This window comes from Carassius auratus, unplaced genomic scaffold, assembly GCF_003368295.1.
Source record: "Carassius auratus strain Wakin unplaced genomic scaffold, ASM336829v1 scaf_tig00007125, whole genome shotgun sequence".
In the NCBI taxonomy this organism is placed as follows: Eukaryota; Metazoa; Chordata; class Actinopteri; order Cypriniformes; family Cyprinidae; genus Carassius; species Carassius auratus.
Window position 1 is genome coordinate 15,556 of NW_020523811.1, and position 61,584 is coordinate 77,139.

A 61,584-nucleotide genomic window follows, 5' to 3' on the forward strand; every position below is an offset into this window, starting at 1 on the left:
GCAACCAGAGGATTACGTTCAGATAAGTATATGGCTCAGGTAAGTTAAATCCACTAGCCAATTTTCATTGGCTTTCCTCTTAAACTCAGAGATGATTTGCCTCCCAGGTGAGACCCCATTTGCCGTTCGACATAACTCTTAGTGACCGTCAGATAGGGAACTAAGTATGTATTTAATTACTCAATGCCTTATTTACCAGTGGTGGACAGTAACGGAGTAGCTTTACTTCGTTACTGTACTTAAGTACATTTTTCAAGTATCTGTACTTTACTGGAGTAGTTTTATTTTGAGCAACTTTTACTTTTACTTCACTACATTCCAAAGCATAAAATCGTACTTTTTACTTTTTACTACATTTCATAAAACATATCGTTACTCCCTATATCACGTGCTCCGACACGCAGAAGCGGTGTCTGATTCATCATGAACGAACTGAGTCTTTTCAAAAGAAACTTTTAAATCGGATCGCGAATCGCACCAAACGATTCGTTTACGAATTAGAATGATCCGATTGCAGCTGTTCTGGAGTCGACCACTCACTGATTCAAATGAACCGTTTAGTGCGAGTCACCAGAAGTAAGAACCGGGAGATCTTGTGAGCGCGCGTGCGTCTGATGTTACTAAAAGTAAGTTATGTCGAAATTTTGGATTAATTATTGTAACTGAAAATCATATTTAGGTCAAAACTGTCAGTTGTTTGGGAACTAAATCCGTTGTAAAGAGAGATCTATTTAAGCCCACTCAAATGCTCGAGTGGAGACGATGCAGACACATCAATTTTAGGTAAAAAACAACAACAACAGCAACAAAAAAAAAAAAAAACCTTAAAACAACACAGATTAAATACAATAACTCATGCATGTTCAAATTCACCGCTGCCGTAATGTTAACAGTTTTATTAAAATGTCCTATGTGACGTCTGTTTTTATATTGTTTATCGACAGTAACGTTATACATATGTATATTGTTTGGATTAACTAGACGAGTAGACAGACATGAATGTTCATCGTACTGAAAATAAGTAAATATTGTTAGCTGATGCTAACTGTCTAGCTAACAAGCTTGTTGGTGCTAAGTTGATGTAATTTTTATAAATGTCCATATATTTTTATTTAGCCACACACATATATATATATATATATATATATATATATATATATATATATATATATATATATATAGAGAGAGAGAGAGAGAGAGAGAGAGAGAGAGAGAGAGAGAGAGATAGATAGATAGATAGATAGATAGATAGATAGATAGATGGATAGATTACATCTGGTTAGAAAAGAAAGGATGTGATGTTCAGAACATGGTAATTGCAGTAATTATCAAAGTGGGAAGAGATGCACCCCGTTTGGCCAGGGGTGTTTTTAAACCACAGACAAGATTTGAGAAGGAAAAAATCATTATGAAATTTTTTTTATTATTTTTTTCCTTAAAATGTTCTTCCTAACTTCAGGCCTTATTATCATGTCATATATACAGTACAGACCAAAAGTTTGGACACGCCTTCTCATTCAAAGAGTTTTCTTTATTTTCATGACTATAAAAATAGTAGATTCAAACTGAAGGAATCAAAACTATGAATTAACACATGTGGAATTATATATGGAATTATATACATAACAAAAAAGTGTGAAACAACTGAAAATATGTCATATTCTAGGTTCTTCAAAGTAGCCACCTTTTACTTTGATTACTGCTTTGCACACTCTTGGCATTCTCTTGATGAGCTTCAAGAGGTAGTCACCTGAAATGGTCTTCCAACAGTCTTGAAGGAGTTCTCCGAGAGATGCTTAGCACTTGTTGGCACTTTTGCCTTCTGTCTGCGGTCCAGCTCACCCCTAAACCATCTCGATTGGGTTCAGGTCCGGTGACTGTGGAGGCCAGGTCATCTGGCGCAGCACCCCATCACTCTCCTTCTTGCTCAAATAGCCCTTGATGCCTTCAGTGTGACTCTACAATCTTCATAGTCATGAAAATAAAGAAAACTCTTTGTATGAGTTTTTCAAACTTTTGGTCTGTACTGTAACTTTGATGCTCTGTAAAACAACTAACTTTAAAATACTTTTTTCTTACTGGTGAAAATCAGATGGTCATCTCTGTTTTCTCTCAGGTACATCACAGTGTAAGCTTCACAGGGAACATTACTCTCATCAGTGTAGTCCATATCAACAACAAAAATATATTTTGACTCCATATAGTGGTTATTTTGGAAAAAATCCCAGGTATTTTGAGCAGTAGGATTATAAAAAAAAAGGGCTAATATAAAATTAAATTAAGTAGCCTATGTAAAATTGCAAACATCTATCTTGCAGTACTTTTTTACTTAAGTACATAAAAAATTTAGTACTTTTGTACTTTCACTTGAGTAAAATTGAAAAAGGAGTACTTTTACTGGAGTAATATTTTACCATATGTATCTGTACTTTTACTCAAGTACTTGATTTGTGTACTTCGTCCACCACTGTTATTTACATAGGTTACCATAGAAAGTTTAATACAAAATTTTTTACAATTCTTAATGTAATCAACTAGATAACTAGGTTACCCTGTTCGCATGGGCTTAATCTCACTTTACATTATATGGTATAATATTGTTTTCACTTCTCCATGTTTTTGTTGTTTTTTTACCCCCAGTGTGGTTGACAACCAATAAAAAGGTTGTGTGCTTAGGTGTGTGTATCGCAGTTAGATTTGAACTTGGAGTTCTTGCATTTACTGGCAATAACCTGATAAAATAAAACAAAAAGAATTGATTATTAAGCCTGAAGAACATAATGAAGTATTTACTCATCCCTTGTGAGGATTTAGACAGATTCCAATCTAGTGGGACTTCCACTTCCCCTGTATAAATACATTGTTAAAATTGATTATGTAAAATATCTGGAAGCAGGATACAATTGCAGAGTGAGCAAAGATATTTATTTACAAGACAGATAGTCTCAAGAGTGTAGTGAGGTGCACAGGTGATTCAGCAGCAGGATCACATGCAACGGAGATGAGACAGTTATGGAAGATTGCTGAAACAGCTTTGGAAATCAATTGGCAGAAGAGGTGCAAAGGAAGCAGCAAGACCAGGCAGATAGGTATGATTTAGAAAGGTACCATAAAACTGAGTGCAGGTACTTGACTGCAGACCCTGAAATGGACCAGGATCCAGGCAGGGGAAACTAGCGTGCAGGAATTCAATGGAAACAGATCAGAAGAGGAAGTCTAACAGTACCAAGACTAGGGCACAAGACAAAGGTCAAGGAACATATATTCAGCCACATCCACAGAGGGCAAGTGAGGGCATGAATGACCATGAACTGGCAAAGACAAGAGGGCAAGGGGAACAGGTGAGCACAATTAGACCAAAAAAGACTGGACAAAAGCTGTGTTCCACTCCACTTTTGGACACTCACTCGCAAACTTCCCTAGGCACTTCCCCTTGGGGAAATCCCTGCTGTCATTTTGAAGTGAGTTCCACTTTTTGAAGTGGATGAGAGAAGTTTATATAGACAAACCCACGACCCCCTGATTTTGAACAATGGAGTGAGCTTACTTCATATGCACCCTTTAGACAAACAATGGAGCATGACTGTGACATAATCACAGATTTTGTTTTTTTATCCCCAGCCCAAATAACTCTATAATATATACATATATATATTTACATTTATAACAGCCCAAGCATAAATAAAATGCTGCACCAAACAAATTCTTGAGAAAAAAAAAGTAAACAATTATCTAACTCCATAGCAGATTTGAATTTATCAAGGGCTTAGGACATTTTAGTTCATCCCATTGCAAGGGTTCCGCCAGAAGTGGGCACTCATGCAGCATATTCAATGACGCACATCTGAGTAAGTGAGAGGGAGAGAAGTTTGAGCCAGAGCACTGTCCCTGGCATATCCTGGTAAAAATAAAAAATAGCCTCAATGCACCGGAAGTCGCTTTGAATAAAAGTGTCTGCTAAATGCTTAAATGAAATATACCCCCTCCCAACTGACCAGGCTATAGGTGCAGGATGGTTGTGGCCAGAGTGGAGAAAGTGGGTAGAGGGCACAAATGAAGTTGACTAGCAGGAACAACCTCTGTTGGCTTAGAAAGACAGATAGGATCAATCTTCAAGAACAAAACTGAAAGGAACAAGATTTGGGTGGAACACAACCACTAGGAACATCATCCAAGGCTCATCAGAAACAGCTGAGAACTGGTCTGATCTCTGAGGACAAAACTTGACTAGCAGGAACCACCACTGTAGGCTCAACAAAACGGCAACAAATCTCTAGGTGGACAACCTTAGACAGGAACATTTTATATGGCCACAACTTGACAGGAAGGAACACTGTCTGTGGCCATGGCCTAACTGTTGGGAACAACCTGATGAAAACCTTATATGGTCAAGACATGAAAGGTAGGAATAACCTTTCTCTTAAGGCATGACTTGACAGATATAAATAGTCTCCATGAACATGATGTGACATGACTTTAGGGACAATTTCTGTGGATTTGACATAACAGGCAAGACAGTAACAAATTCAGTGGGTGAAAAATGACAGGCAGGAGCAATCACAATCACAATGGAATAACTTCTGTAGGCGTGGCATGACAAGTTGGAACAGTCTGTGGCATAACGTCTGTTTATAAATCAAATAGACTGGGTGGCTTAGGAAAACACTTCATAACTGTAACTTTACTGCCATTAGAATGGGTGTAGCAGTCTGGATAAACTCAAGATTGCCTGGAACTGACTTGACTGACACTGATAGCTCCAGTGGTCTTGGCCAACTCAGAGGTGTCTAGAACTGGTTTAACTGAAGCAAGGAAGATCACAGCAGACTGGTCACCTTAGGCATGATTGGAACAGATTTAACTGAGGCTAGGATGGCTGCAGTGATCTGTCAACTCAGGAGTGTCTTAAACAAGTTTGACACAGTGATGGCTGCAGACAGTCAAATCTGGAATAACTGGAAAAGACTTTACTAGGGCAAGGATAGCCACAGCAGTCTAAGTCAACTCACGAGTGTGTGGAACTGGTTTGACCGTCCCAAGGATGGATGCAGCAATCTCAGGCTACTCAAGGTGTCTGAAACTAGCTTGACTGCTGATTTATCAGGAGGGACATAGGTAAAAGATGAGACAGTTAATACCGGAATGGCCTCAGACATCAACTGGCAGAAGAGCTGCAGAGGAAACAGCAAGACTGTGCAGATGGGGAGGACAGTGCAAGGCACCACAAAGCTGAGCTCAAGTACTTGTTGACCACAGACTGAAGTGGACCATGTGCCAGGCAGGGGGAACCAGCAGGCAGGATTTCATAGGAAACAGGTCAGGAAAGTACAACAAGACAAAAAGGAAATAATTACTTATTTAACCAACACAAACTTAAAATATCAACCAAAAATGCTAACAAGACATCAGGACTAAAAGAACTAGATGAATACTTAAAATCAAAAAGTCAAAACAGACAAAATCCCAAAACAAAGACCAAGGCTAGCACATAGAATTACAAGGGGCTAGACAATCCAGGCAAGGGGTAAGGAACACATACTTAGCCAAAGCCACAGATAGCATGAAGATGAGTGTGAGCATGACCACAAACAGGCAGAATTAAGAGGACAAGGGGAACTTTAGGGGTGAAAGCATGCAAGGAACAGGTGAGCAAAATTAGACCAACAAGGACTAGTCAAGGGCTAAAAAGTGCATGGTAAAGAGGAAACAAGGAGGGGTTAGAGAGGCATATGGCTGAAAAAAACAGCAACAAACCCATGTGCTGACACACAAGACAATAGACATGGGAAACAAAGACCCCTTGCATGATGCATGGAACTCCCCTTGTTTTGAGAAGAGGTGGAGTAGATCACAGGGTGTGTTTGTTGAGAAAATGTGGGTGCTTAGATTAGAATAGACTGGTTAACAATGTGTTTTCTAAACTAAGTCATGTGCATGTCTCATGTTTTCAGTAGAGCAAGGATTTAAATGTAAAGCATATTGACATTTTTTTTTAGCCAGTTAATGCATGAATTTACAGATATGTCTATATCTGTACGGTTCTAAAGTGAGTGGTTCTTCTGAGCAATTTTTATTCAATAAAAGCAGGTCAGGTTTTTGTGGTGTGGAATGATGGTTGCATTTGTATTACATTTACATTTATTCATTTAGCAGACGCTTTTATCCAAAGTGACTTACAGATGAAGACAGTGGAAGCAATCAAAAACAACAAAAAGAGCAATGATATATAAGTGCTATAACAAGTCTCAGTTAGGTTAACACAGAACACGTAGCATGGGATTTTAACTAATATAATAAATAAAAAGAAAACAGATAGAATAAAAAATAAAAGAATAGAGCAAGCTAGTTAGAGGTCTTTACACATACACACACACATACATATACAATTGCATAATAAATGAAAAGAATAGAATAGAAATACAAAAAGATTAGAAAGGTAGTTAGATTTTTTAAAGAATAGAATTAGAATAGTGAGTGTTAAAGTTAGAGGGTCAAATAAAGATTTGTATACTAGTATGCAACAATACAATGATATTGGTCAAACTGGCCATTAGAAGGATCCTGTTCTGTAAACAAAGAACAATGTCTGTCCTTCCAAACGACTATTTATTACCTTTGGAGAGTATGTTTCCTATCTCTTACAGTACAGACACATGATAGACCTTTTTCATAAAAATAATTTGCAACAGAAAAATGAAATTACATTACTCATCAGCGACAATTTGCTGTTTTTGAAGCAGTTTTACTTGCTCAGATAATTCATTCATGCTTAATCTCTTTCCTTCATAGCTGCTTATCAGTGGCTCAAACCTTCATCATTAACTCTAAAATGATGTTTTGCAATTACCATATTTTACAATTCTGAAATTTGAAGAAAGCATTGAGCTGGATTGCATTTCTGCAATATTTCTGGATATTTCGGTCAGTCGTTTAACAATATCATTAAACAGTTGTTAAATGTTAACAGTTTTGCTACTTCCATCTTACCTCGCTCTCTTTCAATGGTAAACAGACACTTCTCCCTGGAATTTGCACTCTTTTTCACTCTTTCTTTGATTGGCCAGCTCAATCATTTTGACATTGTTGAGCATCCATAGACAGCTGTGTAACTTGTTGTACCATTTTGATAAGTTCTAAATTTGGGGGATACTTGTCCCCCTTAAGTGGCTACAATGATTATGGCCTCATTCTATGAATTTTCTTATGATCATAAAGGCAACATATTGAAGCATTGCATGCAACTCAAGTTGTATGCATTATCACGAGTCATAAAAGTGTGCAGTTCTTATCTATAGTTGTTCATGTATTTTCGCAATGCAACTCCATTCATCTACAGTAGCTACCCACGTTGTGGCAAGCTGTGTAGTGGCTTTTTCCACTCATCAGATGGAGGCTCATTCGAACACATTCTCTCACATACACAATACCCATTTTGGAGGTTGAGGTTTGTGTGTGTGTGCTTGTGCATGTGCACAAAAGAGTGAAGAAACTGAAAGTGAGAAATATTAAGGTTATGTAAGGAGTAGTTTCAGTTAGTGTCTCTTTGTACAGCCGTCATGAGGTCGCTCGTCTGTCTTCTTTTCTGCCTTGTGCTGTTTCTGCTCTGCCTTACTGCAGGTGAGTTTAAGTTTACATTTTGTTACTCATTCATGATTCCTGGAAAGGGTTGGTGTGTTTTCAATTTGAACGCTTAAATCAGAAGTTAAAGTCCAGAAACTGTTTAATATTTCAAAAATAAGTGCGGTTTCTTTTTGTCATACAGAAGCAAGTAATCTTTCTTCAACCTGCTGTTTGAGGACAAGCAAAGACAGAATACACAAAAACAGAGTGTTGAGTTACACAGTTCAGAGAGCAGGAGTGTGCCCTATCAACGCAATTGTGTAAGTAAAGAAATTCCCATACTTGATGTTTATTCAGTTTTTTTTTTTTTGATGAAGTTACAAATTAATTAAAAACAAGTTGTAAAACTAAAGTTGACAGGGCTTACAGTGCTTTAAATAGTAATTTAGCATCCAAATAAAATTGATTTTTACCATTATTTTCATTGTTTATCTTCTTAGCTTGTTGACTGTAGGAAGGAAAATTAGGTGTTTTGATCCAGATTCAGAATGGATCAAAAAAATTATAAGAACGGTGGACCAGAAAAAAACGACTGATCCAAAAGCCTTGCCAAGCCAAAATGCCAAGAGACGGAACAAAAATAACAAAGGAAAGAGACGCAGACAAAAGAATAAAAATACATTTTGAGTTGTTTGTTTACTTTTGGAATGTATTGTTTGACCTGCCAACTGACATAAACCTTAATTTGTAAGATGTCAAAAATAAGTATTCACAACTGTTTTATGCTGAGTGTGTACATTATCAATCTCTTTTGAAATGAATTTATTCTGCTTCACAGATTTTATAATCTCTAATCAAGAATGTATTTTTGTTTTCAATGTTTGTATATTTTTTTAGAAACATTTAATATTGAAAAATATTATGTATAAAATATGTTGTTGTGCAGATTTGATTTTGGAATTATTATTAAATACATTAAGAAAGAAAAGTATAACGACCAGGAACTTCATTTCTGTTCATTTTTTTTCTTTTTCTTTTAATATATGAATGGGCAAAGAAAAAGTAAACTGACTAAATATCTGATGTATATTTATATTTCAAATAATATTTAAAACATTACAGTATGAAAGAGTGAATGCTTTAACCACAAAGCCACATGGTTTCAGGTCTGTTTCAGGAACACCTGATAGTCTCTTTTTCAACAAGCAGGAATCGAATCCTCTTAGGAAAGATTCAGAAGCAGAAGAAAGATATCTGCATCTTTAAACACTAATACGCAGAACACAGTATGCCTTCATGCATCTAGTTAATTGTCAGGTTCATTGTACGTAAATAGCGGACTTGTTGCTTGCTTTCATGAAATATTGTTTTAATATTGACCACCAGGTGGAGTTATATGACAGAAGATACAAAATTCCACCATAAATGAAGCATTGGTTTTTAATGTTATAAATTATTCTCTTCTGTTGGCAGCAAGTGAAGTCTCAGTGATCATTTACAGTTCAGAGTTAATAATAATGCTGTGTACTAACAGTTTGTCTAGTTGTATGCCTTATTTTAAATGGTTTCACTTCTCTTGTGTGAAATGCCTTTCATAAAATTGAGGAGTAAGCCTATAAACTATAGACATGCCTTGAAACAATTACAGTGTTTTAGTATGTGCATTTGAATGCATTGAAAATAATAGCAACAACTAATTACGCTGTTTTAATTGCTAAAAATAGAGGCTTTTATGTAACATCCTTTTGAGACAGGCATTTTAAGAAGAATGTCTTTCTGGACAGGAACTTGAAGCTTGTCAGGGTTTCTGCTTTTTGTTTGTGGTGAGTTTCATTATGACTGTGAGCACTTCTCAGCTTTACTCTTAACTCTGTAACACTTTTTTAGCCTCTTTTTATGATGTCCATCTCCTTGTCTTTAAATGTCCTTCAATCATGTGAAATTGGGGGTTTGCTATAGAAGAAGTGTGTGTAGTGTGAATGTGAGCGTATGCACTTGGAGGAAGGCTGGGTAAAATTAGACACCTGCTGCTTCACTGTGCTCTCATCAGAGTGTGTGTAATGTGGTGGAAAACACACCTGCTCCCTGTCAGAGGGGCAACATGGACGCCAGACTCGCAAGACCGCAGATAGACAACTTTGGAAAAAAGGATGCACATGGTGTTACAAATGATTTTTGTCCAGTGTCCAGAAAGCCTGGAAAGAAGGAGAGAATGCTCAAATAAAGAGGTAAAATGTACAGCTTCACTTACAAAAAACAAAACAAAAAACATAGCATGATATCACCATTTAAAAAAAAACAAACATAACACAGTAATGTTTTTTTGGATCCAGCAGTACATATAAATTTCATGAGTGAATACAGTATTGGTATTAGCATCACTTGCCATCAAATATTTATATTGTAGAAGTTTTTTTTTTTAAGAAGTTAATACTTTTAATTAGCAAAGTGGCAAACATGGAATGGATCAAAAGTGATAAAAGTGAAGAAGAAAAAAAATCAGTAAATGCTTTTAAATAGATTCTATTGATCAAGAATCATGGAAAGAATGTATCATGGTTTCCAAAAAAAACAAAAAAACAAATAAGAATACAGTAACTGTTTTCAACACTGATGACAACAACAACAACAATACTACTACTAGTAAGTGTTTTTTAGTCAGCATCTTAGAATGATTTCTGAAGGATCATGTGACTGAAGACTGAAATAATGGCTGCTGAAAATTCTGCTTTGTCATCAAAGGAATAAATTACATATTGTATACATATTTAAATAGAAAAGTTATTTTAAATGTTATAATATTTTTAATTTTACTGTATTTTGAATTAAAGAAATGCCTTTTTAGCATTAGAGACCTTTCAAAATCACAAAACTTTGAACAGTAATTTATGTATTTCAGTTTAACAGGTATCAACATATGATAATATTGTAATGAATTGTAATTGTGATAAAATATAATTTATATTATATTAATAATTAATTAATATTTGCTGTTCATTGCACCATTAGACAGACAAAGGCTGACCTTATCCCTTCTGACATCTCAGATTCTGGAGAGACAATGAGTGTTATCATTGCAGGTTATGAATATTGACTATGTCCTATAGATCGATACAGAGACCTTTCACATATACCACAGCTATAATACAGCACAGATGAGGCCGCTCCATCATTTTCTCTCAGGTCACTCAGGTAGAACGCAGAGACTTAAAGGCGTCTGCGCGTCTGCGCTCTGTTTGACTGGACATCCCTGTCTCATCAACGTCCTGGAACCATATTTAGACATCTTTAATAAAACACAGCACAGGTCTAATGCCAAAACAGCAGCAAGATTCTCAGTCTCATTGCCTAAAAGGCCTCTTTAGAGGAAATGTTGGTGTCATGACCATACAAAAGACTACAAAATGTAATCTAACTTCTGGGTTTGATTCACATCATGGTGTCTTTTTGCTCCTTTCTTTCTCTTGATTCCTTTTCCCGAGGCTGGTGTTAAGAGGCTGCGGCGAAGAGATAGGAGTCTGGAGTTTGCTTAAGGGATTTTCAGTGTTTTAAATAGAGAGGTTAACAGGGGTCATGGCAGACTAGTGACGTTTTGGGGCAGAAAGCCCAAGCTGTGTGCGTCTGATTAGGAAACAGTCTATATGTTGAGGATTTGAGATTCTGTCAAGGGACCTGGTGTGTTTAGGAAGAGATGGTGTTAATAAAGTCAACATTTGGCAAAAAATATTAACATCCCGAGAGAGAGAGGTCAAATAATGTGTGTTAAAGATAAGAGTTAATTTACACTAGATGCAATAAAAGCGGTGTGAATGCAACACAGAAATATCTGCTATGCAAAGCAATATATCTAATCCTATTGCTGCAGCAATAAAAAATGTGATGTTCACATTCCAGGCGTATGCATTCTTAAAAATATCCCTCATTCTCTTGTGTATTTTGAGTCACTGTATTCCAGAAGCCTGAAGTTGCATAACTCTGAAGGAAAACCCTGCATCTTGACCTACTTAAAGAGACCGTAAGAATCGGCTGTAGCCTGTTTAATGTCGTCCCGCTCTGCAGCTGAATGCATGCTGGATGTGTTATCACTAAATATTGATTCAATTAGGTAGAGCAGCTGTTTGATAATGAGATCTCAAATAATTACAAAGACTAATTTGCACCGGAGGATTACGGATTGATCCGTTTCTCTGCCTTGAAATGGAGAGAAGCGGGATTCTTTTTTGGCGATACTTTGACAGGGACGATGGAAGCAGAAACCCAGTGAACCCGAGTGATGTGCAACATCACAGAGCCAGTGCTGCAAAAACTTGGTTATTATATAACCACGCCAGAGGGATTGGAGTCTTTTCTCTCCTCTGTGATCTAAAAGAGACATCCAGTGCCCTCTAAAGCATTGTAGAAGAAGACATATTCAGAAACATTACAAAATAAACAACTCTGACAAGGTTTTGTTCTTCCAGGGGTGTGTTGTGTAAGTGTCTGAGGAAGTGCAACAGAAAGAAAAAGTGATGGAGATGGTTTTGGTAATGTGGTTTTTAAGAGGATCTTAATGCAGTGTTAAATCGTTTTCTTTTGGAATAGTGTAGTACATATTAGTAATACTTCCCAGCAATATGCTCTTTCAACAATGTCTGTCAACCGTTCTCACAAACAACAGGAAGTACACAAGAAAGAAATTTAAATATGAACGCAAACATTTTTATGAAAGATAAAATAGATATTTCATTCTAATATAGTAAATATGCATGAATAATTAGAAAAATCTATCTATAGAAATATGAAATCTGTATACGAGTCAACATTTTTTTTTTTTAAATTGCACTAATTTAATCTAACGAATCAGGTAAAAATGTATCATCTTTTATTGAAAATGTAAACATTTGATCAAACTTCAATAATTGAATAATTTTTTTTGTTATACACTGTGGAAGCTTCTGTTACGAAACATGCCTGGCAATCAAAGCTTATTCTATTCTATTCTATTCTATTCTATTCTATTCTATTCTATAAAAATGAAAAATCACTTTTTAAACCTGTTCCGTTATGATCCCTATATACATCCCTATATATGAGCCACAATAAAAAAAGCAGAGGTGAAAATCCTTCATCATTAAGTTGCACTTTAATTTCCTGTTTTTTCCCATTCACAATGTCACAGTGTGACAGAGAGTGAGCCACTCATTCACACAGCTATACAACATCTAAGATCCTTCAGATAGTGCCAAGGACTTAAATAAACAGAGCACTGAACTTTACTCAGACATGTGGCCTTACATTGCCTGCCTTTACTGAACTCTCAATGTGTTTTGGCCAGGTTTTCTGTTATAAAAGACTCTAAACTGACTGTCAGCAAGAGTTTTTAATTTATTTTACTAGAATTAGCTTAGTGCATGTTCAATGTAACCTTCTCACATCAGAGAAACCTTAGCAACTTCCAGAAAACCTGCAGCGGACATGCAAGCAACCCTTTCTCTTTCTATGCACCAGACACTTTTGTAGAGCTGCACAAAACTGAATGAAAACAAAAAAGCTCTTTTGTGCTGGCTTGTGGTGCATCAGGGACCACATGCTGGCTGATTGACGGGGGTCCAGACTCCACCCACCAGAGGTGAGCAGGAGTGTGGGAAGAGGCAAGTGCACAATGCTTGCTCTCCAGAGGGGCGGCAGGAACCTCAGACCCGGCCCCCGCTCCATGGCAGACATGGCAAGACTCTCTTTCAGTAGACGGAGCCCTAGGGTCAGTATATGGGGCCCAAAGAAGCAGATCTGTGTGGAGTGGCACGGCCCACGTTTAACCTGTCCCAGATGGCCCTGTTCTGTGGGCACCACACAAGATAGTCAAAGCAGTCTGGGAAGTTCAGTCTAGGAGTTACCAAGTTCAAAGAATAAGTTCATGAAAGTAATGTGGAAGTGGATTTAAATAACTATGTAGCCCAGATTACATGTAATCCCAGCACTAATGATATGAATCAAATCAATGTGATAAACAAGTTAGTTCAAAAGTAATGAAAAAGTACTCTGATTGCATTACCTAAAATGTGTAATGTTAGGAATTACATTGCTAACTATAATTTTTGTCATGTAATTTGGAATCAGTAAAAGATTACAATTGGTAAGTAATCTGCCTAGCACATACGTAAAAAATATGCAATGTATTAAGATAATTTGTATTTAACAATACTTTAACAATCTCTTTGAGATATTTACTGTCTCACTAACATTAAAAGCTCCAGTAAAACCAGTGCATAGTCCAAGTATGGGGTGCCTAGAGAAGGATAAAGGCTTTTTCTAAGAGCTATTCATCACTATTAGGCTACTGAGACCCATTCATTTGTATGTTTCTCCATATGAAATGCTCTTCCCATATGCAGCAGCAGCAGCAGGATTCTGTAAATCCAGAGGGGCCCCTGCTTAAAGTTCAAGATCTCCACTGCAAACCCCCCTTCCTATTCCCATCCACCATGGTTACACATCCATGATAGACAAATATGAAAGCATGTGGCTCTCGGCTGCAGCTGACATGATCATTCGTGCTCTGTCTGGCCTCTGGAGCTTGCCAGCAAGCCTCATTAGGCTCGAGCTATCTGTGCTAACCAACAGGAGGTCTTAGGTTGAAGGTTGATATGTATTTGTCAGCCCTGGTACACCTGTCAAAGCCCCTCCCACTTCATTAATAAGAGCGGGCATGAAGATCTTGGAACCGCCACCGCTTTTGGATTCTCAAGCTGATGGGAACAGATTCTCACTCTTCTGTGCTAAATAATGAAACAGGTTTATATTGGGATGTGGTGCAGCGAGAGAGATTGTGGAAGACACGTCGTGACCACATCTTCCACAAACAGGAAGGTTCGTCTGACAGGTCACTGATGCATACGGGGGTGGGGGATGGGGGTAATTTTAAGGTAAAGAAATATGACATTTAAAGAGAAAGAGAAATTGTTTTGGAGCTTTTGCAAAACCTCAACATAATGGCCCTGTTTAATTGCAATGCTTTTTTTAAAGAACAGTCTCATATGTCAGAAACTGGCAATTAATATTTTGATGTGGTCAAAAAAATCTCATGAAAGATTCGTTTACAAATCTGACTTATTTGTTTGTTGGGTTCAACTCACTGACTTCCATTCACAGTGGTCATTGAATACTTGAAAATGAAACTAAATTTAGATTAGAGATATACAATACTTTAAAGAGATAGTTCATGCAAATTCTGTCAGAATTTATTCACCTTTATGTTTTTTTTAAGCTTGCTGAATAACTACACAAAACTACCATAAAAGTATTATTCAATGATAATATGTAGCCTAGGTCAGTTCATGATATAAATTGCAATGTTTGATTTGTATATGAAAAGTTCTTGTGATTCAAATCTCATCAATGGATCTTTTAATAGAGTAAAAAACAGTATGAATGATTTTTTAAAACAGTATGAATGATTTGTCCACAAATTGGATTTATTTTTCAAATAATAACATATTGACTCAATCTAGTCACAGTGGTTCATGGAAAATTATTTTACAGTAAGTAGATACAATATTTAAAGAGTTTCAAAAAGCAATCTGTAAGTCAATAAATATGAAATAAGTAAAATTATTTCATTTTATTGACCTTTATACATTGTTTTGATGCTTTCAGGCTTGAAGGTATAAAATGATCATTAAAGTATTATATTTGAAATGTAAGTCGACTTTTTGCAAAAACTCCAGTGTTTAATTTGTGAATAAACTATTGTTGTGAATCTTGAGTGGTTCTTGTGTTCAACTCATTGATTTGATCCAGTCACAGTGGTTCCTGAAAACATGGACAAGGAAAATTATGAGGGAATAATGTGGTCTTTTTCTCATTTAACACCACTGTATGGCATCAAAATACTTAGTGCTCAGGTTGTTTGGAACACTTTTAAAGCATTTTCATGGTGGTTTTACATGCTTTACAAGGATTACAAGCTTTATACCCCATTCATTGTAAATACTGTACATTCAACAGTGTCTAGCTTAAAATATATTTTTTTTATCTTACACAAAAGAAAGAGATTATGTGTCTGAAACAACACAAGGGTGAATAAATGAACTTTAAATTAACATGCAATTTGCAAAGCATACAAGGAAGGTTTAATTTTGTGGAAATTTTAAAGCGTAGCTTGCACATGTTTTTCCAGACTGTCCTGTCTGTCACTAATAGTGTGATAGACAGCAAGAGAAAGACAGAGAAATGCAGATAAAAAGACAGAGGCACTAAGAAAACTGACTGCATTTATTTTTCAGCTCTGGTGTGTACAGGCTTGTCTGAGCCATCATAAACACCCCCGGCACTCCTCCACACACCCCGGGCAGTGTGCCTGATTGTCTGTCAGCCATTGTTGGAGAGGGCTCACACAGTAGAGATGTCTCATTTACACTTCCTGCCATCACATTCAAACATGAAATGTGATGTCATTTTTTTTTTTGGGTAGGTGACAGAGCTTATGAGGGCTCCTGCGTGGGAGGAACCAACTGGCAGAGGGGGGAAAACTGTGGCCTTTTTCCAAGAGCAGTAAGAGTATTGATTTGACCTTCATCTTTAAATACCAAACATTGAGGTTTTGGTCTAATGGTCTCTGTTGTGTCAGTTCACTTTGCGTCCCCATGCCTGTGATATGACTTACATGGTCAGGTGAATGTGGCGGCACGTTGCCACAGCAGGACAGTAAAGTGACTTTGACCCTCTGATCTAAATGTCCATAAGTAACTGCCAATGACAATAGGTGATGTAAGTCTATCTATCTATCTATCTATCTATCTATCTATCTATCTATCTATCTATCTATCTATCTATCTATCTATCTATCTATCTATCTATCTATCAGAGATGCAATAGTATGAACATTTCTTGTTATGATTATAGAGACCAAATAGATCAAGCATATAAATTTCATCACGTTATTGTTAAAGTGTGCTGGAATTGCTCAAAAAGTACTGACATATTAAGTTTTATATTTAAAATCAACAAACAATAAATAAAAGGACTTTTTGTTTGCATAAATACTAAAACAATAACATTATGTCCAGATTTTAATCGATATCATGACTGACAACAGTTTATTTAATAGAATGTACCATTTCTTTTTTTTAAATAAAACTTTAAAAAGGTTTCATAAAATGGTAAACCTCACTTTTCAGGATTTAAATAAAGAATGATAATGATAACTGATTAGAAAATGATTATATCTATCTATCTATCTATCTATCTATCTAGACAGTAACTATCACTTTTTTACACAATTTACAACTAAATAGGTTTTCCAGGAAACGCACTCACGCGCGCCTTCTTGACGCCACGCACACACGCGTGACGCCCCCCTTCATCCCGCTCGCTGTGGCCAGGGAGTGCAGCTCATGCCAGTGTCGGATCTTCTTTCAAGCCGGCGCGCTGTTTCCTCTCCAGCTCAGACTCAGTTCAGTTCTCCAGCGCAGCCACCGGCTCACCAGCCCCAAGTTTACGCACAGGGATGCGGGCGCGTGGAGCCGCGTGAAAATGGCTCGCTTTAGGATTTACTCTTTCCTTGCTCCTTTTCATATATTGGTGTTGTGTCAAGCCTTGAGGAATTATCCAGATAATGAAGGTAAGGCATAGAACCGCTGTCATGTCTGCGCGCTTTGGATGTTCTTGAATTTCGTTGGACTTTGGCAATGAATCATAATCAAAGCGAATTCACGTACATTCGTTTTTCTCCCGGGGCAATCGTATTCAAATTTTATGCTTTAAAGATAGCATACGCCTTGGAGTTAGAACACATTGATATAAGCAGTCGTTAAAAATGTAGGATTCTCGTGATCTCTTATGAGTAACAAAAACAAGAATGCGTTTACTGAACTATCCAATAATTTGACTTCGCATTGCTGAGTTGGAAGGATTAATAACTAGGATGTGTTCATGAACCAAATATAATTTAATGTCGCCCCAATGTTCATTTTTAATAACTTACTTGTAATTTGTTTTGAAAAACCATCCTGAGCGTTTGTCACAGGTGATGCAGTCGTATGATTTATATAAATTGTAATACACAGTAATGTTTAACAGAAAACTGTCCGTAACTCTAAAACAGCTCAGATCAAGCTGTATTTACTATATGTTGTGGTTTGAAGTGTTTAGCATTGCCAGGGATGGTTTGGACAGGCAATGCCATGAGCAATGACAAATGGATGTGAGACACTCATTTGCTTAATTAAACAATTAATTTGGAGAGATCAGAGAGCTGCTCCCACAGAGACTAGTATTCTAACCCATCCAGACCTATGCATCACATACATTGACCCTTGAGAGCGATCTAACTTCTTTGAAACTGCTACGAGACAAGTTGCTTTGTGAGTGAGGGAAGTGAATAAGAAATAAGGTTTCTTCAATTTACAAGTAACCCATTGATATTTATAGATATTTGTGATTTAAAATGCTGTGTTGTCATCTTAAACACATCAGGCATTTATGTTCAAAGATGCAGGATGCCAGTTGAAAACAGTCCACACTGACTTATTTCACTCTGAGCCTTCAAAAATCCGACAATAAATTAACCTCACTGGATTAAAATGGGTTTACTTCGCATTGTTGTGAGATTAGGATTAAGCCACCCATTGTGCTGTTGTCAGAAGGAAGGTTCAATGGTGGGTTTAATACACATTTAGGTGGAATCTATCAGATAGGATTTTGTGCAGATCATTTGGACATGATGTCTTTGGCTGACTGGAGGCTTTGGGAAATTAAAATACACTTTGCAGGGCTTTGACAGTGGGAGTTGTGGTGCTTCATTCACATTAGCACATCTCAATAATCATTACATTTAACTATGTCTTTGAGCTTTACATTGGGTTATCATTTGTGCTGGTGTAAATTGCAGCTGCTATAGAGGTGTGCACTTCCTCTAACCTCCAGCTGGTGGTATCCCTGAGGTGATATTGCAATATGGTTCTACCAGAAAGACTCGGGAGATAGAGGAATGTACGAAGCATACATTTATTGACAGCTCAGCGAGCACAATTATAAATTTCTTTGGCGGAAGGCCCCGTCCATGGTTCGTAATCCGAGGGTAGCGAATCTGCATTTCCTGCCTGAAGACGAAGGCAGGGGCGCAGCAGACCCCCCCTGGAAGGTAAGGACAGGACCATCCTGGTGGTGGTGGGGAGGGTGGAGGTTGTTGTCGCGTTGGCATCTGCGAACTCAAACATGTGTAAGTACGATCTTTTATACAGGAGTATAAAGACGTGATTGGATAATGATGAAGGTAATTAGTGACGAAGTGATTGAGTCTTCCTGGCAGAACTTAGGCTAAAGCTTCCATTTCTGTGAATGTTTGTGTTTTGAGCAGATGCACATCTGTGTTCGTTTCAACGAACTGTTCATTAACTTCTTGTACTGGAGTTTTTGTCTTGTAAGCATTTTCTACATTAAGGATAGTAGACATGTCCCATATCGACATATGCTTGATATCTGTCTTCTGGCCAAATAAATCACATCAGCACATTTTTAATGTAAATGACTACATTGGTTTTCCATTCAGGATCCAAATGACTGACTTCCTCAGCACATTTTCTGTTTTTGGAAGACATTACTGCAGTGCTTGGATATTTACACCCCTCTGGAAATAATAAAGACCAAGATGTTGCAGAAACATCTAAAAAAAAAAAAAAAAAAACTTTATTCACACAAGCTCAAACCTTAAAATGGTTAATATATAACAGTGGTTCTAGACTAGCTGGTTCAAGATAAAAAAATGGGTCATTAATATGTTCTGATAAATAAATAAATAATATGCTGTAACTTAATTATATATAATTGACCATAGTTTGGATAGAAAAATAAATAAATTTTCACAGATGAGACAGATGAGAAACATCTGAATTATTGGTGACACCATGAAACCATCAAAATAGACATTTGCAAACCAAATATGTGAAAATCTTTGCTTATTATTAGGCTTGGGTAGTTTATTGTGATATTAATAGTCATTATTGCATACACATCATACAATTTTGATGCATTGGTGGACCACTTAAAACTTGGATCTCCAAACCAATTGAGAAGCACCGATCTAGGGTTGTTTAACTATACATTTAAAGGAACCTGTGACAACCTTTTACGCTTTATGAAGATCTTTTCATTTTTAAAAAGTGCCTTCTGTTGCCCTCTTGTTTTTCTAGTTAGCGCTAAGGTTCCCCTCATTAGCTCGTCCTTTGTGCACCTTCTTACAGCATTTAGTGACGGTTTCTCGTCTGCTTTTGTTTTCCTCCCTGGCACTCTGGCAGGGAAATTAGCATGAGAAAACACACTTTATGTTCAATTCAGCTGTGCTTGGAGGCTCTGTTTTGCTCTCGTTCTTTCACTCTCCCTCTCACCATCTCTTAGCTACTGAATTAGAGAGAAACCTGAATTTGCATCTCTCTTGTCTGAGGAAGTCTGTTGATTAGTCTAACCTGTGGCCTTCTTTTTGTTTTCCGAGAGTATTGGTTATTTTTCCCCTTCTAGTTTGTAGAAAGGTTTTTAAAAAGTGAGGTGACATTCAGCCAAGTATGGTGACCCATACTCAGAATTTGTGCTCTGCATTTAACCCATCCAAAGTACACACACACACAGCAGTGAACACATACAAATTGTGAACACACACCCGGAGTAGTGGGCAGCCATTTATTCTGCGGCACCTGGGGAGCAGATGGGGGTTCGGTGCCTTGCTCAAGAGCACCTCAGTCATGGTATAGCTGGCCTGAGACTCGAACCCACAACCCTAGGGTTAGAAGTCAAACTCTCTAACCACTAGGCCACGATTTTCCTAACACAGAGCAAGCCAGCCTTGAGTATACAGGAATAGTTCAAGTGCTCGACTGGTAGAGTACATTTACAGATCTTAATTAGTCGTGAAAGTGCGTCTGTTCTATACCTGCCATGTAGTTCGTTATTGAACATTTCTTTTTAAGAAACTGGGCTGGAAACTTGGATCTAGCATTTAGCAAAATATAATTTTGCATGGCCATATGACTTTTAATGGACCAGTCCAACAGATGTATTTGCTGATATAGCCAAAAGCTCAGAGACCAGTGCTATTGATTTCAACTTGTACTCATTGGAAACACATGCCTGTGGTGAAATTTCTGCAAAATGATGTTATGTTGCTTTTGGAACATTTTGCGAAACTAAGTGTCGCAAAAAAAAAAAGGGATGCACCGAATGTGCGGCAACTGAAATTATAAGCAAATAAACGAAAAGACTGAATAAATGCACATGAACAATATGAAGTGATCAATAGCAACCAGCAAACAATTTCAAGGGAAAAATCGACTATTATGATTTTGTCATAATCGTACAGCCCTAAATGTTAGTATTGTAATTTTACTAAAATAGTTTCATGCAAAGAACCGTCTGATATAAATATAAAATAAGTAACTAATAAAATAACTATTTATTATACAATAATCTGCCCAGGTGAAAAGGAATAAAATAGTTGCTGTTCATTTCAGCTTGAAACGGTAGTGAATTGTACAGTTGAGTTTTGCAGTAGAGACACATATTTCCAGTTAGCCTAGGTTGATTGATTCAGTTGAATGAGTCAACTCAAATTCCCACAGTTGATTTTATATATAAAACTATGAGTCAAAACCATTAACATGAGAGCTATTACCTTTTCTCTCTCCTGCTGCTCTGAATGACACACCTTAGACCTTATCGCCCCCGGCTGGATCCAGACTCCTGTGGCTCAGACAGCTCATGCGGTAGAACGAGTGTCGATGCCAGTGGCATTTCAGGATAGAGGCACATGAGTGCTTTGGATCATGGCCAGAACATTGGATGAAACACCATGTGAATCTCCTGAATGAGACGATTCATTATAGCTATTTACCTTTACTTGAGCATATCAGTTTCACATTGCATCTCACTGTGTTCATAGCTGAGCTGATGGAAAGTTGAAATGTAATCTTAATGAATTCTTTCTCATCTTAGTTCTGTATAAAATCCTGTCATCATTTACTCGCTCTTATGTCGTTCCAAACCTGTATATCTTTTCCCCTCTGTGGAACATAAAAGAGGATGATTTGAAAAATGTTTTAACTGGTTGCCTTTGCAATGAAAGTCAAAGGAGCCCCAAACCCCCGACTGGACCCTTCTGACTTTCATTACAAGCACTGAGACTTTATCAGATTCTCTAGAATCTGATTCCATGTTCAATTTAAATCAGATTTGTGCCTTTCCCTTGTCACTCAGAGGAAGAAGATCAACTTAAATCCCACCTTTCCATCAGGGGTCAAAGGCCATTGTGTTTTATCAGCTTAACTTTTGTCTTAGAGCTTAACATTTTCTCATTTATGCTATTTCGGTTCTGGTAAGGTAATGAGACTTGATTAAAACAGATCCCTTGTGTGTTCATGTGTGCTAAAACGAAACCCTTTTAGCCGACAACGGCTTTGATCTGTCATTATTGTGAGGCCCACTCCTTCACCTTCATTAACATGCTCTCTACTCTCTCTGTACCTAATACTCAGCCTTAATGTTTTCTAATGTCTGAGACGGTGTGAATTCTGTTTCGCGTATCTCATTAACAGCACTACGCTTATCACTGATGGCCTGCTCTCCTGGGGATTTGAAGCTCGTGCACTATGATTCCTGGGAGGTTTTATTGGATTTGACCCTGCATTTTGTTAATGCAAGGCTTAATTGCTTAGAGACTCATTCCGAATTTGAAAATGGTTGTTTCATGCGTATTACAACATGCTTTTTTCCTTTGATTGAAGTTAAATAAGTATGTTAAAATATATTACTTTTTTTTAATGAAATTGCTAATTTGGGAATTGAACCTAACCCAAGTATTAAACTTTGGTGCTTAACTTGAACCACTATTTGTTTTAATAATAATAATAATAATAAATTATGATAAACTTTGTTTCTTGCTCATCAGCGTTGTTCTAAGAAACGAATCAGCCTTAATTATAAAGAGCCATTATGAACCACAAGCTCAAAGGTGATGTCACCGTCTTCTGGTGCGGCCCAGTTTAATCTCTCTAATTATGACTTGTGCTGTTGTAACCTGTTTCATGCCCTCTTGGGATTTTATATCCAGCACGGATGCAGTTTCATTGCTGTTGTGCATCTCCACACACACAAAGACTCATCGATGCGGCAGGTGTGGTCCGAGCTGTGTCTGTGCTTCTAATGAGGCATCCCAAGAGTGTCTTCCCTGCTGTCTTCCACTAACTAACACACGGGTCACCATTTCATGCCATGTCTGGCAGCAGCCTGTTTACACCTCTCATCATTAAACAGACCCTGGCATGGCCAGTCAGTCGTGCCTGACACACATTTCGCAGGTTATTAGGTTGTGAAATGGCCCTTGTGTTCATTGTAATTAATGTGCTGATGTGCTTCCTGTCTAAAGGTCATGTCTTTTTTTTTTAAGATAAAATATAAATGTATACTCTTAGTAAGATCTTAACCAAAACCAGCTGTAGTTTGTATCTCTTAGACCCTTCATGTGATGCATTTAGATAATAATTTATCAGTGCATGGATATTTCCTTCCTTTTTACTTCACTTATTGTACCGTGAGTGTCCATTCTTCCTCCATTGAGTGGGTGGAGCAAAGTTTATCTCAGTGAAGCCTGTTTGGCAATATGATTCTGTAGTTCTCTGGTATTTGTCTGAGTGATAACAGTGATTGTGTGGTGATTTCTGTCTTGGTTGAGTCTTATCTATCTCACTCTGTGGTCTGGAGCTTGGCACGGTTCCTTCCTATGGCTTTAGTGTGAGGACCATGATCTGAAGATTATGGATGATTAAGATTATGAAGATTAATTAATTAATTCTATTTAGGAAATTCACAAAAAGAACATCATTAACATTTATGATACATAATAATATATAATAACACGCCGCAGTTATGGTTTGAAGTAAATAAGTCAAAAAGAGAATTTTATAGTAAATCTCCAGCAGATTTTAAATTAGAAATACTGTAGTGTCCTAATCGTTGTAAGACATATAAACATTAATTATTGCACTTTTATATAAATTCACTGTGATAGTTATTCAGCTTGCTGTTGATTCTGTAGTTTCGGTCCAAAAAATGATGCATTTGTTGCAAAAAATACATACAATGCATCAAATGTTTGTTTATGTAGGTAAATGTAAAAAAGTGAGAAAACAATGTAGATTTGGTGAAAATGTACGATAATTTCTGTGGCTTGTCCAAAAAATGTGAAGGCAGCATAAAAGAAAAAAAAAAATCGTATTTGTTCAGATAACCTAAGTTGTGTGGATGCACATTAATATTTCTGCTTCGAAAATACTAGAACATCTTCATTCTGTGTTAAACAGCTTTGTCAGTGGACATTAGGAGATCACTCATGGGTGTCAAGCTGTAAGTGGATGGCTGTTCTTTTTGGCATTGAGTCAGATGAGTGTGATGGTTCTGCCGGACAGGCTGGATCTCTGTGGCAGGTCTCATCAGTCTGTTGAGGCAGAATAGAGGCTCTTTTACCACCTCCCAGTAGAGCAGACCTCTGACTCCCCACCAGCAGTGACTGACAGGAACTGCTGACTGCATTTCAAATACACCCCACCGCTTCTGCCAAGATGGCTTTACGATAGCAGTGTCTTACAATAGTTATGCCTACCGTGTTTGGAGTGGATGCTGTTGAAACCGACATATCAGTATTTGCAGGCTCTGTGTTATGTGCTTCAATAACCCCAGAGTGCTTTACTTTGAAGTTCGAACCATACAAGATTTTTTACAAATGTGGAAGACTTGTGAGACGTAAAGGTGAAATGCATCGTTTTTTTTTTTTTTTTTTTTCTGCTGCTATTAAAATACTTGGTAACACTTTAGAATAAGGTTCCATTAGTTAATGTTAGTTAATGTATTAATTAACATGAACTAAGCAAGAACAATCCTTCTACAGCATTTATAAGTCTTAGTTCATGTTAATTTCAACATTTACTAATGCATTATTTAAATCAAAAGTTGTGCTTGTTAACATTAGTTAATGCACTGTGAATTACCATGAACTAACAAGGAATAACTGTATTTTCATTAACTAACATTAACGAAGATGAATAAATACAGTAATAAATGTATTATTCATTGTTTGTTCATGTTAATTAACACATTAACTAACATTAACTAATGGAACCTTATTCTAAAGTGTTACCAAATACTTTTCTGTCTTAATATTCAGAGAAATCTAGGAATTTAGTTTATTTTGTTTGATTAGTTTTGCTAGAAATAATAAACACTAAATCTGTGTCAGAAATTGCATACGGTCTACATTTGATGAATAACCTATTTTGTGGTCCTAAAGTATACTACATTCTCCATGCCTTACTTGTGATGTGACTTATGACATCAGTTGTGTCGCTATACTGACATTCACAGTTCCTCTCCCATGTTCTCTTGGGATATTAAAGTGTCCATCAGATGCACACTAAGAAATCTCAGCAGAAGTAGTAGGTCACTTAGGTATTTTTTTTTTTCACATAGTGTTCAGTGAAGTTTGAGAATTTGGACATGCTACTTTTTTTCAGATACTTTTTTTTGACAGATCTGTCGAGAATGTGGCTTTGTTTGTGTAAGAATTTTAATCTGCCTGACATAGCAACAGAATAAACAATGGTATGAGTTTGGGGCGGGGCTATGTATTTGTCTGACCAATGACGGGTGGGTGGGGGGGCGGGGTGATTGGGGTTTGTAAACTATTATCATTTTTTTTATTATATATGGTGAGAAAAGAACATAATATGTACCGTGTATGTTTATCATGTGTATATATAAATACACACATACAGTATATATTGTATATACATTTATATTTTTATATTATGATATTTTATATTATATACAAATACATTTAATATATAAACATATATTTTTTTTAAATAAATGCATGAGTTTGTATTTATATACACAAAATAAATATACATACACAGTATATACGCGTATATAATGTATACATAAACTTTTATTTTGGATGTGATTAATCATTTGACAGCACTAATACCATATTCTAAATACCATATTTAATAAATCAGGTAGATTTTAAACTTTTAAATGCCCAACAGTCCCTGCCAGAATATACATGTTCAGAGTTAAGAATAGTATCTTCATAGATTGATTTACCTCTTAAGTGAAGGATACTTGAGAAGTACCTGACAGTGGCTGTGCATGAGTGAGAGTGACCCCATTGTCCTTTTCGGTTCCCTGAGGACTTCCATCCAGCTGCTTATCTATCCTTTTGCTCTCCCTTTCTTGACCTACCCTTCTCCTTTTTCCATTTTTAAGTTTTTGCTCCCCTGTTTACATTAGAGGTGATTGCTGACCACTGCACTCTTCCCAGTGTTAATGCCTGAGGTGGCGAGATCTCAGCCACCACAAGGGATTCCAACATTTCCCACATCCACAGTTGCACGACTGGGAGCTAATGATGAAGAAAAGCCCCCATCCTCTACTTTATCTTACCAGCTGTTATAGTAAACATAACATCGATTGGCCTAGTCTTGTACAAGACTGTAACCATATTCGGGATAATGGGGGCTAAATTTAATTAACTTTATACAACCATTTGTATTTGAGTGGATGCTACACCTGCATTGTCTATAAATGTTTTGACCCTGGTCTTGTAATACTGTTAGAAAAGTGAATTTACAGTGATTTCTTTGACAATTTTGAATTCTATGGGTACCTAAATGGAAATCTTTTTATTGCATGGTACCGTTATGTCTTTTGGTGAGCCTGAGTAGAAACACCAGCTTTGTGAAAAAACACTTCTCTTTTTCGTTGACAGGTAGAATAAAAGGGATCTTTCACCTTTTGTATAACAAAGCAATGATAGAATTTCTATGTGTTTGAACTAGGACTTTGGAGAGAGAGCTAGACTCCTTAAACATTTGAGTTTCTGTGACATTTGGTTGCATAAGCTTGTCAGCTTGCTAAGGTTAGTTAGGTGACATTAACATTGATGGGTTTTGTTGAAACTGCAAAAATGGCTTGTGATAGTTTTGTTAGCATATGTTAGAGTATTTCAAAATATTACAAACAAAATATTGCTATTATTTTTCTAGCAAAAGTATGTTTATGAATTTGTGGGTTTCTTGAAATTTCTTATATAATAATAATAGTAACAACATTTCCAGCAATTGTTATTTATCATAAAAAAATATACAAATTATGTGAAATTGGTAAAATAATACTTTGAATATTTTTTACAATAAATAGTACATTTACAAATTGTATTTAAAAGTATATATTTTAAATTTATAAATCAATGATACATTTTTGTGCCAATGAAAATCTGAGCTGCTTTCCTAACAGAGCAAGTAAACAATAATTTAGCCTGGGTGACTTACTGCTAAGATCTTATAATGTTCCTGCTGGTTAATTCTGATTTGTCCCTGTTTGGTACTTGTCTTGCTGAAAGACCAGCATAGCAATTATTTTTATTTGCTAAATAAAATGGGGAAGTCGTGGCCTAGTGGTTAGAGCGTTTGACTCCTAACCCTAGGGTTGTGGGTTCAAGTCTCGGGCCGGCAATACCATGACTTAGGTGCCCTTGAGCAAGACCTCGAACCCCCGGGTGCCGCAGCCCTTTTGCCGCAGCATAAAGGGCTACCCACTGCTGGTGTGTGTGTGTGTGTGTGTGTGTGCTCGCAGTTTCGATGGGTTAAATGCAGAGCACAAATTTTGAAGTATGGGTCACCATATTTGGCTGAATGTCACTTCACTTTCACTAAAACATTGTCAGTAAAGTTGGTTGCACCTGATCTTGCAGGTGCAACTGGTTGACCAACTTGGTGGTTAAAGCATAAAAATAATAATAATAGGAATATCTTTCTTGTTCAGAGAGTCAGCATCTATTGTATTGCTGGTTTAGAAGTTTGAGCACATTAATTGTTTGTGATTTAAGCAGCCTGGTGTCCAAAACACAACACGCTAGTCTTTTCATCAGGGACTGTATAGCAGTTGTTTAAAAAATGCTTGCTGAGCCAGAACTGATGTCTCAGGTGGAACAAATTTTGCCTTGCTGTGAGTTAAATGTTACCTGCTGTTTGTATTAATGGGCTGTGCGAAGCCTGTGGCTGTATTCATTTGTTTGTTTTATTAAATGTGTCTTTGAAAGGCCGAGCAGAATGATTTCCAGATCATTTGGACTGATATATTGGCCTGTCTGGTTTTACCCCCTCATCAGAAAACAGGCACACGAGCACCAGTGGTTAATGGCATCGTAATCTGTATACGGTTAAGAAGCAATATCCTGCTTTGACTCTACATATGGTTTTCTCTTTGAGTGTCAAGTCATCAAATGTACCCAATTGCTATGTATATGACCCATAAAACCAAACATAATCCATGTTTCCACATCAACCAACCATCAAAGCGTGATTTAAAAATGCACACTGTTTGCATGTCACACAAACCCATTGGCAGTCAGTTTTAATTAGAATTTGGATCCAGATGGTCTTTGATTTTCCCATTTTCCTTTTTCTTTTTTTTTTTTGTGAAATCGTCACAAAAGGGCACGCACATGTGCCAGGAGAGGGAGAGGTTGATATTCAGCGTGAAAGAGGAGGAACATCTGAGGTTTGGATGTGATTAAGAATTAATCACCCTGGTTGCCAGGGATGTAATTGGTTTGGAACGGAGCTCAAAGTGGGAAGTTCAGGGCTCCGACCATTGGGAGATTGAAAGACTGTTATAAATAGCTCTGAAAATATTGATGTGAGAACAGATTTCAAAAAGACTGCGTGAGGAGCTGCGAATCATATGTTTTGTAATGGTCACGACTGCGTATCTAACCCCATCTGGCTTTAGATTATTGTGCCTGGTTGTAGGAGATATTGAGGTTCAGGTTAAATAAATCCACTGTATATGTCATGTACCATCGAAATAAAATGGAATGAATAACCTCAAATGCAAAGTGTTGATTAGTTATTCTGACATTTCTAGAGCTCCGTTGTCTATATTTTATTCAGAAAGACTTTAGTCTTGAATGATTCATGCTTTACATGACATCATGCTGTGTAAAAACCCAATTGTCGTTTATGAAAAAAATTAAGGGAATGATAAAAATATGATGTTCTCTGCTAAGTATACTAGCCCTGTGTCTTTGATTAACTTGTGTCTATGTCCTTTTCATTTTATTTTTTTTTACAGTTACTCTACTCGACTCTATGTCTGCCCCAGGTGATCTGGGTTGGGAAGCGTATCCATCAGAGGGGGTAAGTACCTGTGAAGGTCTGCACAGCACAGCCAAAATACATCACCCAACTCAAAAAACAAAACAAAACCATGATTAAGAGTTCCATGCTTGTGAAATTAGACCTAAGCCTTTCTCACAGTACCTTTGCCAACAATTTTACCAGTGAGCAGTTTGATAGGGAAGCCACTGTCACAGGTTTTGGGATAAGTGTAAATTATTTCCTTACAATTGGATATTTAAGCTCTTTTTAAAGTTTCAAATCCAATAAGATGAATTTACAGAATAACTGTACAAATTAATTAAACATAGACAATGTACTCTGGTTAACTAAAGTGTTTTTTCTAGCTTTGGGATAGCAAAAGCTAGTAACATCTTATTGTTGTCCCTTGTGGGGTTTGAACCTAAAACCTTTAAATAACTAGCCCAGATATATTTACCCGTTACTTCATACCCAACCAGTTCTGTTACAACCCAGATTTAAAGTGTAGTCCTTGATCTTTCCTTGATCTTTCTAACCCTCAAAAATGCTCACAGCCTCCCTCTGTGAACATACAGGCTGTGACTCTTCAGAGTTTCCTGTGGGGGGTCATAGGAAAGTCTCATTTTGTACAACCTTGCCAACCCGCTGAGTAACGATTCTCTGTCTCCTCTGTGGGAGTTGGTTCTCATCCCACGCTTTCGTTTCATTCATTCAAATCCATTTTCACAAGATGATGATAGATTGTAATAGTGGCCTTGGCACAAGTAGTCATGCCCAGATTCACGAGTGCCTGTAAAGAGAAATATCTTTTTTGAAATAATATTTTTGTGTGGTGGTTATGAAGCAGGGAAAACATTCATGGTTTGGCATGTCCAGCAGGATGCGTACTACACTTCTGAAATGAAAGATTTGAAAGATTTACGTTGATACTTTTTGTGCCTTTATTTGTAACCCACAAACTTTCTGACGTCATTGCCAAACCAACAAACCAAATAGTTTTTCATGGTTTTTGCCTTTTACGTTTTAACAATTGAAGTTTCCAAAGCACAATTATACAGTTTTCTTTGCATCAACAATGACTTGATTTATGCGTGAACAAAACAACTGAGACTGTTCAGTTCATAACTTTGAGCTGATTGCCTGTCAGAAGCACTTTCCTCTTGATGACTTGATGACATAAATTATGCCTTTTCTCATAAAGTTCCCATCATGCATCTGTCAAAATCTTTTAGAAACCACTGTATAAGCCTAGAAAGTTCAGAACCAAAGTACAGAGAGCAATTACAAAAGCACTGAGGGATGTGTGTCTCCTTGTACTGATGGACTTTTTGTTTGTTTGTCAGTGGGAGGAGATCAGTGTTATGGATGAGAGGAACATTCCTATGAGGACGTACCAGGTGTGCAATGTAATGGAAGCCAATCAGAACAACTGGTTGCGCACTGGACTGATCCAGCGAGAAGGTGCTCAACGAGTCTACGTGGAGATCAAATTCACTCTACGTGACTGCAACAGCCTTCCGGGAGTCCCTGGGACCTGTAAGGAGACGTTTAATGTGTACTACCACGAATCTAACAATGCCGTCGCTGCACCTTTGCGGCACATTCGAGAAAGCCAATATGTCAAGATTGACACTATAGCGGCTGATGAGAGCTTTACGCAGACAGACGTTGGAGATCGTGTCATGAAGTTGAATACGGAAGTGCGAGACATCAGTGGTCTCAGTAAGAGGGGCTTGTACCTGGCGTTTCAAGACCTGGGTGCTTGCATTGCTCTGGTGTCGGTGAGAGTCTTTTATAAGCGCTGTCCTCTGGCGGTGCTAAATTTGGCCCGTTTCCCGGACACAGTGACGGGTGGCGATTCAGCACTGGTGGAGGTGCGTGGAACTTGTGTGGAGGATGCGGAAGAGCTCGAGGCACCACGGATGTTTTGCAGTGCTGACGGAGGTTGGCTGGTGCCCATCGGCCGCTGTGTGTGCCGGCCAGGATTCGAGGAGGTAGATGGACACTGCCAACGTAAGTATTATTGTTTTAACTATCTCAAATGATTGCTTTAGAAAATATCAACATTATTGTGGCTAACTGGGTAAACATGCTCTTGATCTATAGCGGGCCTCTTTGAAATTAATAGTGTGACCACAATAGTGGTTTTACAGTGCATTGCAAAAGTGACCACATCCACAGCTATTTTATAGGTTCTTTCTGCTTGTGTTAGCATTATACTATTGGTTGCGTAACAGAAACTTGAGGATATTCAGTTAAAAACTGTAGCAAATAGGGTTAAAGGTTTTGTCTTGACTCAAAGACAAAGTTCAAGAGTGCTTTAAAGCAATCTAATGATTGGATGGAAGAGATTAAGATGGATTATTAGATTATAGAAATGTGTCCACATCGCCTGATCCTTAGGTTGAATAATAGATAAGGATGGGTAGGTAACGGGATGAATAGATGAGTACAGTAGTTTTGTAAGTAGGGTTGGGTCCCAAACTCAGTACCAATATGGCACTGGTACCTATGTAATCGGTATGTACTAGAATCTAATCAGAACACAGATTTCGGTGCCATGCATGAGCGATCGATTGAAATATTTATCCTCTGGTTCTCCAAAATGGACGTAGGAAACACCATCAACGGCACTGTAGGTGAATTTTTTTTTCCAGACGGAGAAAACTAACATAAACTCAAGTCAGAAAACTGTAATAATACAAATATTTGTAGTAATGAGAGTGTCCATGTCACATTCCGACTTAAAAGCACAAACATGCAAATGAGAGCATCCGAGGAGCACGTTGAGGCAGCAATTACACTTGTTCTGATGGCAGCAGGTGGCCTTCTATTAATTAAGCTAAACATGCTGAAATTAACATGCCTAAAGCTAAACTTCCCTTGTATTCACATTTCTAAACTATTAATTATTATGAAAATAACAGAGATGGCTTGAATAACACCGATAAACTATATTGTCACAGTAGAGTGTTTATTGTCTTTGTTTCATCATTTTATATGTTCAGTTACAGCTACAATAGCAATGCCTTTGTCCATATAAGGGATTTCCTGGAGGGTTATGTGTTCCACTACTTCTGTGACTGGATATGTGGAGTTACTGTGCGAGGGCGCCCTCTGGCATCCAGTATGAATGAAACAAACATTGTCTGTTTATAGTGATAATAGCCAATCCTTTATTTGGGGGAATTTTTATTTAAAGCTATAAATGATGGAGCGGAGATAAGATAGATAGATAGATAGATAGATAGATAGATAGATAGATAGATAGATAGATAGATAGATAGATTTTATACTTACAAACAAAAAATCCATTAAAAGGAGAAAATGCTAGATATAACCTTGCAAATTAAGCTATTCCCCTGAGAAAGGTAGAATGCAAACTTTATTATCGCATGTACATGGTAAGAGGGTAAGCTCAGGTCTTCACTGTTCTTTTCATCTCAGAAGGTGCTAATGGCTTCATTAATGCAGCTTGTTTTTTTTTGCCAAGACGAGGGTTGCACTGTAATTATTATTATTTTTATTATTATTATTATTATTGTTATTCTTTTGCTTTTGTTTCTTTCCTCTCCTTTGGTTTTTCAAAGCCCTGTCGCACCTCAGCCACTGTTCGAGGAACTTGCTCATACGCCACCCCAGGACTGAGAAAGCTGCAGCTTTTAAATATTCATTCAGCCATTCTGGACTGTTTTCTTGTGGATGGAAGTGTAGATCAGGACGGAGGGGGTTTGGACAGGGAACATTTGAGTGGCATGACTTGGAAGTAGACTGGAGATATGGGGGTGGGATATTCATCACAACCAGTTCAGTGCTCTTTGGTTTGCACCACAGCTGATAGAGTACCACAGCTCATGTCAATGATTGTATCTGTTAATTGTACTGTTAGGCGTAAGTCAGCTATTAGCTAATAATGTTTAGCTTACATAACGTGTGATAGTTTTCTAAGCAGAGAAAAACATTTTTAAAGTGTATACATGCAAAAAGATATTTTATACTGCCATATAGATCATCTCAAAGCTACTGGACTAAATTGCGCAAAACTCCAGTTTTGAGAGTCTATATACTGTCTTAATCAGACAATTGTATTTTGGTGTTTGCATGCAGCCTGTGATGACATCACATTAGAAAAAGACTTTATATTGTCATAGTACTCAGTTTACCTTGATACTTTCTATTCAAAGAATTTCATCTTTTTAAACTCCCTATAATATAATTTGCTGTGGCACAATAGATTCAGCTCAGTGCCGCGAGAAACATTCAGCACCAGTGGAAAAAGAGGAGCATTTTACAACCATTCATTAACGAGAGTGATTGAGACTGGGCTGTATCTCAAAAATAACCTCAAAATAAAAGATTTACTCCGACTGCAATAAGAAATTGGTTAATTTATACAAGCCGGGTCAGCTGACAAAACACTCATTTCTCTCTGGCTCCAACAGCTCTTTCAGAAACAGAACAATGCCATTCAAAATGACTTGAAGTGAAACAGCTCGTGGTTTGTTTTCACCTTGCGGTCTCGCTGTGGGTTCTGGAAGTGCATGCTGACGCTGGCTTTCTCCACTTTTCATACTACGAGGGCTTTTATATTCACCGTAAACAGCATTAGTAGAAGGATGGATCATGGAAGTATTATATCTAAATTTAAGCTATTGTTTAACGACCACTTCTAATTTTTCCTTTCTCTTTCCCATTCTTCCTACCTTTTCCTCATCTGTTTTTTCTACCTTTCTCTTTTTGTTTCTTCATTTTGTCTTGCAGTTTCTTTCTAAATCTTCCAACAGCATCTCAGTCTAGCCCACTTACTGCTCAATGTCGACCCACAAGGCCATATAGAAAGACAGTGAAAAATAGAGGGAGACGACCACTGTTTAGCTACGTCTTCTCCCACAACCTCGGCTCAGTGAACTGCCTCTTATATTTATCTCTTCCATTCTTTTCGTCTTATTGTGGCAGCTCTCGAACGCTCTCCAACAGAAACCCCCTCCCATCCATTCTGGTTTAACACTTTCTCCTGCCATCCGTAGATTCATCCTATTTTTTTTCTCTTTCATTCCATTCTCCATATCCTCTCTTAACCCTTCAGTGTGTGAAAGTATGTTGTAAACTCTGATAACTTGTATCAAGTCCATTCACAGGGGCTGTTTCATTCTTACCCGTATATCTCCGTGTAGAGCCCTTTTGTGTACAATCAAGCGCTTTTGTTGGATGTAAATGGTCTTTGAGTGGATTGGTAGTGCACATCAGCTTCTGAGTTTGGGTCTGGCATGAGGTCTGACCCGATGGCCCCCTGGCTGTTAGCATGCCAGCTGGAGATGGGCACTCTCTTCTGTCTCCCAAAGGGGTATTTTCTACAACGCTAAGCTCACACGGTTGTGGCTGAATGGAGTGTTTTTCATCAGGGCAGGAGCGGCAGAAATGAGCTCTTTGTGACAGTAATCTCACTGTGTGGAGCTCTGGAGTGTCTTCCTCCATAGGATTTGAGCTGAGAAACTGGGTCATGGGATTGTCAGCACCCCAATGGAGATTCACAGTGAAGGCGGCTTTAGAAGATGAGCGTGTGTGTGTGCTCCAAAACCAAATTTTGGAGTGTAGATTGGAGAGGTTAACATGGTTAAGAGACCTGAGCTTTCCACACACTGGTGCTGTTCATCTTTATAGGGGCTCTAGTAATCACGTACTTAGACGTTTAGTTCGATTTCCACATCTGTAATCCTCACCACGTGATGCTCGCCTGCAGGGTGACAGCATGATGCTGGAATTGCAGGAGTTTATTTTCGTCCAGTGATTTTGTACCACGGACACAGTCGCCCTTCAGCTCACCCACATAAACCTTCTCTACAGATTTTTTTTTTTTACACTCACTCTTAACTTATACCTAATGACATAATTTAGACCTTATGGATAACTTAAAAAAAATATTTGTTTTGAAACATGAAATATTCTTTTTAAAATTCCAATGGAGATTTTAATAAGTTTCATGATTTTTCCAGGTCCAGAAATGACCTTGACCTCCAGATAAATGCAGCCTTGGTCAGCATAAGTCTTCTTAAAAAAAAAAAAAAAAAAAAAAAAAAAAAAACAGAAAATTCCAAATATTTGACCTGTTGTGTATTATGTTATAATAACTATCATATTATATTAAATCATATTAGACACTGAAGTAGGGACCCTTGAGACGTTTCTATTTATATATCATGATTTAGATAAAAAAAAAGAAGAAGAAAAACACCATGCTGTATTTAGTTGGTACTACCAGTGAATCTGACAACAAAACATGCCTGTGGATATTTAGGTCCCTTAACACATGAAGCGTGATACACCAATTCTGCACTATGGGCATACATACATACATATACTGAATCATTTAACCGTCACTGGTTCATGCTGATAGCCCCTACAGCTCAGTGAACCATGAAGCAGCCTGTTCAACATTCAGCCCAACTCAGTGACCTGAGCTGTTTTCTTCCCCCATATGCGTTTGAGCTCTCTGCATAGCATATTGCTAGCTGCTCATTGCCAGTTTGGAACTGTGTGTATGAGCTGCATCGAGTGCAAGTTTTTCTTCCAATGGAGAAGCTTTTATTGGCAAAGACAGCTTAAGACATCTGCAATAGCCATTTAATTTACCCTTGATAATAATATTATTTCTGGAACAAATTTTTAAAGAAGAAAAAGATGCTCATGCGCAGCTACACTGCCAGCAAGTTTGGATGCACTCGACTGAATTGATATTTCTTGTGATCTTTAAAATCTAATGCTTAATGCTAATGCTTTTAATGTAAAGATATTTCTTTAATTATTTTAATGACTATGCATAGCTGTATTTAATTTTATTTTAATCACTTCATTTAACTCTGTAAAAATAATAAAGATTTATGCTGTTTTTATTAGTGGCTTCTAGTTAATCAGTTGCCGACTAAAATGTCTAGCCATCTCAGCCCTATATCAAACTGTCTAGGACATGTCATCTACCCATTTCTGTACCTCCAGCTGCTGTTCGGATCAATAGCACTTTAGTAGCCGATAGTAAACAACATGGAATAAGCTGTCAGTGGATGGCAAAGTGCCAATCTGCAATTTAGGCTCACGGTCCAACTGTCATAACACAGACGATTCATGATACTTGTTTTCTTTCGCGTGCAGTTGTCTCTAAGGAAACTGCAGAACATGTTCGAGTTTCACATTTCTGGCATGCTGAGATCTGGGCAGAGTAAAATATAAATGACACCCAAATCAAACGCTGATGGAACACAAGTGATGGTATTGACAATTACACAGCGCACAGACTTAATTTCCTTTGATGGTGTCTTCATAGGTTTAAGGGCTGTGGAGTTTTGAGATTTGTGCATTTCTTTCTCGGAAAGCAGTAAAACCGAGACCGTTGTGAGCTCTGCTGGACAACGTCAGGATGACTACCAGATGTAGCCGGTGGGTTTTTTTCGTCCAGCTGCTGGGTCTTGGGTGTGGACCCCTGTAGGAAAGACAAACGCAGGAATAGAGAGTCTCCACAGCCAAAGCATCAAAGACTCAGAGCGCCATCAATTATACACGGACATTGACAGCTTACAGAACTCTAAAATTTCATCCAGGGAGTTAAGCACATCGTTGAATGTTCCTTTTCTGTCTACAGGATGAATTTATGAATGTTTTTGCATGCGTTTAGTAGAAGTTGTATTTCACAGTCTGTAAAACTGACAGACTGGCTTCACAGTTTTTCTTTACTGAAAAGGAAAAATGGTAAGGAAACTAGACATTTCTTCCTCATTCCTTCCAATCACCCGCAGTTTAAAAGTCACAATAGACTTATTATTCCTATTTCAAATATTACCATTATGATTTCTATAGAGAAATTCACGAATCACATTATAACTGTAATAGAGGACTGCGATTTTCACAATGTTTGGTCAAATTAACCATTAAAAAACACATAATGGGGTCTTGGGTTGATAAGGGGTTCATGTTCAGTATGGTCAGTTTCCACTTGTTCCTATTTTTCCGGCATTGTGTTGTGTTCTTTTCTGACGATGCCTAACAGTGACATTGTAATGGGATTTGTTTCTACACCTGTTCTGTCCTCTCAATGGCATTCCAATATCTTTTTCCAGTTTGTGTGTTGAGAAGGAAGGCAGCACGTGGAGGCACCGACACGTGCAACCAGCAGTCATCTTGTATTATTTTTTCCAAACTCTTTTAATAATTCATCTGGCAGGCTGCAGATGACAAGAGGGCCTTACGACCAGGAGAAACAATCTGCTGGTTGGCTCAGACTCCTTTATTTAAAGTCAACTTGAATCCATATGGACCCTATTTACTTGATTGCAGTCTTGTCCATGACTCATTAATCCAGTTTTTAAAACTGGTCTTTTTAATCTTTAATCAAATATCCCTTTGCAATGATTATTTTATTTTATTTGAATTGTAATTTATTTTCACATTTTATTTAGTTTTATTTAATATAATTTATTTTATTTTTTTATTTGTAATTTTACAATTTTGAGCCTTAGGCCACACAAGCTATTGAATGACTGTTGAGTGATTTTAACAAACTCCACACTGCATTTGGTCAGATTTTGGAGTTAAAAGGGTTTTTGTATTTTTATTTTATTTTATTTTATTTTATTTTATTTTATTTTATTTTATTCATTAGGCCACATGAGATTAACTGGTTTTTAACACAGTCTACGCTACTTCCCCCACATGTGGAACATTCCTTTGCACACAAAAAACCCATTAGATTTAGGAGTTTAAAGGGGTTTTCAACTTAAATGTTAAGGGACAAAATCACAAAAACTTCACTGTGAGCTCTGTTAGAGCGCAACCATGTCTTGGTCATTAAAAGTTCCCACATTTATTCCCACATTTCTTTTTTTTTAAAGAAGGCGGAGCCACTGGAGAGACAGAAATGAAATATCCAATAGCATTTGCACATGTGTAATGAAATGGAGCCACGATCATTAAAACGAGAGACTGTCTTTTAAGAGGAGCCAGTTTCCAGTGCTGATTCCGAGTCTGGCACTGACTGGTTTAAAGACCTGGTCTACGTTTGTGATTACAGACTTGTGCAACCTCACATCTCCCATACAAACCTGGATTCTACCATCAACCTCTATGATTATAGAGGACAAGAATTTTCTCAAGCAAAATTCTAGACCGTGGGAGGCTTATTAAATAGATCAATATGAATAAATCTTTTTGATTTTTCATGACACAGAATGTTAAAAGAAAACAGGAGTACGAGGGAGACTTCAGCAGCTATTTTAATGGCTGTTCTGTGTTCAGAAATAATGCATTGCTTTTGAAACTCAGCTTGAAGTAGTTTTATTTTATATTCCTGTGATTTTAAATTGATGTAGTGAGGCTGGTAGCTTTGTACGCACGCACAGACAGCAAGAAAAAAGGCACGGGTAAGCGGAGAAGAATTCGTTTTTATTGCTACTTTTCTCACATGTATGGATAATCTCTTTTTTATAGCTCTCCACCCAAGAACTGTGGTCAGAGGCTCCCCATGCGCTCGCTCTGTAGCTCACGCCACTGAAATAACAGCAAGACCGCCAGTCTCCCAAACACACCTGCTTTTCATTTCGACCCCACTGATTACCAAGTCTGCAGGAAAACTCATTTATTGAGTATGCTTTAAGTTTGAGTAGAACGGACTGGATGCAAACCACATCTAATATGTTGTTCCCCAAGTACTGATGCATTTCTAAGATAAAGATAAAAAAAACCCTGTGCATTAGCACCTTAGAAAGCACTACAGTTATTGTTGTTTGATAGAATTAAAAAAAAAAAAAAAATTTATTACCTTTCCAGAGTTATTTTCAAATCCAAAACGTAAGCATTTGGGCTGTTGGACTATAGAACAAGGGAATAAAAATCCTATAGACTTAAACTGAAGCAGCCATATCTCGGGACCAGATTTGACAGATTGGACTACTAACCAAAACACCCTAGCAACTATGTATGCTATAGTAATACGAACATGTACTTCTCACTTTGGTAGAAATCTAGTTATTTCGTAAGTGCTTATTGGAAATTTTTTCGTAGGCTCCGCAATCATTCGCAAGTGGTTTTATTGTGTGCATGACTCTTCTTGAAAAATCTGCTGTAGGCGGAATTGATGGTTAATGGAGAATTGCAGAGCTTCACTTTTGGATCATGATAAAGTTGTCCACCTTGCTTCTAACAGTTATTTTATGGGATTAAGTAGACGTTTTGTCTATGGCTCAAGTGGACATTATATGCCACTAGGTTGATAGGATGTTCTAGCGAGGAGTACCAGCAAAGCCTTGGAGATTGGTTCTGTCACGCTGTGCATGATGGATGGAAAGCTGGGAAATAGCCTTCAGAAAGAAAGGGCACTCCAGGGAGATTGAGAGCAGATTGAGACAAAGAAGAAATCCGGCAGTGGAGATGCTTAAACCCTCTCTTGACACATCTGAGGTAATTGGACAGGTATTTTAGATGCCGGAGGCCAGGTAGAAGCTGTGTTACGTGACTTTAAGCCATTTGTGCAACCATGGTTATTGAAGAAGCTAAAATGTTTGACCTCTGAGAAGGTCTGACATCCACTGTTGCTTCCGGGATAAACTCTTTCCATAATCGTCCAGTTTGAAGGGTAAAAGATGTGATTTAGGCCCAGAACAGACTGGTGCTGTGTGAATATTGCGAATAACCTTTTTAGCTGTATTCCTAGCGGGTGAGCTCTGAGGAAAGGTCTGGCTCTACCATTCTCCAGTCGTCAGCCTGGTTGGGTTGGATTTTTTTTCCTTCTCCAAAAATCAATGCTACATTGCCTAATGGCCATGGTAAAAATGGCTGAAAAGACTTTAAAAAGTCTCTTCTGTGAAACCGGACGCTAAATCAATACAGCGCTATAATCACCAGAACACTTCCATTCCTATAGGTGAGATCGAGTTCTGCTAATGTGTAGAACCTTGTTTAGTCTTGTATGTCAAAGGGCTCAGCAGGTCATTTGCTTACCAACAGAAATCCAAACATGGATATCCATAGACAAATATGCTGAAATACCCTAGAGGCTAACTGTTAGCCTCGATTAGGATGTCATATGGAAAGTGGTGCTTTGATATTGATGCATTTTAGCTGTTTGGCAACAGCGAGTCAAGGTGAGCAAACATCAAAGTCTAGATGTAAGAAACGGAGCTTCACTGATCATTACGCCAACGCTTTCTTAGCGCCCTTTTGGTCAGCCATCAAATTTCATGTTGTATGCATAAAAGAGAATGCCGTATGATTATACTTCAAAATACTAATGTGAGCTAGTCTAGAGGAGCCCATATTTGTCCGTTTGAAGGCCAAGCACATGAAACATGCCTCTGAAGGTTGGCTATTTAAAATCCTTTGAAAGTGTTTGAGATGTTAACGTTTCCAAGCGCTTTTCTTTGCTTTAGTTTGTACGAATCCTTCGATACATGTGGATACAATTTCACTGTTCAATCCCCCTGGAGTTCTACTATTTAAGTCTTGATTCACACTCAATGAAGGGAACGTTTTGGAATTATGTTGCCATGGAAACTAGTACATAAGCCTGTATCCCTAGGTAATCGAATGCGCGGACCCTGTGGGTGCGGGACCCTGCGGTCAGCGTTCCACTGACCTACCTTTGCTACGCTGTTCTGCTTTTCTGAGTAGGTCCGCAGTGCTGTTAAATTGAAAAGGGCACCTGAAGTGCTGGAAGCAGGGATGTCACTTTTACCATCTCACTCTCCCCCACCGGGGGGAAGAAAGTCAGTCCGTCTGTCTCTCATATCTGAGAAATTCTCCCTTCATTTTCTTCATTGAACACTGGTTTGCATAGTAGCCTAACTGGATTGACTAGACACGGATGTCATGTTCTCTTGGGCTAATGCCATTGTATTAGATTGTAATTTGTGATTGTATGTTTGATTTGGCCTAAATTTTGCCTCTTTCTAAAAAAAAATTATCTTCTTAAATTTTTTTCCTCTTAATTCATAGTAAAATGTGACTTTGTTTAATAAAAATACCTTAATTGTCTTCACATTTAATCGTATACATTTTCTAGGAGATATTAAAATAACAGCAAGATGTTAAAGAGAAAGTTATATTCTTATATTGAAAGTTATATTCTTGTATATTAATGTATTATGTTTTATACAATAAATCTCATGTCCCTTGTTTTAATTTTAATTTAATTTATTTTTTTATTTTATTTTATGTATTTCTCTTTCATTAGTTTTAATTTTTTTCACTTCCCCATTAGTTTGTTTTCTAGATTTACTTTCATCATCTTAGACTAGGTGATACTTTTCTGAAGTTTCCATTTTAGTTTTCATTTTTAGTATTTTAATGACTGCCAAATTCACTTTATTTCAGTTAGCTTTAATGTTTTTTAAGCTTTAGTTTAGTTAATTTTTTTCCCATTTCAATTTTTGTTGTTGATTATTTTTATTCAGTTTTTTTTAACGAGATGGTAAAGTGGTGTCCCTGATCCATGTGATGGAGAAGGGTCTCTGTTAGGTGTTCAGGTGGAGGGTTGATGTCTATTGATCTGCCTCATTCAATATGAACCAGAGGCTGCAGAATGAGAACGAATGAAAAATACACTAATAGCAACCATTCGTCCCCATGGACCAGGCATTAAACACACTCTCCAAACATGTCTCTCATCTTCCCCTCACAGAAAGAAAAACAAATACAAACGCGCCACTGTTCATTTTTCTCTCGCTTGCTTTCTCTTACTTAATTCCCATGATGGTGCTGCTCTTTCTGTCTTTTTGTCTGAAGGTATCATATATAAAAGCTATTGATTATCTTGAGCCAAGTGGACACCAATCACAGCAATGTAAATATTTGATGAGGAAGCCATCTGAAATCTCTCTGAGAGATAGACTTTTCTGTCTTCTGCTCATGAGCAAAAGTAAGATTTCAAGCACGTATGTTCTGTTTTACATTGATTATTTTCCTCTCCCTTTAAAAGACATTGCATTTTTAATGTTTTGAATAAATTAATAGAAAAGGAGTGTAACTGATTAATAGCTTGGCTATACCAGCACCAAACCAGCATAAACTATCATGTTCACTCATTTTGTTTGACTAAATTAAGATTTCATTATGGTGGATCTTGCTGGAGGATGTTTTCAAGCTCTGGTGATCTCAGATAGACCAATTAATCTAGAGCTTTTCTACTCTCCACTTAGGGGCAAATTACATCTCCTGAATCTGTCCTTCACAAGCTTTCCATATCCTCTAACATGCTTTCATTTGCGGTTAGCAGGCGTAGTGGAAATCTGCCTCGTTGCTATTGCTCTGGCTTTGACATACTAGACCAGTTGGGTTCCACAATAGGCCAGGCTTTCCAAGGGATTTTTGGTTTGGCACTGAACACACAGAGGGTGCAAAACCATAATACACACATGCTGTTTCATTTCAGGCTTCGTTCCAAACCACCACCGAGACTTTACACCTCTTACCTCAGGTCTTAGTGTATTAGTTCTTCAGGTCTTAGTATATCAGTGTTTTTACACCCCGTACAGCAGAACTTCACCTCATAACCCCGAAGACTATGTTTTAATTCAGAATTATTTAGGTCAGTGAATACTCCCGGATTTGTGGCAGAATTCAGTAAGCCTGTTAGCATAAAGCTTTAGTTAGTACAGCAGTGCAGACATTTGGGAAAAGGACTTTTTTGTGTGTTTCCACATCTGTGTATATACTCCTTTTGTACAGAAAAAACAGGAACTATGTATCACATTGAGCTCTGGCTTTAAAAAACAATGGGTTTTTGTATATCTGTGGTCATGTGGATTACAACATTTCTGTAAATATAAGGAGAGCATGGATAGATAACAAAATACAGTCAGCGTGACATTGAGAAAGGATAGATTTAGTAATTTCAGACTGTGGAAGAATGAAAAAATAGGCGTTTTTCCTGTTAAGAGCAGTATTAATTCTGCTGGTCCCGATTGCCTCTCGGCAGATTGAAGTAGAAGCATTTAGAGCAAATTCTTGTTCCTTTAATCTCTCAGAAAGATCTCCCGCTGAGAGGGTCTTATCTTTACTAAAGCATTATCTGCTTCATGTTTTCTCACTCTATGTGTGTGTATGTTGCTGTGTTTGTGTGGCTGTGTCAGTGGCTTTAGATTAAGATAGATGGAGAAATCTTTGTCATTCGAGTTGAAGAAAGCCTACCTGAAATAATTTTTAGGCCAAAAAATTAACTCCAAAATATTATATAACAGAAATAAACTAGACTGGTCAGAAAGATTGTGGCATTTTACATGATTTTATCTCCCATTAAAAGACACTTCTGCTCATGTTTTGACTCGTTTAACCTTTTCACGCTTCATACTTGCAATAAACCGCTGTTGATTGGTTGGTGGGGAACTGAAAGATGTTGATTAATTAATTAAGAGGGACAGCTGTCTTATTGATTATGAAACATCTCCGGCCGTTAATTAAAGGTAATGCGGTGGTAAATCAGAGCATCAGTTAATGGATTGTCAGAATGTGAAGTGTAAATTCTAATGTGTGCAACGTAATTCTAATTCTATTGATTATTAATGGGATTTTTCTTGCCCCTGTAGTGAACATCATGTTGGAAAAATATTATATATATATATATATATATATATATATATATATATATATATATATATATATATATAGATATATATATATATATATATATATATATATATATATATATATATATATATATATATATATATATATATAGTAATGCATTGTAATTATATTTTAGATTTTTTTATATTTAATAGAAAAGATAACAATGATATGAAATGTTTTATATTACATATTTAAAAGAGTATTTCTGTAATATTATCATTTCAGTACATCATAATCATCATAATATATAATAATTGTAGCAATTAATTGTGTGTGTGTGTGTGTGTGCGTGCGTGTGTGTGTGTGTGTGTGTGTTGAGAGAGAGAGAGAGAGAGAGAGAGAGAGAGAGAGAGAGAGAGAGAGAGACCACCATGGCTGGGATGCAATCCTTTTGCATAGTTTATTAAATATGGTGTATATAAGAAATACAGCATGAAGCGTGTGAATATTAACTTCTTTCATGAAGTTGTCTGGGAGTCAAGGACAGCATCTGTGTTTGAGTTATTAACTACAGTGTAAGTTGAGTCACTTAACATTGTTAAATTTACAAGCAACACCTCTCAAAACTACATCCACCTCTAACTGCTTCTCAAAGCTGCTATCACTCTTCACTCCATTAACACGGTCCAAAGTTCAGTATTAGTCACTTTGAAAAGCCTCTCCTGAAAAGGGAAATATGTTGGAGGCATTGTGCTGTGGCTGATAAGAACTGACATGTTTGGGATGTGTTTGCAGAAATATAGGGTTTGCTTTTAGTTCAGGGGCATCATGGGAGTCTGGCACGGCGTCCCTGAGGGGAAGTGCTCTAATGCATACACACACACACACACACACACACCAATCACACTCACTCAGCTCCAACTTAACCCAGGCCCCACACACACAGAAAACACGGCCGCCACGTGCCTCCAGTCAGGCTAATGCTAAAGTGACGAGAGCTAAGAGGAAACCTCCCTCAGATAACATCACAAAACTCCTCTCTTCAGATTGCTTATTTTTTTTTCTTTAATAAATGAAACTAAATTACTTATAACCTTAGTGTTAATTATCATACCAAATTCATGATGTTGTTTATTTACTACTGACCTGAATGAGACATTTCACATATAAGATTTTTACGTATAGTCCACAAGAGAAAATATTTATTTAATTTATTAAAATCACCCCATTCAAAAGTTTACATCCCCTTTATTTTTAATACTGTCTGAATGATCCACAACAAATTTGTATTTTTTTATATTTTTTTTTAGTGATAGTTGTTTGTGAATCCCTTGTTTGTCCTGAACAGTTAAACTTCCTGCTGTTATGCAGAAAAATTCTTTAGGTCCCACAAATTCTTTGGTTTTCCAGCATTTTTGTGTATTTGAACCAAGCGGCAACCTCCCGCTCTCTCTATCGTGAAGCCAACAAGGAAAAGACTAAAGCTGTAATTCATTGACTGGCCGCTGGAGGCGGGCTGCAAAAGGGAGTCAATCCCATAGACTCAACATGTTAAAATGCCCAACTTTACAGCAAAAACATGTTTTAAGGTCTGGTGCAAAACATGATTTTGGTCTATATTACTAATTCTGCCCTTCGTGACAACTGTGAGGGGCGTGAATTTTTTATAACTCATCCGTTTAAATCATATTAAGACTTAAAGTTCTGCATAATTAAGGGCGTGGCCACTTGAGTGACAGGTGGATTACCGCTGCTCACAGTGTCGTCGCGCTAGGTGGGCGTGGCTTCAGCAACCAGCTCCCGCCTTTTTGCCCATAGTCGATAGCGGTGACGTGCTGCCAAAATGGCGACTGCTCGCCCTACACACTTTGAGCTTCAAAAACGCACTTCAGGAGTCTACAGGTGATGTCACGGACGCTACATCCATGTTTTTATAAAGTTTATGATTTGAACCCTTTCCAATAATAACTGTAGGATTTTGAGATCCATCTTTTCACACAGAGTGACTAAAATGCAACTCTTACATAAGGTTCAAACACTCATTGATGTTCCAATAAGAGAAAAATGGGTATTAAGAGCCAGGGGGTGAAATCTTTTGAACAGAATGGAGATGTGTTCATGTGTACCTCTATCTGTCTTTTAATATTTAATATATAATACATATAAGTATAAATAATAAATATAATTTCTGTAATTTATTATAATAGAAATATTTCTGAATATGAATACAGTCACATTTCCCCCCCTTCTTCTTTGATAGCATGTCGGTCAGGCTTCTACAAGGCCTCTGCTATGGATGCATACTGTGTGAAGTGCCCCCCACACAGTTACTCCCACCAGGACAAGGCCTCTGAGTGTGTGTGTGAGAGAGGCTTCTACAGGGCTGAATCAGACCCTCGCTCGATGGCGTGCACAAGTAAGCTGAATAATTATTAAATATTAATTAAAATAAAGCATTGAAACATCTCGTTCATTATTGTGTTTTGATGATTTCATTTGGTTAAGTGCACAACTGATGTGCTTTACTTGTGTGTACATTCACCAGGACCACCTTCGGCACCCGGCAATCCCATTTCCATGGTGAACGAGACTGCAGTCACTCTAGAATGGAGTCCTCCTCGTGAAAGTGGTGGACGTGGAGATGTCACCTACAGTGTCCACTGCAGGAAATGCTCTGGAGAAGCAGGGGCTGCAGGAGATGGTGAGAAGTGCGTTCCCTGTGGCAGCGGTCCGCATTTCAACCCCAGGCAGTTTGGCTTGACGCACCCCAGAGTTCTGGTGACAGAACTGCAGCCTCACACCAATTACACCTTCAACATTGAAGCCCTGAACGGAGTGTCGGATCTCAGCCCCAGTCCACGTCATCTAGTGTCCGTCAACATCACCACCAGCCAGACAGGTGAGATTTCACACATCTAAATTCTTTATTTCTCTACAAAATTATTTTTTTCTGCATATTAGTAGCCTTTGGTTTTCAAAGCTGATATCTGAATGCTAATTTATGATTATTATTCTGTTGTTGAAAATAAAAGCCAAATCTTGAAACTAATTTTATGAATAAATAATAACAATTATATTACATTTAAGATTGGTATATAATATCAACAATATAATATGTTATATAAACTATATGATATAGAATATTAATGTCATAGTTTATAAATAAAGCAATATACATTTATACATTTAATTAAATACAAATGTAATCCGAAATATAATTATTTATTTTTCAATATCACATTTAATGTTTTCATATATAGTATAAATGAGCCATTTATACATTAAAATATAAAGCTGTCTTCATTTCCTCTATCATTCCTATTATATATGATAGACCTTGGCATTAAAAGTCTGAAACATTTCACAAGGACATACAATATTTTTTCCTTTTTTTGGGGCCTTTTCATTTGATATGTGACGCAGTTATATTTTATAACTTGCTCTCAGGAGGGTCAGGGATATGTAGTATTCGTTATCCTTTGGAAGCTTGAAACATCCTCAGTTAAACGTTTTTCTGCTTGTGCTCTTAAATCCCTGAAGCTGTAGTCACAATTTTTGTCTCCTACTTTTGAATTTTACACGGGTGTGCTGTGCTTCAGTGGGTCTTCTTATATCTCGCCTGACCTTTAAACCCGCACTCTGTGAGCGCCTCGAAGCCTGTCATTGGTCGAGAGGAGGGACAAGCTCTCCTGATCCTGTGATTTAAGTATGATTCAGCTCCTCAGAGAACGAGAGCGAGAGGCAGCGTAATGAGAAGCCTGAGAGGAGAGTTACCCAGGATGCCCGGATCAACAGCCCTTTGCTCTTATGAGAGCTGACATGCCTGTAGCCGTGGAAACGCCACTAGTGGGCGGGGACTGATTGAGGTATACGTAACTCTGATTGGTCTGTATTTCGAGTGCTTGGCCTCTGGTCCACACCGCTTGAAATATTCAAGAGACAATCCGCCGTGTGTCGAGAGGAGACTTCTGGGATGATGTAGTGCTCGTATTTGCATGCTTTGCATGATTCGGATATTGATTGATGTTTCGGCACACATCTTTCATCGGCAGGTGTGTGAGAGATAGCAAACAGAATATTTATAAATGCAAATTCTGAGGAGACATAAAGTGACAAATACATCAAATAAAGCTGACAGATTCATGACTTCATAAGAACTGAATGCAAAGCCTTTTAATGCTACATATATGAATGTTTAATGATACAGGAAGTATTTGCATTGATCTGCTGTGTTAAAGACAATGTGAAATTGAAATGGAGAGTATTAATTTAATAAAATGTGACATTTGCACTATTTACATTCATGTTTTAGATTTTGGGATCAGTTAAAAATAATTTTATTCAGCAAGTAAATTGATTAAAAAAACGATAAAGGCATATAATATATATATAAAAATCTATTTAGAGTAAATGCTGTTCTTTTTAACTCTATTCATTAAACAATGCTGAAAATGCATCAGTTCACATTGATAGTAAAAAAAACATTTTTTTTTTATCTTGAGCACCAAATAAGTGTATTAGATTGATTTCTGATGGATCATGTAACACTAAATACTGGCGTAAATACTGTTTTGATCAAATAAATGCATCCTTGGTGAACATAAGAGACTTCTTTCAAAAACATAATAAATGGTTTTATTAAAGTTAATTTTTTCATTATTACTCAGCATATTAATATTTAATTTTGGTGTTCACATAATGGTCAGATCATGTTAGCTATTTATAAATGCATTATTGTCCTGTTTTAACCGCCTCCTACATCTTTTCCTGTGATATTTTGAGACACTTTTCTTTCCTTACTCTGAACTGAAGCATGTCTGTTCTTTATCTGTGAACCGAGCACATGCTGGGATATCAGCGTAGATGTTGTTTATCACTTTAAGAGTGTTTGTGTGCATACGGCAGTTAGCGGTGTCACTGTGTCGGCGCCGCGCACCAGATCAGAGTACGCAGAGTTAAGACTCGCACAGCTCATTAAAGATCGAAACATCAGCTCCTTCATTCATCACTAGCTGCCGGGGCCCAAAACGGAGGCCCTCGTTTGTACTCACAATCTGACACCATCATTAGCACCTCTGTCTCTCTCTCTTTCCGCTCAGGGCGGCTCGTGAACACTGCTGTGGTACGAATAGAAGGGCTGAGGTGCTCTGGCTGCGTGCCAGCAATGTAGTACAGGGTGAAAATGACTCACTACGCACGCAGAATAATTTATCACTCCTGAAAAAGACAAGACGCGCTCCGCCAGCCCTCTCATACTCTTTAATTAGAAGTGTAATTAATCCTCCTCTTTTACATGGAAATCAATCTCAATTCATCTCTCTCTCTTTCTTTTTCAGTGAGTGTCATCTTAAAGGAAAGGAAGGGCACCGACAGTGTAACGCTGGCATGGCAGGGTCCAGAACCTTCTGACGGGACTGTAGTGGAATATGAAGTCACCTATTATGAAAAGGTTAGATGCTTTGGTGTACGCTGATCTCCATGACCTTTTGGCCCTATGTGAGTCCTTCTTGCACTGATTGGACATATGGCAGCTCACTTTTATCGTACCCTGGGGAGAGACTGTAATGTTAACACAGACATGCTTCATTCGGTCCCAATTAACATTCATGGATCTCCTGTCTGCCAAAAACCATCGAGGTTGTCACATTTTAGACTTGATGACATTATTGTCCATTATAAATCCAATTTTTGCTTCATTCAACTCAAACCTGTTTCGTTTTTTAGGCTGAACAGACAGAAATATGATATTAACAAATCCATATGCTTTATGATTATGTTTGAAATCCGATTAAAACCTGATCCATGTATATCCAATAAAATTCTCATTCTAAATGATCAAATCTGATTTCAAGTAGTTTTTCTGACGTCCTCATTTGAGACATATTGTGTATGTAATTTCATATAAAGTGTGCAATATTTCTGGTAATTGGGTCTGAATAGTAGATAATGTGACATTGTTTATGGCTTATAACTGAAAAATATGCATTAAAATTCTATTGTATTATTAAATATATGAAATATACATATAAAAAATATATTCTAAATTTAGTATTCCAGATTTTCCCTATTTTTTTTTCTTTACTGGCAGATACTCAGATACTTTCATATAACTAATAAATATATATTAAAATTGTTTTCTAATGTTTATTATATTAAAATACTATTCTATACAATTGTGTCTAAGTAATTAAAAATACAATTTTAAATCAATTATTTAAAAAATGTATATATACTTCAGATAAGGCATCACGATATTATAATGTGCCTTATTAAAAATGCATATTAATTACAAGATACACTAAAGATTATATTTAACGGTGTTAAACTGTTAAGATGAACTCAAAGTGATTGTTAGATGAACACAAATGTAATGTTAATGTAAAAAATAGCAGAAATGAGCATGCACGATGAAAATAGGTCCAATATAATTCAATTATTGATATGGTACGGATGTATATCTAGTGCGAACTGCATTCTGCAGTGAGTTTTCTACACACAGGGTAAGAGATTTCATGTTCAGTTGTTTTGATCCCTCTGTGACACCCTCCTGTACCACTGTACTTGGCTGTGTGGCATGAAAACATGGTGATGGGTAATTATTATGATTTATTCAGGTGATCATGGGCTGTGTGGCTTTTAGATGGAGCCCACAGATGGACAGGCTTGGCTGCCGCTGTGTCCGCGATCCGTCTGATGCCGCCTGTTTGGCCCGTCTTAGATTTAATAGCACCACAGGAAATATGGTCATCCCTCTCTCGCAGGGTGTGGTGTTTCTGTCTGGAACGTTAGATTTCCCTAAACGAGCTGCCACGTGCCTCTTTAGCGAAGGGCTTACATGAAGGAAGATGAATGGATATCAATAAGCTGTGAAATATTAACATGAGCACACTGTACGGAATTCTCCATAGGATTAGACATTGAGAATTGGACAATGAGGCGACAGATCCAAGTCAATAGGATTGATGTCATTTATCTGGATAAATTCCAGTTACTGGAAGCCGGAAAGCAGTTAGGCCCTTAAAAAAAAAATGCAGGAATCTGTGGTTTCTTTTCAGTTCAATCCATCTATGAGAAAAGCATTGTGTTAGTCATTGGCAGGAGGTGCTTGAATGAGCACTAAATTCCATCTGAGCTAATTGCTAATTGGCAATTGACTGATCTGAATCCAATCTGCATGCTTTGTTCTCTTGTTCTTCATTTTTTTCTGTGAATGTGACTCGATAAATTATGGATGATTCGACAAAGTTCAACTAGACTCCTGGGGTTTGCAGGACAGGAAGGGATTCAGGTATCATTGTGAGGGATCGACACATCCGTCTTCATTGAAAGCAGCCTGGTTCACTTATTATTCCAATCTTTCCTACTATAGAACCAGCAGGATCAGAACTACACTGTGCTGAAGACCAAATCCAACAGTATGACGGTGGAAGGCCTCAAGCCGGGAACCACATACATCTTCCGGATCCGAGCCCGTACAGATGGAGGCTATGGGAACTACAGGGGAGAAATTGAGTTGGAGACGAGCCATGAAGGTAAGTGAAAAACCATCCTTCATGCACCTCCAGAAATGTTTTACCTGTTTAAGATTCCTTGCTTCCAGCAGTGAAGATCTCCTTTACTTCCTGGGGATTGGCAACAGTGTTCTCCGCTAGTTTTAGAGAACTGACTATGAAATCTGATTCTGAAATGATCACTTTAAAATGGAAAGTTCGTCTCCTGGATGCTGACTGGTTGATACCATATGTGCCAATTGCACAATATAGTTTCATTACACAAAACACTTGTTCACCATATCACTACTGAAATTACTTACACGTAAGACTATATCCAATAGCAAAAGGATATTGTTTGATTAATTTACTGTAAAATAACATTCTAGTGAAATTCTGTGTGCTCAGTAAGGCTCTTCAGTTAGCTTACAGTTAGGCTAAGGAGCCACAGAAAATTGTAATAAGGCATGCATTACAATTTTAACATAGTTAAGTTTTATTCTTGAGCAGAAACCCATTTACACTATTCTTGATTTTGTAGATACCTGTATAATTTCAGACTTTGAAAACCCTGATTTCTTATTCACAGCTGAATATCTTCATAATTTGTTTTCGGCCAAACTGTAACCTGTGTCACACGCATGTATTTCTCCATCACATGCCGTTGATTGAATTTCTGATCCGCTGCGCGCATTGAAAGAGGCTTTGAAATATTCATACATGTGAACACGTTCAATTAGTCCCCAGAGATAGCCGAGGCTCCTCACGTGCTGCAGTTTGCGCTCTCGCTGCGGTGTTTGAAGTCTGAACATGTAGATTTTCTGTCAGTGTTCCTCTGAATTGTGAGCAGCTTCAGCTGAGAGTAGGTAAAAGCCCCCGCTGTGTTTGTCTCATAGTTTGTGTACCATATGCTACACACCACCATTCTGTGCGCATAATTAGAGGGATGCTTTCTTAAATTTTTTTATTGGAACATTATCTGGGACAATTCAGGTTATTTTACATCCCTTTGTTTGTTTACTAAAATATTAGTCGTGATTATTTTTGTTTATGATATAACACTTGTGAAGGATGTCAGAATAGTTGCCATGGTATTAATAAGGCATATTTAACAGTTTCTAATTGTGTTTACTATGTGGTAATATTTTCTTAATTATCACAGTTGCTTAGACATAGAATGGTAGATGACAGTAAATAAATAGAAATGTATTAAATCATTTTAAAACAACATATTTGTACTTTTAAACATTTTAAGTTACACATTTAAAAAATTGTAGTGTGTGTATATATATGTGTATATATATATATATATATATATATATATATATATATATATATATATATACACACACACACACACACACACACACACACACACACACACACACACACATATATATATATATATATATATATATATATATATATATAAATGCACATTTTTATGCATTTATAGAAATTGTACCTAAAATAATGAATCTAACCTATGGATATTGGATGTGCCAAACTGTGGTAAATTTTCACAAATGCAGAAAGCACTGAGGATAATCGCTGCTTTAATGTTGGTTTCTCTCTCTTTGTATTAGATATGCTTGCGGTTGGAGATCCAAACCAGCAAACCATACTGGCCATCTCTGTGGCAGGCGGTGCAGTGCTTCTGGTCTTGCTAGTGGCCTGTTTTGTTGTGAGTGGAAGGTAAGAGTAATCTATTATTCTTCTTTAAGCTTTCTCGGCTTATAGATTCAGACCATACCTTATTCTAAAAAAAAAAAAAAAATGACCCCAATCATGCAGACTTCTGTATGATGAAAAAGCAATTCATTGGCAACTTTTACACTGACAGACTTGGATGAATCAGTGCTAATCTGGGTTGTTTAACCGTCAACAAATCCATACGAAAGATGAAGAAACCATGTTTCATTTAATCAGCGAAGAATCGTAAATATAGATGGACAGGATCGAGCAAATGAGATGTTGTGCGTGAAGTGTGTGTATGCCTTTGTGTGTGTACATGTGTGCATTTTCACAAAATCAAAAGGACACAAAATTGTTTAGCCCTCTGATTGCAAAGCGTGATCTGTAGAGATGAAAGCAAACACTTGAGAGAACAATTGAAGAGACAGACATAAGGGAGAAAAGCAAGAGTAGAAGCGCTGTACGGCTGAGAACGAGGGAGCTAATGAAATGGAAATGAAAGGGGGATCTGGAGAGACGAGGAACGGAAAGCAGAAAATAAACCCCTCTCAATGACATGAAATGGTCAGAATGAGTCATGAGCTGATCTTTGTGTAGGTGTGCGCCCTTTTGGTCTTCCTTAGTTTGTTATATTCAAAGTTGGGTTTCAGTAAACTCGGATTTTGTTATAAGTAAATATATAAAAATATAAATATACATTTATATATAAAAAATATAAATTATTTATGAATAAAAATGTTTTATAATATAAAACACTGGCATAGGCAATGTGCAACTACCCACTTTAATTTCTCTTAGCAATATTGCAGAAAGACTGGCATCGTTACAGCTTTTTATTTTAGTATTGACCGGCACTCACATTTCTATTTCAAAGGCTGATTTACTAGGGATTTTTCGACTGTTATATGCTATATGATCCAGTATGTTGTAACACAGAATGAGATTTCCGTCTGCTTTGCAGTTTGTAACCCATAATGCACTGTGACAGAAAGCTCCCGTAGGATGTGTTATGTCGGCCAAGTTTATGCCTGCAAGCCAAAACCTTGGTGCTGCCACCTCTTATTCATGATTTCCACCACCCCCGTCCCAATGCATGTGTGACTGCTTGTGGAAGACCCTCATAGAAGCAATAAAAAGAGTTTTGATGCTGATCTCGAATGACGTGTTTCTAGTGTGGTGTGGAGGCTAATGAATCGTAATGGTGAGTGAAGCTAAACTCTGTATTTGCATTCAGTCCCTTGGCATTGGATTACACTGAGCTATGTATACTGGACTTAACAAGGTGTTCCGTTCACAGTGCCCTCAGTTCTTTTACTGCTTTCAGAACCTCAGCTGAGCTTTAAGAGCGAGGCCTTTCCATTATTGACAGTTTGAGGTAATTGATTTCTGATTCTGAGTTAAAAACCTACATCAGTTTTTTGCAAAGTTTAACTCAAGTGGGAATCATAAGCAAGATGTTAATGTTTCGAACTTGAGCAAGGTCATTGGAGATCTGAAGAGATTTTTTGTTTGCAGAATTTAAGATTTGTGATCAGTCAGGGTTTCTTGGTAATGTCAAGGAATTTTAAAGGTGTGATATGAATTCCTAAAAGTTAAAAGAAATTTTTTGGTTCTGCATTTCCATTTTTTTATGACTCTGTAATACAAAATGTTTTTCTTTGTGCATGCATTTCAAATGTAATTATTTATATCCATAATCATGAAGAACTGGAACAAATCATGGAAATGCATTGGTCAAGAGCAATGGGAATACTGGCCCATGAATTTGTCTTCTGTTTGCACACCAAAGTTGAGGTTGGTCAGAGAAATATGAAGAGTTCAGGCATGTTTAGTGTGTTCAACTTTGTTTTTGCACTGATTTGGGCTCCCAGTGATTTGGAGTTGGCCAGCATTCTGGTACTTGATGAGGAAAAAACAGCTTTGATTGGCTGGTGATGATGCTGCCAGATGGTCCTCGTTTGTCTTTCACTTCCCCCTATTTTCTGCTTATTTCCAGAAATGCAATTAAAAAAGAAGGACACACTTTAAAGACTTTAAAGATCCTTGTGATTGTGTTTGTCGAACATTTCAGTGCAATGACAGATGCCGCAGTATTCTAGCAGGTGCCTACTAACCAAAGACGCATACATTTGCAAGTCTGAAGAGAATTGTTTGCCAGCCATGAAAACCAGTTGAAGACTTCAAGCTTCTGATATTAAAACAATTCCCTTTACCTCCAGTTGGACGGCCTCCAAACCATTTGCTAATGCTCACGTTGGATGGAATTATTGCAGTTTAATGATGAAATCTAGAAGCCACATGGCTGATTTCTGCAGGAGTGATAAATGAATTGTCGGTTAATATTCCATTATTGAGGTAATTGCATTTCTGATTAGTGGTTATGTGTTTGTGTTATGTGACGAGCCTTTTCGCCTTTTCCCCCCTGCCTGTCATACTCAATCACATCAAGGTTTGGCAAATTTGTAGGCAGCTAAATCATGCAAGAAGGGGAAAAAAATTATACATTGCGTAATAAAATATGTGTGCACGCCATATAACAGCAGCTCTCTGATGGCTGAATATTCGATGGGACTCTTTGAAAATAAATAAATGATTCAACTCTGAGAAATGTGTTAAAACACAAGATTATCCAGTTTAGACTGCAAACATCATTAAAAAAAAAAAAAAAAAAACGATTGTGCACCAATTGCTATTTCTGCTGGTTTTTACATGAGAGCATCACATAAACAACCAATGAGTAAAAAAAAGTTTGTCTGAAATCATTTTAAAACTATTGTGATATAGCAGCTGAAAACAATCATATACAATTGTAAACTGAGAGATTTCAGCACTACATTTCTCTCGGTGTAGTGAAAACCCACACTATGCTGTAACTGATGCCATTTAAGGGGAAGTAGATTTCGTTCACAATCTACCAACGTGAGTGAATGTAGCTTGTAAATGTGTTTTGTTATTCAGTTCTTTGTTTGAGCAGTGTAGAACATGCTTTGGCGGCACAGCCGAGGGCTTAATGGTTCTTGTTCGGTTGATTTAGTGAAGACATTACCTGTTTCTCGCCCTTGGGTTTGATACCGTACCATGACTGTTTAGTCAGTCCATTTGTATGTGGTTAACAGAGAGATATAGCAACACATTCAAGTACACACACAAAATGGAATTACAATGCCATTCCGAAATGGTTGAATGAGCGTGTTCGGTTGTAAAACAGGGTTGTTTTTTTCCAAACCATTCCATCTGGCTATTCCAGTGCCTTTCCAAATAGAAACTGCTGGCCGTGTAGCCCCTGAGCACGTCATGACCTGCTCACGCTCAGCACGCAGCTTCACTTAGAATTTCATTTCCACATGTTTAATGGCAGGCCAGCTGTAGACGTGTCTGGATGGATGCGTCAGAAGAACATTCCGGAATATATAAGTGGATGATATGTTGGATGCATGTGCATGGCTGGAGAGAAGACAAGGATGTGCCATCAATCAGCTCGATTTTCTTCTGGATTTTAATTAGCGTAATGAACCCTTCTCAACTGATAGAGTCAGTGTTTTTAAAACACCTGTCAGAGGAGCTTAGAATTTATGATTGTCTATTTCCTCCAAACACATGATCATTTCCTCTTTTTGTAATTAGCCTGATTGTAAATCAATTTTTTATCCTCAGATAGGAGGAAAGGTTTACAGAGACAGGTCTCTAGGGGCCACATAGTCAATTTCAAGATCAGATTTACTGTTATCATTCTGATCCATTTTGTATGGAAACCTGTTTCGGCCACTGAATAATAATAATAAAAAAAGCTAATTGTGACCTTTTTTATCCCAATTTCATGTTCACATCTCACAATTCAGACTTTTTTATTCTCAGAATTGCATGATACAAATTCGCAATTCTGAGCATTTTTATTATTTCTTTATATGATAAGCCAGATTTGAGGTTGATGAATGTTAGGTGAGCATATGGATGTCCTGCTCAATGTACTATATTACCACATAGACCGTCTGTTAACGATCTGTCCGTCAAGGACTGCGTAATTTCGGCACTTTGTGTGGAATTTTTTTTTAGTCGACCAAGCCTCTTCCAGTTAGTTGGCTATTAGGGGGCAGCCCTACGTTGTACTTCTCTGAAAATGCTTGCAAAATTATAATTTTCTGGAGAGAAATCTTAAATGATCCATGATATGGACCAGCAAAAGTTATGGCTCAAGGACGTGTTGACTCTTTCTTTACAGTTTTTTCAAGATAAAAGATGTCTCAGTTAACCGTTCCAAACGAACCCTGTCCTTTAGGAGAACAGACACATGGCAACATGCAAGGACATCAGTTGAATTTTGTCCTGTTGTTCTTGCCACCCTACTGGGAGGTACAGTATTGGCCATGCCAGTGGCTTGGCATGTCCTTGTAGCAAGTGAAAGCCGGAGCTGGCCTGCCATCCGCTACATGCTGAATAGATCTCGAGACCCAGCTGGAAGCTGCTTTACCTCATTAGCTCAATGAGCTGGAGTATCATTATGTAACGAACTAGTTTGGGGGTTAGAGGACAAGAGTTACCACATTAAAATGACAGTGTTTTATGCTCACAGCACATCATCTCATGCTGAGGCTGTTCAAGGAAACCACTTGGTTCTTTGTCTGATGGGATTTAATTGATATTGCCACATTATTTATGTGCATATATGCTTAAAATTATAGCAAAAGAAAAGGCTTGCATGGGATACACCGTCAGAACAGCTTGTCACTGGGCACTAGACAACTTTGTTTCTTATCTACACCTAAAAGGTGCATAGTAGTACCTTAGAGTAGTAATGTACTATAAAACTTTTGCTAAAGAATGAGTTACATGCCAGCATTTAGTACTTAAGGTATGTATGAGCAATAATATTGTCTTGACAAGCACTAAATATGTCTATTTTCTCAATCTCTCCCTTACATCTTTCTCTCAATGCTTATGGCAAAACTGAATCAGCTCTCACTCATTGTTCCCTCAAGCCGGCCAGACAGTTTAAGAGTCTCTCTGCTTTAGCACCATGCCACTCGACGTCCCTTTCTCAAAGGCACAGAGAAAGATATGAGCCCTGTCAGCAGATACAAAGCTGCTACGCTGCACTGTCACCTGCAGATACAAGCTTCACACTGTGAGAGCGGGAGAAAGACAAAAGAGAGGAAGAAGAAAGGAAAAAGAAACTGGGTCATAGACAAAAGGGCTTCCAGCGGTGTAGGGCTGCGAAACATCTTTATCACCGCACAAAAGGGATTTGAGGAATGCTTCTGAGTTGAAAAATGTGTTAATTGCAGAGTCCTAGACACTAGTCTGTCAAGGTTTTTTTTTCTTTTTTCTTTTTCATTTTATCCGCCGTTATAACAGAATATGCAAATAGCCCCGCAGTGTGCATATTGCATTCAAATGAGTGACAAGGAGGTTGAAGGGTGGGATCACGCTTCCGGATCTCCCGCTGCAGCATGGGAAGTGTTTCATCAGCGTGTTGAGCGGCACTGCGGCAGGTACAAGGGGGAGGGATCCATCTGCGGGACCTTCAGGGACGACAGGGCAGGTTAGAGAGCAAGCGGGGTCGGTTTCAGAGTTGATTTTCTCTCCCTGATTACCACATGCTTCAGCTGGGTGGCCCGCCTCTGCGAACCCTCCAGCCCTGCGCCTCCCATGCAAGCATGTTCCACTTAAAAAGACTGTGTTTCCGCACATGGGACGGTTAAAGATCGAAGGGGTTAGGAGTTTGTACCTGCACACAGATGCACAGTAGGCTCTGAGCTTTCATTTAGGGGGGTGCATGTGTATGTGTGGCTGATGAACAGGTGGGGTCTCTCTTGAGACTCCCAGTCTCATTAAAAGCAGCAGAGAGGAAACTAAACACATGTACCTCTGAACCCCCGCACCAGACGGGGCTGTACGACAGCTGAAAGGGAAAGATTTACCCCCCGCAACTCCATATGGAGATGCAACAGAGGGGGTATGAATGAACCCAGCGGTCTTCCCATTATGTAATAGACCCTTAGGTCTGCTCTTGTCCCAACCCCCGGCCTCTGGCCCCAATGCTTACAACTGCTCTGGAGCAGCTGAGCACGCTCTAGTTTTTGGAATGAAGGGGACTCTGTTCCTGTATGATTAGCATTGTTAACTGTGTATAAAATCAATACAGAATCAAATACTGGTAACCCCGATGCATGAGTGTTTCCACAGCTGCTACGGGGGTATTACTAGCTTAGCAGTTTGATTGCAGAAGTTTCTGGTAATATCTCACTGTCATTATGGACTGTTTGCAATGCAGAACTCAGAGTCTTGAGTGTAATTTTGAGTTGAATCTGTCCATCTATTCCATTAAAAACATTATATTTTTTTTAAAAAGCTCCGTCCCTTGCACCTCTAGCAGGTTTTGATGCAAGAACGAGTCCCAATGTGAAATTCCACCAAAGGCTTTCAACTCATAACACTCTCTCTTCCACTCTGAACTCTTAGCTTGCTTTCCTGCAGTTAGAGGAAATGCCTTGCATTTTGTCATCTGGCTTACAGCACAATAGAGACTCCAGTCTGCTTTTCTATTCATAAGTGGATATTCACCCATATTAGTTGAGCCAATGTCCTCTAGAAGCCCATTTAGGATGGCTTTTTCCACCTGGTCCCCATCAAACGTGCCAGTCTGTTAGACATTCTGCAGCCATTCACCACATTTCAGCATGCTGTATAATTACTATGGCTAGTCAGCCTGGGACATTTTTGGCAATTCGTTCTTTTTAAAGACATGACAGGAAAAGGGAATGTGTGAGTGTGTGTCACTAAGAGGATTAAATGAATAATGAACATAATTATCAGTCCTACGTTGGGCCACCTTTCCTCCCCAGTGTATTGGAATATTCATTATCTGGGGCATGTCCTTATTCATGATCGTGTGAGAGGAATGATGTAGTTAATGATAAAGTCAGAGGTGTCAGGATTGAATTTCCCTGTGCTAAAAATCGGGAAAAAGCAGTGAAATCCTTTATTAGGTGGGAAAAACCGGACTCTAAAGACACATTATGGTTAAACTACACTGTAAAAAGATGATCTATGTGACCAGATCTGGTCGCTGTAGATTTGATTTTGCAGTCATCAACATTTTCTTGGGGGATTGGTTAGTTGATTTAGTGTGAGAGAAAGCATGTATTTCATTGTGTCTGGACGGTTTTAATTGTGCTTATTCTATTGTTCCAGGCGCTGTGGATATATTAAAGCAAAGCAAGACCCTGAGGAAGAGAAAATGCAGTTTCAGCATGGACGAGGTAATGCACACAGGCTTTTTGGTCTTGGAAAAGAACTCAAATCTTTTAAGATTAATCAGCAAAATATTGAGCTAACTTTTTAAGATGTCTAATATAGTGCGTTCAAAGAACATAGTTTGAGATATGTCGTCAAATTAGCATAGTATTTTTTCTGGCCAGTGAACAGAATTCGGTCTGGCTAGATAGATGAATAAAGAAAATGCATGTTTTTCCAGCAAATTGTCGGTTAGTGAACAGAGGCTCTGATGCATCTGCTGATAAATGGTGTCTCTGATCGCTCTAGTTGCCTAATGTGTGTTTTCTCTAATGACACTTTTCCTGCCTGCCAAAGACAATGTTTAATGAGGTTGAAAATGCGGCACTCCCCTCCTTTTAGGAAAATGGATGGTTCAGTCTAGGTAACTAAAATGACTGTAAAATAACCCGACCGTTATCCCCACTCCTGCCGTGTTCTTGCATTGCAGTCAAACTTCCCGAAACCCGCACGTATATTCACCCGCATACATATGAGGACCCCAACCAGGCGGTGCGAGACTTCGCCAAGGAGATCGAAGTTTCCAACATACGGATTGAGAGAGTTATTGGGGCTGGTAAGTCAAAGCAAATTGACTCTAAAGCATGCCCTACTTGTTTAAACCACCTGAACAGCTCACCAGGGGATTGCAAAGCAATGAAATAAGGGATTGAGGGTAAATTCAATTAGCTGACAGGCTCTTGTTTGACTCCCAGGTGAGTTTGGAGAGGTCTGCAGTGGCCGTCTGAGGCTGCCCAGTAAGAGGGAGATCCAGGTGGCCATCAAGAGTCTGAAAGCCGGATATTCAGAGCAGCAGAGACGTGACTTTCTGGGTGAAGCCAGCATTATGGGCCAGTTTGACCATCCCAACATCATTCGACTGGAAGGAGTCGTCACTAGATGTAAGCATCTACATCTGAAACGCATTTGCACATAACGTCTATTGCTGGAAATAGATTGTACCCCCTGTGTTTTCCACACAGAGATAATTGACCTTACAATCTTATCTTCAACAAAAAACAAATAGCACGGTTCATGAATATTCATTCCAATAAATATGTATGACAATATTTATATCAGTGATTTTTTGCCCTACTTCTACTTTAGAATACAAATGTGCTATGACAGTATGCGTTTGAATTTGCTTTTATCGCTTTGAATTATCACTCTAGCTGGTAAGATAATGCCATCAGATATCGTAGATAACACATAATCATGGCGAGAGTTAACTTAAATTGTTTGTAGAAAAAATAAATTGAAGAAACCACTGTTTTGTTTGACCGTGCATTATATAAAAGCATATTAGGTCTATATTACTTCTGATTGCTTGTATTGCAATTCCTGAGAATCTGAAATTGATGTGCACTGCCTGCTCGCTGATAATGAGGAGGCTAATATTGGCCGTGATTAGAATAGCGCCAACTTATTGTGTGCGTTTGAATTTCTATTGTCTGTGTCTTGCAACAGGTGTTTTGGTCACCATTGAGTGGTAATTTCCTCTACTGATCTCGCTTTATGATTTTTTTCTTCCTTCAAGTCTCTGTGGATTTGACTGACAGGCTCTATAACAAAAGGCCCATCCATATTCATGCCAGCTGCATGAATACCGATAATACAAACATATAATTGGATGTGAGTTTTGGGAGGGATCATGAATATTCAATGTCAGAAATAATTAACATTAATTCTCTTGACATTTCCTCCCAGTTCCTCTTACTCGTGCAAAATGCTAATGGTGGCCTTTAGTTTGATTCAGTTCAAATAGTTATTATTAATGTTGGCGTACAGATTTTCCTCTCTTATTCAATAAAAGCCCAGTAATTTTCCTTTTTTTAATTCTGCTA

The 61,584-nt window shown here is 37.8% G+C and overlaps 1 protein-coding gene across 1 annotated transcript; it reads left to right on the forward strand.

Annotated features, from left to right (window-relative positions):
• Window positions 1–16,903: 16,903 nt before the first annotated feature.
• On the forward strand, window positions 16,904–60,692 carry LOC113071330 (ephrin type-A receptor 3-like). Its single transcript, XM_026244694.1, has 11 exons — window positions 16,904–17,158; window positions 28,711–28,775; window positions 30,080–30,749; window positions 45,544–45,699; window positions 45,829–46,182; window positions 48,620–48,732; window positions 50,653–50,815; window positions 52,360–52,468; window positions 59,660–59,727; window positions 60,192–60,317; window positions 60,457–60,692. Exons 1-11 carry the CDS (start codon window positions 17,071–17,073, stop codon window positions 60,675–60,677), a joined length of 2,133 nt encoding a protein of 710 aa, XP_026100479.1. The 5' UTR covers window positions 16,904–17,070; the 3' UTR covers window positions 60,678–60,692.
• The last annotated feature ends 892 nt before the right edge of the window (window positions 60,693–61,584 follow it).

Excerpts from the sequence above, each read along its gene's own strand:
- LOC113071330 (XM_026244694.1), top strand. The coding sequence starts at position 17,071 with ATGGCTCGCTTTAGGATTTACTCTTTCCTTGCTCCTTTTCATATATTG. Across the intron at positions 48,733-50,652 it reads AAGTCACCTATTATGAAAAG|AACCAGCAGGATCAGAACTA; the intron begins GTTAGATGCTTT and ends TTCCTACTATAG. Across the intron at positions 50,816-52,359 it reads GTTGGAGACGAGCCATGAAG|ATATGCTTGCGGTTGGAGAT; the intron begins GTAAGTGAAAAA and ends TCTTTGTATTAG.